Source organism: Lissotriton helveticus, chromosome 12 (assembly GCF_964261635.1).
Source record: "Lissotriton helveticus chromosome 12, aLisHel1.1, whole genome shotgun sequence".
Taxonomy (NCBI): Eukaryota; Metazoa; Chordata; class Amphibia; order Caudata; family Salamandridae; genus Lissotriton; species Lissotriton helveticus.
Window position 1 is genome coordinate 781691022 of NC_136073.1, and position 72089 is coordinate 781763110.

The 72089-nt window shown below is 46.0% G+C and overlaps 1 protein-coding gene across 1 annotated transcript; it reads right to left on the reverse strand.

Annotated features, from left to right (window-relative positions):
* Positions 1-25729: 25729 nt before the first annotated feature.
* LOC144799795 (protein S100-P-like) lies at positions 25730-38899 on the reverse strand. The gene is made up of 3 exons (XM_078671354.1): positions 38751-38899; positions 31539-31675; positions 25730-25930 (listed from the first exon to the last, which is right to left on the reverse strand). Exons 1-3 carry the CDS (start codon positions 38764-38766, stop codon positions 25787-25789), a joined length of 297 nt encoding a protein of 98 aa, XP_078527480.1. The 5' UTR covers positions 38767-38899; the 3' UTR covers positions 25730-25786.
* Between the last annotated feature and the right edge of the window lie 33190 nt (positions 38900-72089).

The window sequence follows — 72089 nt, forward strand, 5'->3', positions numbered from 1 at the left end:
GCACATGATTTTCAACAGAATCACAGGATGTTGAGCCATGCCAAGACTCGAACCCGATACCCCAGCTCCGAAATCGGCAGCTCTACCCATTAGGCCAAGTCCTCTCCAGAATAATAAGTGCTGGGGCTCTAGTCAGGAGGCAGTTTGCACCAGCACATTTCTCCTGTTAGCGCTGCCTCCTGAGGAGAGCCCCGGCACTTTTTATTTTACAAATTAACCACTGCAGGAGACTCATGAAACACAGGGGAGTCAGGGCAAGCCTGGAGCAACCAGGAGACTCCAAGAAAAGCAGTGTTGACCCTCGAGTGGACCCACAGGCCGGAGGCACAGGAGTTGCAAGGGGACCTCAAGCAGTTTCACAAAGCAGCTGCCCACAGACCACTCGGTGTGAGGAGGCCGGAGTTCTTTGTAGGAAATGGTGCCAGAGGTTGGGGCTACTCAGAGCCCAGTGCACTTGTTTGGGAAACGCCAACAAGTATATGCACTTGCAAAAGTACGCAGTGCACAGGTGTACAAGTATTGCGGCCCCCATGAGGGATTCAGACCTCAAACTTGGTAAGAGGGCAACTTGGCCCTCAAAGGACTTGGAAACTCACCTTGTGCATTATTGGAACCTTTGGAGTCCATAGGAAATCAAGAGCAGCAGACCGGTCAGTTGAGGTGTGGTGCCGGCCCAAACGAAGTCCAGAGTGTCCAGACAATTGAAGGTCAGTGTTTTTTTGTTCAGAATCTTGCCACATTGGATCTAGGGTCCTACAGCCAGGTAAGCCCTTTTGTACCCACGAGAGAGGGTTGGACAGGTTCTGGGGACCCTCCCAGGGGAGAGTTTGGACAGGGGGGAGATTGCTCTCATGCGTTTTGTCCAGTTTCGTGCCAGAGCTGAAGCCAACGACTCCCAGGACTGGTTTGAACTGGACTATGCACAGGGACACCAAATGTGCCCCTCATGCAGACTTTCGGTTTCTGGCAAATGCACCCACCCAGGCCAAATACACTAAATCCTGCCTGAAAGGTGGCCACACCTCCCTGTGACAGGATGCCTATTGTACTGCCTTCCCCTGCTTAAGCTTGCCTTAGCAGCAGCGGGGCAGAAATGTGTCTCTGGTCGGCAGTAACCATTTTGGGCTGAATGGGACTAGAAGGCTGGTACAGGGAACACCAGGGACCTCACAAAGCTCGTTTCGGAGGGGTGGAATCATACCTCCCACACCAGTTACCGGTGTGGGGGTATGATTCCACAATGTTTGACACCAAACACAATAGGGTTACTTTCAGCCGTTTTAGAGCTGGTCTTCACGCGGTCGCATAATGCCATTTTATATGTTGTAAATGGCTGCAGCACTAACAACCCTGGAGAATGGACCCGTGAGTACAAATATAAATGTGGGCAAAATGCAGGGTAGGCACCTGCCATCAAATCTCCAGAATCACCAAAATAGGCAGCCATGGCGGGGGGATCCCCAGACAGCAGCCACGAGCTGCAGCGGCACACATAGAAGCGCTCTCTAAGCGCCAGAGGAAAGTCACCAGCCTTCTCCCCCAAAAAGCGCTCCCAGGGCGCTTAGGCCACAAAAAGCCTGGGCAAAAGCAAAGAAAGCAAGGCAAAGGGTCCCAAAAGTCCTGGGCAGCAAAGGTGGGGCAGAACATCTCCCCCACAAGGAAAATCCTCCAGGCATCCAGGGGTAGATTCAAGTCAGGAAACAAGAACATTTTACATGAGGTCACAGCCTCTTTTTATATACACAAATCCTTTGTCTAGTAGGGTGCAGGCAATGGGAGAACCAGCTACAACTGGTTATGGGGAACTCCTGAGCACTTTGTTTTGCTCTGCCCCTCTCTCCCTTTCAATGGCCAGGCTAGGGACATCAGACGCACCACAGGGGGTGGAGCCAGCATTGTGGAGGGAAGGCCAAGCCCTATTCAGGTCCAGGTGCACTCCTCCCTCCTATCAACATGCAGATCTCTCCATTCACCACCTGGACAGACCCATCCTGACTCCTGGAGCAAGGCACACCAGCCAGTTCCAGCCAATCACAAGCCAGGCAGCAGTAATTAGGGACCCCAAGGAGGACGGGTGCCATGTGGGAACATGACAGCAGGTGCCGTACAATTCAATGGGAGAATCGCGGTTACAGTTTTAGGGCCATATGTATCAGGCCTTTTTCCCGTTTGCAAACGGGCAGATTCTCAGAATCGGCTCGTTTGCGAATTGGTAGGCCATCGAGAAATAGAGAATTGCAAAATTTGAGATTCTCTATTTTGCAAATGCAATTAAGGAATTGCAAATTGTGATTCCTTAAATGCAATTCTGGAAGCAACAGAAATTTGCTGTTTGGCCTTAAGGAATTGTAAATTACCACCAACTTAACCCCTTCGATGCTTGTGACGGAACGGTTCCGTCACGAGCGCCGGTTGGGCTGTGCTTATGACGGAACCGTTCCCTCACGGCCACGCCTGTTTCTTAGAACCTTCAGCACAGCGCGAGAATTCGCGCCGCGCTGAAGGTGTTAAAAAAACACTTTTTAGATTTTTTTTTAAAGTGCCATATGTCGCACACATGCATATTTCAGGGGTGCAATAGGGTGTCCTTTTGGCAACCTTGAAATTGCATTCTCAATTTGCGATTCTCTAATTGGTAATCGCAAATTGAGAATGACTTTCCATTTATTCCAAAGGGCCTCCTCGCCCACAGGAATGAATGGGAGGGTATTCCTTATTTTTGAATCTCAATTTGCGATTCGCAAATAAGGAATATGTAGGATTCGCAACATTTTTAGCAAATCCTACATACATTGCATTTTGCGACTCTCTAATTACAATTCACAAAAAATCGCAATTTGAGAATCGCCCAAACTCTATTTTGATACATAAGGCCCTTAAAGTTTAAGGACCCTTCTAAGTGGACTTCAAAGAAGTTAGGAGGTTGGTGAGCCACCCCACTCGTGGATACCGTAGTACCAGAGTTACCTATCCCAGGGAAGCCGGGTGGATAGGTCTGAAGTTGCGTCGGAAACCGCCGTCCATCTCTATAGAGGACTTCGAAGAATAGCCACTGCTGGGAAGAAGAAAAGTGTCTGTTGGAATCCCAAGGCGGATCCTTGATGAAGAGTACCTGAAAGCAGAGGGGACAGTGTCTGGTCACTCAGGAGTGACCAGGGGCTCGGTAGATGAATGCCCACCGATGTCGGGCGGGTGCTTCTTGTGCTTTGAGGGGGTTATTGACTCTGCAGCCACCGGGACCAGAAGACCTTGAGGATGACAAGGAGCCAAATGCAAGCTGTCCCACAAAGGATGTCGAGTGCTGAGGGGTCGGTGTCCGGCTGGAGCACCAACAAGCCTTGGCAGTGGCAACCCATGAGAAGGTCAAGAAAGGTTACGGTTCGGACCAGCAAGGTCCAGGAGACCAGTGCTTAATTTGAGCAGGTGCTTTCCGGTGCTCAGCACCAGTGCTTATAGCACCAGTTAAGGACACACTCATTAGGAAGGCACATGATTTTCAACAGAATCACAGGATGTTGAGCCACGCCAAGACTCGAACCCGATACCCCAGCTCCGAAATCGGCAGCTCTACCCATTAGGCCAAGTCCTCTCCAGAATAATAAGTGCTGGGGCTCTAGTCAGGAGGCAGTTTGCACCAGCACATTTCTCCTGTTAGCGCTGCCTCCTTAGGAGAGCCCCGGCACTTTTTATTTTACAAATTAACCACTGCAGGAGACTCATGAAACACAGGTGAGTCAGGGCAAGCCTGGAGCAACCAGGAGACTCCAAGAAAAGCAGTGTTGACCCTCGAGTGGACCCACAGGCCGGAGGCACAGAAGTTGCAAGGGGACCTCAAGCAGTTTCACAAAGCAGCAGCCCACAGACCACTCGGTGTGAGGAGGCCGGAGTTCTTTGTAGGAAATGGTGCCAGAGGTTGGGGCTACTCAGAGCCCAGTGCACTTGTTTGGGAAATGCCAATAAGTATATGCACTTGCAAAAGTACGCAGTGCACAGGTGTACAAGTATTGCAGCCCTCATGAGGGATTCAGACCTCAAACTTGGTAAGAGGGCAACTTGGCCCTCAAAGGACTTGGAAACTCACCTTGTGCATTATTGGAACCTTCGGAGTCCATAGGAAATCAAGAGCAGCAGACCGGTCAGTTGAGGTGTGGTGCCGGCCCAAACGAAGTCCAGAGTGTCCAGACAATTGAAGGTCAGTGTTTTTTTGTTCAGAATCTTGCCACATTGGATCTAGGGTCCTACAGCCAGGTAAGCCCTTTTGTACCCATGAGAGAGGGTTGGACAGGTTCTGGGGACCCTCCCAGGGGAGAGTTTGGACAGGGGGGAGATTGCTCTCATGCGTTTTGTCCAGTTTCGTGCCAGAGCTGAAGCCAACGACTCCCAGGACTGGTTTGAACTGGACTATGCACAGGGACACCAAATGTGCCCCTCATGCAGACTTTCGGTCTCTGGCAAATGCACCCACCCAGGCCAAATACACTAAATCCTGCCTGAAAGGTGGCCACACCTCCCTGTGACAGGATGCCTATTGTACTGCCTTCCCCTGCTTAAGCTTGCCTTAGCAGCAGCGGGGCAGAAATGTGTCTCTGGTCGGCAGTAACCATTTTGGGCTGACTGGGACTAGAAGGCTGGTACAGGGACCACCAGGGACCTCACAAAGCTCGTTTCAGAGGGGTGGAATCATACCTCCCACACCAGTTACCGGTGTGGGGGTATGATTCCACAATGTTTGACACCAAACACAATAGGGTTACTTTCAGCCGTTTTAGAGCTGGTCTTCACGCGGTCGCATAATGCCATTTTATATGTTGTAAATGGCTGCAGCACTAACAACCCTGGAGAATGGACCCGTGAGTACAAATATAAATGCGGGCAAAATGCAGGGTAGGCACCTGCCATCAAATCTCCAGAATCACCAAAATAGGCAGCCATGACGGGGGGATCCCCAGACAGCAGCCACGAGCTGCAGCGGCACACATAGAAGCGCTCTCTAAGCGCCAGAGGAAAGTCACCAGCCTTCTCCCCCAAAAAGCGCTCCCAGGGCGCTTAGGCCACAAAAAGCCTGGGCAAAAGCAAAGAAAGCAAGGCAAAGGGTCCCAAAAGTCCTGGGCAGCAAAGGTGGGGCAAAACATCGCCCCCACAAGGAAAATCCTCCAGGCATCCAGGGGTAGATTCAAGTCAGGAAACAAGAACATTTTACATGAGGTCACAGCCTCTTTTTATATACACAAATCCTTTGTCTAGTAGGGTGCAGGCAATGGGAGAATCAGCTACAACTGGTTATGGGGAACTCCTGAGCACTTTGTTTTGCTCTGCCCCTCTCTCCCTTTCACTGGCCAGGCTAGGGACATCAGACGCACCACAGGGGGTGGAGCCAGCATTAGGGAGGGAAGGCCAAGCCCTATTCAGGTCCAGGTGCACTCCTCCCTCCTATCAACATGCAGATCTCTCCATTCACCACCGGGGCAGACCCATCCTGACTCCTGGAGCCAGGCACACCAGCCAGCTCCAGCCAATCACAAGCCAGACAGCCAATTCACATTCACTGCACAGACATGCCAACTTCTAGAAGCGGCACTTCCACACCAGACACAATAAATCCGTGCACATCATCGCGCAGCATTTAATCACACGAGTTCGCACATACCAAACTCTACCCTGCACTCCCCACACATCAGGAACTACCATGGACACACATATTCCCCATGCATTCCTATGGGAGGGCAGGCCACTCACCACACATTCACAGAGAGCTCACGCACTTTACACTGTACCACAGTGAAAAAGTGCGCAGAGGCCTAAAATCACCTACACCAGGTTAGAGAAACAGGCAAGGCAAAAGCAAAAAGTTTTGGGGTGAACCTGCCAAAAGGGCCAAGTCCAACACAACCCCCTTCCTGCCAAAACGCAGGGTAGACCAATCACTCTCTTGATGGACTTCCCTGCTTTGGGCGAAACAACACAGTCGCGGAACTGCACGGTAGGGACACCCTCCAGTTCTACGCCATTCTGAACCCACATGGTTTCCTCCAAACAAGAACTCTCTGGCCCAACTAGGATACCCCACTGGTACTCTCTAGTTGTCCACGGCCAGGACCAGGCCCTAGGCCATCCAGATGTCACAGGTCCTGACCACTTCACAGAGTGGGGGCAGTAACCCCGGGCACACAGTAGCCATTCTCCATTCTCCCTCTCAGTGTAGCTACAACTACCACTGATCTTTCAGCCTAGGGTCCGCACCCTCAGGCTGACCAGAGGTCACGGGCAAGAATGCCCACCCTACCTCTACTTCTGGGGTTCCGCACCCTCCCAGGGAAGCACCCACCAGAACACAACTCTCCCACCAGTTCAGGACCTCTCTCCATCAACTGGTCTACCACCTGGGATCTGGAAACTGTTTTACTTCGGAGTTACAAAGCACACAGCACAGTCCCTCTTCAAGCAGGTGGGGGGACACAGCACACAGCAAAGTCCCCTTTCCTCTTACTCAGTGGAAACAACAAACTGCAGGTGGGCCCTAGATCACACAGCAAGGACAGCCCCCTCAGTCTCTTCAGCTGATCTACTTTGGCAGAGATTCCTTCTTGACCTGGAAGTTTCCTAATCTCCCAACCTAGGGTCTAAACCCTCAGGTTGCACCGGGGTCAGAGGCAAGGACGCCCTCCCTCTGCACCCACTTCCAGAGTTCTGCACCCTCCCACCTTCGAGCGGTACCCCTGGAAGCAAACAACTGGTCAGGACACTGATTACAGATGCCCTTCCCTCCAGGTCAAGCTGAACCTGAACCTGACCTCCCCCTCCTCGGGGAACGACCTCCAGAGGCCCCACAAATGGTCAAGCACTCTAGACGGTCAAATTCCCAGCGAACCAGGACTTCACGGGGAGCACACTGCCTCCCCCCTGAGGGTGACACATAACTACTGTGTCGTGTGACAGTCTGCCTGGCTCTAACTTCGTGACCTCTTGTCCACCTGACAGGGCGCAGAGATCCCCCAGGACAGAAGTGGCATCACCATGATCAATCACTGGTGGCCCAGCCCTTCTGGCTGGCCCTTGGACCCTGACCCACTGGTTCTTCCACCGGGGACTCTTCCCCCCTCTTACTCCTCAACCAGGACTTCTGCACCGTCCACTTAGGAGCGGTACTGCCCAACACCAGGATCACCGGAGTTCTGGTAACAGAAACTCCCCGTCCTCTAGACACAGGAAGATCCTCCTCAAATGACCTGTAAATACAGCCTGGGCCCCCGACCTGGCGCTTCCTTAGGGAACCCTCCGGGCCCTGAGACAGGGTTTCACGCCACCGTGGGACACACCGTCCCACACTCACTCCGCCTCCATTGAGACAGGACGTGAGTCCCTACACCCCTCTCATTCTACTGGGACCTAGCTGGGATACACATGAACCTCTTCCCCATCACAGGATCATCTGATACACAAGCCACTCCTTTTGGAATCACTCCCAATGCCTCTGCAAGGCATCTAACACACCAGCCAGATGTCCACCTTCTCGTCCAGTGCCTCTGCAGGACCTCCTGCACACCACCAGAGGTACACCTCCCATGCAAGCTCCTTTTATCACCAAAAGAACTCACACCAACTCCTCCAGTGCAACACACACTCATCCATACTCCCCCTCCAGACTGGTGAGGTAGTTCCTCACTGCCCCTGACTCTCAACCTGTACCCCTCTTACTGAGCACCAGGCACCATACTCTGGGAACTGGGAATGGGATTTCACGCACTGGACACACTTTAGCTGCCACCACTGGATCCTACCATACTGGGGAATCCAGACACACACACTACACTCAGGGGATAACCACCCTCCCGAGCAAGCCATTTCTCCTCCACGCCCCCTCTCTCCTATCTACCCACATCTCTGGGGACAGGAACAGGGATTGGGCACTGGACCCAGCAAGGGACTCCCTATCTACTGGCATTCCGCCCTGTCATTTTCTCTCTTCTGCCACTAAACATAAAGCGCAGGAACACCATTTGAAAATGACACTCTTGAGGGAAAAACAAAATTAAATACAATAATCCCCAACATGTAACTATCTAAAATGCAGAGTTTTGTAATGTAGCCGGTTGTCGCTGTGGTACTGCGCAAACACAAGTCCTAATCCTCACCGCTGATCACCAATGTTAGAACTAGGATTTCTGGTTGGCTAAGGCTTGCGCCAAAGCCAGGCAGAAACCACCACTCTAGTCAGGGCAAGGGAGTTACACGCCAAAGATAACCCCTGCTCACCCCCTTGGTAGCTTGGCACAAGCAGACAGGCTTATCCCAGAGGCAATGTGTGAAGCATTTGCGCACGCACACAGCAACAACATCCCAGGCACACTACAAAAGGAACTCCACACAAGGTTATATAAAAATAACTTTTGTATTCTTAAAACACATCAGATAGTAATCACACAATATACATTGTGCCAATTAGCACGGGCAATATTCTCACAGGATTATTTACACAGGACAGGGCCACGTGGGCCACTGTCAGGATCAGCACTTGGTAGAAATAGCACTTAGAACATAGAATAAGTGTAGCACAAAATAACAATTGTAGAACACAACCAGTAACCGCTGGTAAAAGGGAGGTACACACTACGCAATACTAATCACCATAGGCGTAGATCACGCAGGGACACATAAACTCACTAGTATAAACTATACTAGGCAAAACAACCTCCTAAGCATGAAAACACATTTAGAGGTATCACAGGCTAAATCACATTAGGCCTAACCAGTATAAATACAGTAGGCAATCTCCTCACTAGTCTAAACACATTAGACCCTACCCCCTAAGCATAACTCACATTTAGGGGCATAAATCACAGTGAAGGACAATCTCACTAACACAAACCTCCATAGGTAAAACCATCTCTAGAGGTATCAACACAGGGCGCGTAAAACATACTAGATGCAGTACATTTACTAGCACCACATTTAAAGCACAATCAATCAATCAATCAATCAAAGCATTTATATAGCGCGCTACTCACCCGGAGGGTCTCAAGGCGCTTGGGTGGTCCTCTACTGCTCGAATAGCCAGGTCTTGAGTTGCTTCCTGAAGGAGAGGTGGTCTTGGGTCATTCGGAGGTGGATGGGGAGGGAGTTCCACATCTTGGCAGCCAGGAAGGAGAAGGATCTTCCTCCCATGGTGGTTCTTCGGGTGCAAGGAATGGCGGCGAGGGCGTGGGTGGTCGATCGGAGTTGGCGGGTGGGAGTGTAGAAGGTCAGTCGGTCGTTGAGGTATCCGGGGCCTTGGTTGTGGAGAGCTTTGTGTGCGTGGGTGAGGAGTCGGAACGTGATTCTCTTGCTGACGGGGAGCCAGTGCAGGTCTCTCAGGTGTCCGGAGATGTGGCTGTGTCGGGGGATGTCCATGATGAGTCGTGCTGAGGCGTTCTGGATTCGCTGGAGTCTTTTCTGGAGTTTGGCTGTGGTTCCGGCGTAAAGGGTGTTCCCGTAGTCCAGTCGGCTGGTGACGAGGGCCTGGGTGACCGTCTTCCTGGTTTCGGTGGGGATCCTCCGGAAGATCTTCCGGACCATGCGTAGGATGTTGAAGCATGACGAGGAGACGGCGTTGACTTGTCTGGTCATCGAGAGGGAGGAGTCCAGGATGAAGCCCAGGTTTCGTGCATGGTCCGTTGGTTTGGGTGCGCTGCCGAGGGCAGGGGGCCACCAGGAGTCGTCCCAGGCGGCGGGTGATGATCCCAGGATGAGGACTTCCAACTTATCTGAGTTCAGTTTCAGGCGGTTGTTCGTCATCCACTTGGCTACGTCTTTCATCCCTTCGTGTAGGTTGGTTCTGGCGGTGTCGGGTCGTTGGTGAGGGAGAGGATCAGCTGGGTGTCATCGGCGTAGGAGATGATGTTGAGGTTGTGTTGGCGTGCGATGGCCGCGAGGGGGCTCATGTAGACGTTGAAGAGGGTGGGGCTGAGTGATGATCCTTGTGGTACGCCGCAGATGACTTCGGTGGCCTCTGATCTGAACGGGGGGAGGCGGACTCTCTGGGTTCTTCCGGCGAGGAAGGAGATGATCCACTCCAGTGCCTTCTCCTGGATTCCGATGTTGTGCAGGCGCTGTACTAGGGTGCGGTGGCAGACTGTGTCGAACGCCGCGGAGAGGTCCAGGAGGATGAGGGCCGGCGTTTCCCCGTTGTCGAGCAGGGCTTGGATGTCGTCGGTGGCTGCGATGAGGGTGGTCTCGGTGCTGTGGTTGGCCCGGAAGCCGGACTGTGAGTGGTCGAGGGATCCGTTCGTCTCGAGGAAGGCGGCCAGCTGTCTGTTGACTGTCTTCTCGATTACTTTGGCAGGAAAAGGAAGGAGCAAGATGGGGCGGTAGTTCTTAAGGTCGGTGAGGTCCGCTGATGGTTTCTTCAGTAGGGCGCTGAGTTCGGCGTGCTTCCAACTCTCTGGGAAGGTGGCGGTGTTGAAGGAGGCGTTGATGATGTCCCGGAGATGGGGTGCGATGATGGAGTCGGCCTTGTTGAAGACGTGGTGAGGGCAGGGGACGGTTGGAGATCCGGAGTGGATGGAGTTTATCGTGCGGATGATATCTTCGGTGTTGACCGGTGTCCAGGCGCGGAGGGTGGTGGTGGGGGGCATTGGTGCGTTCGTGGGGTGCATCGGCTGTGTGCTGAAACTGTTGTGTATGTCTGCGATCTTGCTGTGGAAGAACGAGGCGAGCGAGTTGCAGAGTTCTTGCGATGGGGTGACGTCGTTGTTTCCGGCGTTAGGGTTCGAGAGCTCTTAGACAATGTTGAAGAGTTCTTTGCTGTTGTGGGCGTTGTTGTCTAGTCATTCCTTGAATGCGGTTCTCTTGGTGGTGTGGATCAGCTGGTGGTGTTTGCGAGTGGCGAGCTTGAGGGTGGTCATGTTGTCTGGTGTCGGGTCTCTGCGCCAGGCTTTCTCGAGGGCTCTGCAGTTCTTCTTAGAGCTCTTGAGTTCGTCGGTGAACCAGGGTGCTTTCTTTTTGCCGGGTCTGAGGGGGGGGGATCTTCAGTGGAGCCAGGTCGTCTGCGCAGTTGCTGATCCACCGTGTGAGGTTGTCGGCAGCTTGGTTGGGGTTCGCTGAGCTGGCGGCAGGGTTCTGGCTCAGGGATGTGGCGAGCTGGTCGGCTGTGATCTTGTTCCAGCTTCTGGGGGGGACCTGTTGCGGGTGGTGGTGGAGCGTGGTCCTTCTGAAGCTGAAGTGGACGCAGCTGTGGTCTGTCCAGTGGAGTCCGGTGGCGTGGCTGAAGGAGATGTCCTTGCTGTAGGAGAAGACTGGGTCAAGCGTGTGTCCGGCGTAGTGGGTGGGTGTGGTCACCAGTTGCTTGAGTCCGAGGTTGGCGAGGTTGTCCAGCAGGGTGGTGGTGTTGCGGTCGTTGTTGTTCTCCAGGTGGAAGTTCAGGTCCCCTAGGAGGATGTAGTCAGCGGAGGTGAGGGCGTGCGTGCTGATGAAGTCGGCGATGTCCTCGCTGAATTGTGTGCGTGGTCCCAGGGGTCTGTAGATGAGGGTGCCTCTGAGGGTGGTCTTGGGGTCGGTGTGTATCTGGAAGTGCAGGTGTTCGGCTGTTGTGAGGGTGTCGTCGGAGTTGGTCGTGATGCGGATGGTGGTCTTGTGGACGATGGCGATGCCTCCTCCTGTCTGGTTGACGCGGTCCTTCCGGGTGATCTTGTATCCGTCCGGGATGGCGATGGCGATGTCGGGCGCTGAGGAGGCGTTCATCCATGTTTCCGTGAGGAAGGCGGCGTCTGGGGATGTGGAGTCGAGGAGGTTCCAGAGTTGAGCAGGATGCACTTCAGGTGGTTGTTGCTGGTGCTCGGCTTGGCGGGTGCGGTGCAGGTCCGGGTGCAGGAGAACTTGCAGGGTTGGCAGGTGAAGGGTCTGTGGGTGCGTCCAGGGGTGGCTCGGTGGCAGCCGGGGGTCCGGCGCTGTTGAGTGCGTTGAGGGAGGCTGCGTCGTAGGTCTGGCGGGTTGGCTGGCAGCTGCGGGGGCCAGGGGTTCTGGCGCTGGGCGCGGTCCAGGTGCGGACGGGCGCAGACGGCACACAAATCACATTAGGGCCTTGCGCCCTATCCATATACCAGCTCCCCCTGGCCAACTGGCCATCCCAAGAAGGGTGGCTCAAATGCCCTGTGTCCAGAATGGCAGGGCGCGCTGCCAACGCAGTGCCAGTCAGGGATGCGCCACCGGTGCAAGCCTAAACGTTGCAGCTGCCCACTACTTGCTGGGCAGTTGAGAACAGGAACAGGCCTAAACGCTGCAGCTGGCACTAAGTGCTGTGCAGCTGTGGAAGGCCTGGCACCTTTGTGCCACTTCTGTCCCTCTCAGGGACTCTCTCCCCATTGGCGCCTAAACGGTGCAGCTGCCCAATACTTGCTGGGCAGCTGTAACATAGCAAAATTGCGGCATGGGCTCTCACTAGCCCTGGAAATAAAAACTGCACCAAATGCTGGAGCCCTCTGGCTCTGGAAACAACTTAGGCCACTGTTGGAGCCACCAAGGCTCGGAAGATAATGGGGCTAAACGTTGGAGCCACCTGGGCTCTGGAATACACACATGGCCCCTGGAGCACTCTGGCTCCTTAAACACTGGGCCCACCGTTGGAGCCACACGGGGATCAGTAAATTACTAATGTCCCCCTGGGAGCCATCGGGCTCTGAAATAAATGAGGCACCTGTTGGAGCTCTCTAGGCTCTACCAGTCAAATATGCCCCCTAGCCATAGAGCCTGGGCCCCTCTGGGCCTGGGCAAGTAGTTAACGCTACCTGGTTGGAGCCCCCTGGCCCTTACCAGGAGCGAGCCATCACCGTTGTGGCGGCCCGCTGCCAAGGGGGGCCGCCCGCGACACAATCAGGAACACCCCTAGCCCTCTCCTTACCGGGCTGCTCTCTTGCTGCGGGGGCCGTCTCCTTTCCAAGGACAGTGGGCGAGGCTCTGCTTACGGGATTCCCCTCACTCCTGGGAGCCCCGTCACACAACACCGGGCGCCAGAATGGGGTTCCTCTTCACCCGGTCCCCCTCTCGGGACCGGGGCTTCAGGACAGAGCCAGTGAGGCTCCAGGCAGCTCCCTTCACCCGGGCCCCTCCTGTGATCCGGGGCTTTACTGTGCACCAGCAGGGCTCTCTCCAGCACACGGGAGCCTGCTGGAACCGGCGCCGCCATGCTCCTTCTCTTCTCGGGCAGGGAACAGGCTCTCTTCCTGCCCGACACAGTCCAGCCCGGGGTGGGCTCCCGGCTGGTGTCTCCCTTACTTCCCTGGCCGGCGGCGGGTGAGGGACTTCCCTCGCCAAACTGGAAGTCCCGCCCGCCGTCAGGCAAAACATCGCCTGACTTCCTGTTTGACTCTGGCCACCGCGGCGCCTACTTTTCCCTGCAGTACCGAGGGGTAGACAACCTCTGTGATTACAACCAAAGTCGCGTGGTGGACACCCGCACACTAAAAATAAAAATAATCGGCCACATAATGCAGGGTGGGCACCTGCAGCTCCATACCACCATAAGCGGGGTAGGCACCCTTGAGTACAAATATAAATGCGGGCATAATGCAGGGTAGGCACCTGCCATCAAATCTCCAGAATCACCAAAATAGTCAGCCATGACGGGGGGATCCCCAGAGCGCAGCCATGAGCTGCAGCGGCACACATAGAAGCGCTCTCTAAGCGCCAGAGGAAAGTCACCAGCCTTCTCCCCCAAAAAGCGCTCCCAGGGCGCTTAGGCCACAAAAAGCCTGGGCAAAAGCAAAGAAAGCAAGGCAAAGGGTCCCAAAAAGTCCTGGGCAGCAAAGGTGGGGCAAAACAGCTCCCCCACAAGGAAATTCCTCCATGCATCCAGGGGCTGGGCAGGGCTAAGGAAAGCAAGGCTTTCCCTGGGCCCCCGCAGCAAAACGCCCGTGGTAGATTCAAGTCAGGAAACAAGAACATTTTACATGAGGTCACAGCCTCTTTTTATACACACAAATCCTTTGTCTAGCAGGGTGCAGGCAATGGGAGAACCAGCTACAACTGGTTATGGGGAACTCCTGAGCACTTTGTTTTGCTCTGCCCCTCTCTCCCTTTCACTGGCCAGGCTAGGGACATCAGACGCACCACAGGGGGTGGAGCCAGCATTGTGGAGGGAAGGCCCAGCCCTTTTCAGGTCCAGGTGCACTCCTCCCTCCTATCAACATGCAGATCTCTCCATTCACCACCGGGGCAGACCCATCCTGACTCCTGGAGCCAGGCACACCAGCCAGCTCCAGCCAATCACAAACCAGACAACCAATTCACATTCACTGCACAGACATGCCAACTTCTAGAAGTGGCACTTCCACACCAGACACAATAAATCCGTGCACATCATCGCGCAGCATTTAATCACACGAGTTCGCACATGCCAAACTCTACCCTGCACTCCCCACACATCAGCAACTACCATGGACACACATATTCCCCATGCATTCCTATGGGAGGGCAGGCCACCACCACACATACACAGAGAGCTCACGCACTTTTACACTGTACCACAGTGAAAAAGTGCGCAGAGGCCTAAAATCACCAACACCAGGTTAGAGAAACAGGCTAGGCAAAAGCAAAAAGTTTCGGGGTGAACCTGCCAAAAGGGTCAAGTCCAACATTTATCATTTTGTGAGTGCTGGCATCTCACAAAAATGTGAAGGACTGGTCTCACACACCACCTGGTGTCATGCTTCATCATTGAACAGTCCTCGCCCTCTAAAAACATGGTTTGATAGAAGGCGGGCATACACCTGACGACAGGGATGCACTTCTAAACTAAGTGGGGGCCTGTTTGAAAAATAGTGAGTTTAAAAAGTCATTATAGATGCCAAAATAAATTTTAATGGTGCAGGCATCTATATGGTAATTAAAATAAGGTGACTGGTGTGCTTGGGATATTATTGTCCCCCCACCGATGTCAGTGCGGTCGACATGTTTCTGCCAAATGGCCCATGTGGGTCCTTGGCATTCATCAGGACCTAAGTGTGAGGATTGCGGGCTCCACTCTTACCAGACTTTGGTGGGAGGGTTTCCACTGAGTGGGGTGATAAATATCACATTCCACTATGGTAGGACCTGTATCTAAAGCCCAAAATTTGTGACACTGTGCCCCATAGGAGGGTGAGGGCAGGAGACCGCTTTGGTTGAATACAATTGTCTAATCTGACTGCAGACTGCCGAATTTTTACTGCGCTACAAAACTTTACAGAATAAACTCCTTCAATTGAGAAGTTGCTGGGGACTGGAAATTTAATTACACTGTCCAAAAAGCACCAGAGTTCACTTACCTGTATCTTTTTACGATTATTCACCTTAAACAACGTAGAGTTACAGAACGACGATCGATTTGACATATACGTATCAATTGTATTCTATAATCCTTGAATGTTTGGAAACACCATTCAGGGGTCAACTGTTACATTTATGATAGTCCTGAAGATGGTCTCATGGACAAATGCATAGAGACCGAAACGTCGACACTCACACTCTCTTCTGGAAAATAATGTACAATGAGAAGAAGTGTTTACAATAGTGACATTGAAGGATTATACAATTGTATTTATTTTCCTCTTGTTACATTGTTTGTATAACTATGTAGTACCCTTGATAAATTTCAAAAGATAAAACTTTTTTCTATATATACCTGTGTTTTGAATGTTTATTGTTTTGTGATTGGCTCATTGGTTCTTATGTCCTCACAAGGAACAAAAATATTTCTTAGATAAAAGACATTTGAATAATATCTCTCTGGCGAGTTTATCAATAATTCTTGCAGTTAAAAATATATATCAAAAGCAATAGAACAGAGTATTCCAAATAAATCCCTTGAAGGTGCCTTTTATCCCTTCCATTTGATTTTCCCAAGCCCTCAAGGGTAGATTGGGTTTCCCATTATATTCAACTGCTCATGCAGTGGCACCCTCTCAGTTAGAACCAAGCACCCTGCCTTCAGGATTGTTAAGGCCTGCTATAGGGGTGACATAGGTTTTAAGTGTAGTGACCCTCAGATAGTAAACCTATATCTTAAGTAAGTGGTGCATGAACCAACTTACACAGGATGCAATGGCAGGCCTGTAGTTCCATTTTGCATGGCCTCTCATGGGTTGCATAAATCATGGTTCAGCCCAGGGGATGCCTCTGAGGTACCTATGTCCTGGGTACATTGGTACCATATACTAGGGACTCACAATGGTACCCCAGTATCCAATCTGGAGTGTACCTAAGTACATGACATAACAGTTTAGGGAGAAAGCAGATAGACTGGGGTCCTGATTAGCAGGATCCCAGTCAGACTAGTCAAAAACAGTATCACATGAAGCAAAAAGTGGGAGTAACCATAAGAAGCAGATACTACTCTCCTACACATTACGACACTGGAGAATCCAATGCACCTACAGCTGCTGGTTGAGCAGGAGTTGGACACGATAAAGAAACTGAGCGTCATCTAGAAAGTGTCCAGACCTACCCGGATGGTCACTGATGGTCACCGCTGAAAAACAGGCATGATCTGCCTGTGCATAGATATGGGCCTCCCCAACAAAGCCATCAGACGGGAGAGGCACATCACACCTACGATAGACAACAGTATTGCTGATCTCAATTGGCCCATGGTTCTCAAAGCTTGACCTTAATGCCAGATACCACCAACTACAGCTTGATGCTAGCAGCAGATATATTGTGACCTTTTCCACACACCTGGGCCTGCGACAGTACGAGCGCCTGAACTTTGGGATATCATCCGCAGCTGAGGTGTTCCAGAATGCAATTCGGGAGGTTCTCTCCGGCCTCTTGGGAGTGATGAACGTGAGCGATGGCACATTGACTTACTCTAAATCAGCAGAAGAACAGCGCTGCCAACTCAGGGCCACCTTGCAATGGCTGTGCAATCACTGTGCCACCCTTCACCAGGAGAAGTGTTCCTTCGTTGAGACAAGCATCAAGTTCTTCAGCTGTGTCTTTACTGAGGACGGCATACATGTTGACCCCAGAAATCACAGGCGATCCAGCAAGCACCCGTGGCCGCAATACAACGAAGTCCGCAGTTTCCTGGGGATGACCACATACTCTGGGCATTTCATCCCCAACCTGCTGACCATTGGAGAACCTCTCAGGGCTTTAACGAAGGCCTGGGACCGACTGAAGATGGCTAGTTTCAATGCATCAAGACTGCACTCCTCAGTAAGTTGACAATGGCATTCTTTGACCCCAAGCAGAAAACAGAACTTCTTGTTGATACCAGCCCAGTAGGACTGCAGGCCATACTGACGCAAAAGGTGGAACCGGTATGGTGGGCGCTACTCGCCTTCACAAGCAGAGCACTCATTCCAACAGAAACGATATTCACTCAAATAGAAAGAGAAGCCTTTGCTATCAAGTGGATGTATAGCCATTTCCACCTATTCCTCAGTGGGCGAATTTTCCGTGTTCTCACCGAGCATCAGCCACTGGTCCTGCTAATCAAGGGCACTGCGCTTAATCCCCTTACCAGGATAGAACGGTGGGCGATACAACTCCAGCAGTATCAGTTTGAAGTTGTGTACTGACCAGGCTCCCGGAATCCAGATGACTTCCTCTCTGGGCATCCATCACCGGGGCACGGTAAGGTGGAGAAAGATGCGGGACAGAGGATGCAGTGCATGGTAAAAGTACAACGAAATTACAAAAAGGGGAGTGGAGTGCATTTCTGCAGGATGCTAACCAATGGGGAGGTTCAGACTAGGAGTGACTGACTCAACTTTGGAGGGTCATGCATGAGCTAACTCCCACCCAATGACCTTGTGCTACAAGGGTGCTGCATAGTCATACCTTGCCGAATAGTATAGCTAGCCCACAGAGTAAACCAAAGGGGCTGCCAAGTCTAAGAACTGTTTGAGACACAAGGTGTGGATGCACGCTCAGTTCCTACCAGCCTGAGTTCCTACCAGCCTCGTGGGTCGGTAGGCAGCGGTCTGGTCCATCCACCAACCTCCTGGCAGCTGCAGCATCCAAACCCGCCTAATCTTCTCCTTTTAGATCATGACTGTCCAGTTGGTCTCAGAATCCGACATCACCTCCACCACTGGCGGGCCTTAATATCAGATAGGTAGGTTTTGCAGATAGTCCGAAGGGTGTATTCCCTCCCCTTCGAGACTACCCCTTCTCCGTGCCACCATCTTACGACCGGCTGATGGAGGATTTACTTGTACATGCTCCATGAGAAAGTCATGGCTCTCTTGGCAAAGGGAACCATAGAAAGGGTTCTGGTGCCAGAAGTAGGCTGTGGTTGCTATTCTCGCTACTTTCTTGTTCCCAAAAAGGACAATGGCCTTCATCCTATCCCTGATCTCAGACTCCTCAACTACTACCTCAAAAAGGATATTTCAAGATGCTCACATTGGCTCAGGTCTTGTCTTCCCTGTACCCAGGAGACTGGGAGGTAGCGTTGGACTTACAGGATGTCTATTTAAACATCCCCATCCTGCCTGCACATTGGCACCACCTGAGGTTTATGGTAGGCCATGAGCGAGTCAGTCAATCAAAGATCTTTATTCGTCAAATATACTGGCCATAAAGGCAAACAGAATAAATACAAAATTCACAGTTAATAACAAAATAAGACAAACTAAACAACAGATACCCTCAGTAAAATGTTTTTTTAAGCTAAAATCAGAATAATGAATCCTTTACATTTCATACCATTTCCTAAGTTCCACAGCAGCAGTTGTATAATTGAGTGAAGGAGTGCACATTTCTGGGGAGGCTAAAGACTGAATATATGATAGACCCTGTTTGTGTGAGGTAAAATGTTTGTCCAGAAGGATAGGACCTAAAAATGAAGCCTTAGCGAATACAAGGTGTAAAATGTCATAAAGTGCAGAGTTGAGCGGTTTAAAATGTTGTCACAAGGATGTTTTGAAAAGAAACCAACCCAAGATCCAGCCAAGGGAAAAGCAACTAAATGATTAATTATATTTATTCTCAGCCTTGTCAAATAAAATCTGTGCTGTGGGTTGGCGAACTAGGTCAAATATGATTCAGTGCCATAAGTTGTCCATGGATTAGCCTTGTTGTTATCTAGATATAAACAATCTTTCAAAACTTCCCTGGAGAACCAGCCTTAGGGGTGCTCCAGAGCTTTCCCCACAATAACAAGGGAGCTATATTATTACAGTCTTCCAAAAAACCCACCCCTACTTTCACATGTGTGATAAAACTTGGGAGGCCATGAGCATTTTCTGTTCACCATGCTCCTTTTGGCCTTACAAGCGCACCTTGGGTCTTCACCAAGGTGATGACGGTGGTCGCAGCTCATCTGCGAAGGTCAGGGGTGCTGGTCTTTCCTATCTCAGAGACTTGCTGCTGAAGGCAGGCTAAACCCTGGCTGTCGTTTCCCACCTCTAGACTACAGCGAACCTCCTGCATTCTCTGGGGTTTACTATCAGCATGCTGAAGTCACGCCTGACACCCTCTCAGATGCTCCCTTTCATCTAAGCTGTTCTGGACACCGTGATGTTTCAGGCTTATTGTCCCTTGCGGCAAGTCCAAGATATTCAGGCTATCATACCAATGTTTTAACCTTTATACTGGGTTTTGGTGAGACTGACTCTGAGCCTGCTGGGCCTCATGGCCTCTTGCATCCTGCTGGTGACACATGCCAAATGACATATGCGGGCTCTTCTGTGGGACCTGAGGTTCCAGTGGGCTCCTTACAAGAGGAATCTCTACGGCATGGTCCAAATCTCGGCAGAAACTGCAAAGGATCTGCAGTGGTGGCTACTGAACCGCAATTGGGTCAGAGGTAGACCCTTCTCCAAACAGATTTCACAGTCATGACTGATGCCTCTCTGCTGGGATGGGGCGGCCATCTGAGAGAGGTGGAGATCAGAGGACTCTGGTCTCAGGTGGAATATGGACTCCACACCAACATGCTGAAGCTCCATGCGATCTGACTGGCATTGCAAGATAATCTACCCTCCATCAAGTGAAATCTAGGGCAGGTGTTAATGGAAACACCTCTTCCATGTGGTACTGCAACAAACAGGGCAGGTGGGGTTGTGGACCCTTTGTCAAGAGGCCCTGCATCTGGAACAGCAGGGCATAACCCTGGTGGTTCAACACCTTGCTGGTTCCCTGAACGCCAGGGCGGACAAACTCATCCGTCAATGTCTAGTGGATCACGAATGCCGTCTCCACCCAGAGGTGACGCAAGGTTGCTTTTAGGAATATGCGGTACAAAAGGGGGTGGTGATGGACGGAGCATCTGAACCAATCAAACACTCACACCCAGTCAAAAGATCTGGGTTTAATCCATCACCGTTCTTTAGCCCACTCTGCCACCCCAGTTCAGACATGGCTATATGCAAATCAGTCTGACCCTGGTCCTCATGGGAACAGTCCAGCCCGAACTGCCAAGCCATGTCTTCCCTGGACCGGAAACAAGCTTCTGAGGACCGGTTTCTGGCATTACAGCCGTCTTCAGCCCGGCTTGCTTGAATCCAGTGGCAAAGTGAGCAAGGTACTCACGTCTGAGCATGCCCTGCCACACTTAAGCGGCCAAAAGCGGTACAAAAGGGGGTGGTGATGGACGGAGCATCTGAACCAATCAAACACTCACACCCAGTCAAAAGATCTGGGTTTAATCCATCACCGTTCTTTAGCCCACTCTGCCACCCCAGTTCAGACATGGCTATATGCAAATCAGTCTGACCCTGGTCCTCATGGACTGTTCCCATGAGGCACAGGGTCAGACTGATTTGCATATAGCCATGTCTGAACTGGGGTGGCAGAGTGGGCTAAAGAACGGTGATGGATTAAACCCAGATCTTTTGACTGGGTGTGAGTGTTTGATTGATTCAGATGCTCCGTCCATCACCACCCCCTTTTGTACCGCTTTTGGCCGCCATAAGTTTGGCAGGGTATGCTCAGACGTGAGTCCCTTGCTCACTTTGCCACTGGATTCAAGCAAGGCGGGCTGAAGACGGCTGGAATGCCAGAAACCGGTCCTCGGAAGCTTGTTTCCGGTCCAGGGAAGACATGGCTTGGCAGTTCGGGCTGGACTGTTCCCATGAGACACAGGGTCAGACTGATTTGCACATAGCCATGTCTGAACTGGGGTGGCAGAGTGGGCTAAAGAACGGTGATGGTGTAAACCCAGATCTTTTGACTGGGTGTGAGTGTTTGATTGATTCAGATGCTCCGTCCATCACCACCCCCTTTTGTACCGCTTTTGGCCGCCATAAGTGTGGCAGGGTATGCTCAGACGTGAGTCCCTTGCTCACTTTGCCACTGGATTCAAGCAAGCCGGGCTGAAGACGGCTGGAATGCCAGAAACCGGTCCTTGGAAGCTTGTTTCCGGTCCAGGGAAGACATGGCTTGGCAGTTCGGGCTGGACTGTTCCCATGAGGACCAGGGTCAGACTGATTTGCATATGGCCATGTCTGAACTGGGGTGGCAGAGTTGGCTAAAGAACGGTGATGGATTAAACCCAGATCTTTTGACTGGGTGTGAGTGTTTGATTGATTCAGATGCTCCGTCCATCACCACCCCCTTTTGTACCGCTTTTAGGAATATAGCATGTTACTACGCATGCTATTATCGCATTCTATTACAACACGGTCGTTACAACGACTGCGTTGTTAGAACACGATACTTTTACATCGCAAGTCATTAGATCGACTTGCTGTGAGGGGCACGCTGAACTTAGGAATAGTATAATTTACCATTCCAACTCCAGCGTGCGCAACAGTAGGGAAGGTGTTGGAATAGTAAATTATACTATTCCTTAGGTTAGATCGCCCCCTACAGCAAGTTGATCTAATGACTTGCGATGTAAAGGTTTCGAGTTCTAACAAGGCAGTCGTTGTAACGACCACATTGTAAAATGAACGCGATGTAATGGCAGCATTGTAAACACTGTTTCCCCTCTTTTAGCAGTGGGGAGAGCATTGTTTAGATCTATTTGCCTCTGCCGAGAATGTGCAATGACAGGAGTTTTGCATGCTGGAGTTTCCAAAGCGGCTCTTTTTCTGAGTCACTTTTTGACTCAAGTGGAGCTCAGGGCTCCTGTACGCCTTTCCGCTCATACCACTCCTGCCCAGAGTTCTCAAGAAGATCAAGACCGAGTAGGCCCAAGTCATCCCTGTGGCTCCGGACTGGGCACGGAGAGTCTGGTATCCTGAACTACTGAACATGAGTGTCGATCCTCTGATCAGGGTACCCCTTCGGGAGGATAGTCTGTCGCAGCAGCATGGAAAGGGTCCTCCACCCAAACCTGTCAACTCTACACCGCCTTGCATGTAGATTGAGCAGTGGCAGTCTGTAACATTATTCTTGAAGTCAGTCATCCATCCACTAAGACGGTGTACGACTACCATTGGATAACATTTGAGGAATGCTGTTCCCCAAAACAAATTGATCACCATTTTGCCCTTTTTCTGAGGTACTCTTATTCATTCTTTCCCATGACCAACAGGGCTCTGCTCTGGGCACTCTAAAAGGCTATCTTTCTGCCTTCTTGTGGCTGCCAGACCAACCCTCCCTTTTCAAATCCCCTATTATAAATAGGTTTTTGAAAGGTATTATGCATTTCTTTCCCCCTTCCATTATGTCTCAGTGGGTCCTTAACTTGATTCTCACATTCTTGATGTGCACTCCTTTTGAGCCTTTGCACAACTGTCCCCTCATGCTGCTCACTATCAAAACTGCCTTTCTTGTGGCAATTACATTGGCCTCCATTCTTCTCAGTGTATCTGGACAAACTGGTGCTTCGCACTATGGCCTCTTTTCTGCCAAAATTAGTAACATCATTTCATGTATTTCATGTGAGCCAATCTGTCACCTTGCCCACCTTCTACGCTCCTCCACATCCCTCTGAGTAAGAGGAGCAACTCCACGTTCTGGACCTAAAAAGAGCTTTTTTCATTCTAACTTGACCGCATACGAGAGTCCCGGTGGACGACTAACTCTTCGTGTGGTATGTTAGTGCGAAGAATGGTCGGGCGGTGGAGAAAGGGACCAACTTGATGGGTCGTTTTCTGCATCAAGATCTGAAGGCTTATGAACTCATTCCAACAGGGCTCATTCCACCAGAGCGAAAGCTGCGACCACTGCATTAGCACGTGGAGTCCCAGTCCTGAAATTTGCCAGGTAGCAACATGGGCTTCCCTGCATGTGTTTACCAAGCATGACTGCCTGGACAGTCTCGTCCATAGGAATGGGCATTTCACACATTTGGTCCTGCAGGACTTCCTAGTTTAAATGTGTCTGTAGACTCACCCCCGGGAATGTTATTGCTTGGATATCTATATAAAGGTAAGGAATTAGCAGCTAGAAGTCTCCATCAGATGAACAAATTAATTGCTTTTGGTAGCGCCTTATCTGGTAGAGACTATATCTAGCCTTAGATTCCTTACCGACCCACCCATCCTCCCTGCTTTGTGGACAGATCTCTAGGGTCTGGCTGACCCCTTGTAGGGCCCTAGTTTCAACACACCAGTGTCAGTGCTCTTTATAGCAATGCACTTCTGCCGTGGAAAGTCATGAAAAGTAACTGACACCAGCGCACCAAGGTGGCGCCTATATAGGTGACACAGTGGTCATTTTCTGTTTGGATGACACCGTGCGGAGCCAACCGACGCCACCCACTGGCGCACAAGTGATACTGCTCATGAAAAATCTTCCTGATCCAGTTTGACGATTGGGGAAATTCAAAGTTAAGAAATCTGTGGCTAGATATAGTCTCTACCAGATAAGGCCTTACCGAAGGTAAGTAACTTGTTTATTAGGGACTTACAAGTAAACAGTACATTAAATGTGCCAGTTGGGTGTAAACCAGTGTTACCATGAATGAAGGAGAGAGTACAAGCACTTTCACACTGGTTAGCAGTCGCAAAGTGTGCAGAGTCCTAAGGTCAGCAAAAGCAGGAGGCTCAAAGGCAAAACGTTGGGAGAAAACCACACCAAGGATGTCAGGTCCAAGGGATACAAACTGTATAAAATGAATTGGTGGTCCTTGGTTTCCAGTTGTCATTCAGTGGGGGGTTGCAGAAGTCAAAAGGTTAAGAACCAATGCAATAAGTAATGCATGTTACTAAAATCCCATTACATTTTATTCAATTTACTAAATTTAGAAGAATGTAAAGTTAAGTGAGGCTTGCTAGGATTAAAACTTATGATGTACAGATGTCAACATGTGTTAACTGTCAACTTTCAATTCACCTTACCAAACCTGCCACAATTTCCTTGAAATATATTCAGTGCTTAGCCCGTGGCCGACGATATTATATGTCAGTGTGCCGAAAACCAAGTCCGAGTTGCCTTCAGTCCACTTCAGGCCTCGTTAGTCCACTGCCCTTCCCATTTATCTCACTCTTGGAGGTTTCTCTTTTCTCCCGCTCTTGCTCTCGGGAAATGTCTTATCAGGAAAATATATATATTGGTCCCCAAAAGTGTGTGCGTGTAGCCCCCACTGGCAACAACAGGCTCCAATAATACACCGGAAATATTGTTGGCATCATTAGCTTAATCTATCAGCCCTTATTATGGACATACTTGGGATTATAGTGTCCAGCAGAACCACACTGTAGGCCCTGGCATAATGAAGGCCATATTTAGCATACAGTGGGGTCTTTGGCTTTATAGGGGCCATCAATGTCATGTGATGGTTTGCACGGGCATATGAAACACGACATGCTATTCTTTTTTCACCAAACCGGTATTTACAAAAAGAAAAGTATGTGTTGTCGGCAAAAAAATAAAAATTCCAAGTTTTGTTTTTTGGAAACAAAGTTTACCAAGATGAAAAATGTGTAGTTGGTAGCCAAATGTTAGTATTTTCAGAAATTGATGAACAAATGATTGAAGGCAGAATAATTGCATGCCAAAATATATTAAAAAGAAATAGTTGAGTGCCTATTAATGTTCGGTTTGGGGGAACCTTCTAGCTAATAGGATTTTTTTGGTTACCAAGGACACTTGCTGCTGGGGGTGTGCGTTACTCGTGTAGACACAATTATTGTATTGTATTTTTATTTATAGGGCACCTTCTACCCCAGACAAGACTTCAAAGCGCTTTTTGGCGAGTAGCATGCTACTCCGGGAACCCAAAAGGATTAGTGGTGGATTGGTATAGGGAAATATGACTTAATTTGAGTGGTGAAAATGTGAGTCTGTTAACGTTTAAGACGCTGCTCCTGTTAATTCCTCCGGTTCCACTGGAGTGGGCTCTAGTGGTAATCCTGCATGAGATGGCTACTAACGTCATTTTAGCTGATGTAGTCCCTGTTGCACAAGCATTTCTAAAAGCAGAGGCAATCCTTACATGGTGGGCAGGTGGGCAGAGGGCACCCTATTTGTAGATCACAGACTACCCTAAATGTGATCTATCCCACTCTCATTTGATGACCCTGAAGAGAGTAAAAACAATAATACAGGGTAATCTGGAGAGTCAGCGTTCTACTCAAGATAATTAAATAAAGCCTTGCAATGTATCAAGTGGAATGCGATTGATTCATTAGATCCTGGCACCAACCTGGCTTTTGCTGCGGGTTGGATCTCAAATAAATATTCCCTTAGTTCCACCTTGGAGATTATTCTTGGGTCATTCTTGAACAGACCATCAGCAGCCCTCTCTGTTTCTCTCTCTGTCACTGTTTCCCATTTTACTGGCATCTCCTGCTCAAATTATGCACCATATGAGCCATCTCAAAGAGCTATCGGAACGATAGGTGCGGCAGCGACAGAATGAAATGGCGCAGAGACAAAACCCATTGGTAAAAAATTTATTACAAATGCACGTCCAGCTCATGCTGCTTTTATTACATTATTTTTTGCATCCAGATTCTCTCAGTACGCATGCGATGGAGATCATGAATATGCCGTACTCTTGGAAAGTCACAACATGATCGCCATCGAGGTCCATTTTCCCGCAAATGCCTTTCAGTATATCGCCACTTTTGTCCATTTTCTGTGAACGAGAAGAAAGCATATAAAATATATTTATGCCAGTGAGTAAACAGTAAACAATGTGCACTGTGTTGAGAGAGTTCGGCGGCTTCACAGTACTAGAAGAAATTAAATTAGCTGATGGTGTTATAGGTTGAAGCGTACCAGACAGAGCAGCTGTCTGGTCGTGAAAAGACTTCTTCTGGCCATTATGAAAGCTTCCCTGGGAATGTATTTCACCCATTGCTTACCATTGGCTCTGCAGTTTGTAACACACTTTTTCTGGCTATCTATTTGCTGCCTTTATTTGTTTTAGGCTGCCCAGCATGTCTTAGGGGCATATTTACAAGACCCTATTGCCACCACAAAGTCACTTTACGTGGCTTAACAGCACCTTGTAAATAAGGCACCCTTTCACGCTGTATTTAGCGTGATAGGAGAGGGTAATGGGTGTTGTGGTGGGAGTTGCACCGCAAGACCCATTCATTTTGATGCTGCCTCCTATTTACAAGGGCAGCGTAAATAGGAGGCAGAGCCAAAATTAAGACCAGGGTACACCTGGTCTTAAACAGGCGATACGAGGAGAAATGCTTTATTTCTCCTCGTTTTTGCTGTTTCCAAGTGTGCTGCCTTGTGCAGCACACATAGAAACAGAAAATTGTCTATGATTGTTTATGTGCAGGAAGACCTTCCTGCACATAAACTATCATATTGAAAAAATGCTATTTTGCAACTTCTATGTGTGCTACTTTAAGCAGCATACATAGAAGTATGGAAACGGCATTTAAAGATTGTTTATGTGCAGGAAGTGACACCTTCCTGCACATAAAAAAAACTTCCCCTGCACACAGACACCCTTGCACTGTGGTGCAAGGGTGCCTGCGTTGGCCTGTTAAATTTAGCGCCGGCGCAGGGGGAAACGCAGGGCTGCACCATATTGTTGTGAATATGGTGCAGCCCTGTGTTTTGGAAGTGGTGGAGCATGTCATTAGCCTTCTAGACTTAACGACACGATTCGCCACTTTCATTGTAATTATGCCCCTGAGTCGCTCCCATGGAGCAAACCTTGTTCACCATCGCTCCCTGTATTGCTCCACAGGTCCTCGCATTTCGTGAACAGGCCTTTACATTTTCTTCTTACCTTGTCACATTTGCTGTGCGTTCAAAGAAGGAGGTCAAATGTCAGGCTCTGGTCCAGAGCGTGGAAACTCCCCCATGACTGCAAGGCATCCGCCACCAGTGTGGAGACCCTTTATAAATCTGACTCCCAGGGGCTTATTTCCAAGTCCCTATCGCCAACGGACTGTCACTTTTTTTACGCTCCGATGGCGTTGCTCCAATCTCCATATTTACAAGGTAGCTTCTAGCCATGTTTAATAACACCTTGTAAATATGCCCCTTACCGCTGCAGTCTGCTACGGCAAAGGAGTGGGCAGGGGGTGTTGCAGTGAGTATTCCACTGCAACACCCATTGCTTTTTGAAGCTGCCCCAGGTTTACAAGGGTGTGGCAGCAGCAAAAACGAATGTCAGGAAATACCTGGTCTTAGGATGGCGAGACGAGGATAAACTATTAATTTCTCCAGTGCCTGTTTCTCAGGCACTGTTGTATACCGCCCCCCGGGGCCCTCTAAACAGTTTCACAAGCACCTTCCATCTATTATAGCCGAACGGGTCACAACTGCCTCGAATTATACATTGTTAGGCGACCTAAATTTTCATTTTGATGCCACCCTGGATCATACCGCCATGGCATTGGCAGATGATTTAGCGGCTCTACAGTTAGCACAACGGGTCGAGGCACCCACCCATATTAAGGGTCATTTATTGGACCCAGTGTTTAGTAACTGTACAGAGCTTGTGGTTGGGCTACCAATTTCCCTCCCCTGGACTGACCACCTACTTGTGCCCCTTACCTGGACTACACGTAAGTCACCCCTCCCTAGCCCCATCGTAAGGAACGCTAGAATCTGGGCCCGACTACCAGTTGACTCCTGGTCCAATAGACTCGCGCCTGCTCAGCCCTCTCACAACGGGGACCCATGTGTGGCCAATCAAGAATATGATGAATGGATTGCACAATCCCTTGAGGCCACCCTTCCCCTTTGTAAAATCACATCGAAACGCTCTCAAAAAACCGCCCCTTGGTACTCGGAGGCCCTCAGGGAAAAGAAACGCCACTGCAGGAAACTAGAAAGACGGTGGCGCATGGATTACTCATTGGATGAGAAAACCCAATATAGAGAGGCTATCAAATCCTATAAGGTCGAGGTTAAATCTGCCCAGTCTACCTACTTCTCGGACAAAATCATGCGGGCCAAGTCTAAACCGAAGGAAATTTTTCAAATAGTGAAAAGCCTCACCAAACTTCCCTCCCCCGGCATGCACCCGGGTAAAACCGCAGCCCACTGCAATGACTTGGCAGAATTTTTCCATCACAAAGTCAACCAAATCTACTCCTCTTTTCCTTCCATAGCACCAGAGTCCAGAGCTCAGGGACAGGCAAACCTGGGGGATGCTCCATCACAACCCCCGATAATTTTGGAACACTTTTGATTGCTAGATCCCGAATCTCTGGAGTCCTTAGCCCGCCAAATAAAATCGGGGTCTCCATGTGACCCAGCCCCCCCCAGAAGTTATGATGCTGGCACCTCAGGTCGTTCTACCCACCATCATGAACCTCCTGAATGCCTCCATCACCTCCGGTACCGTCCCTCCTGCCTGGAAGCGGGCCATGGTCCGTGCTCTGCTAAAAAAACTGAATCTGGACCCCGGTGACTTCAGTAGTTATAGTCCGATTTCTTTGCTCCCCTGGTTGAGCAACATTCTTGAGAGGCACATCAATATCCATCTGGTGGACTTCCTCGAGAATAACCAGCTGTTAGATGCCACCCAGACGGGCTTTCGTCCCAGACATGGGACTGAGACCGCTCTGCTGGCAGTAACCGAGGAAACCAGAAGGATCTTGGACCAAGGGGGATCAGTGGCAGTGATCCTCCTTGACCTAAGCGCGGCATTCGACACGGTCAGCCATGACACCTTGCTGAGCCGTCTCTCGAATGTCGGAATAGCAGGCGGGGCATGGCTGTGGCTCAAATCATTTTTTAGCAACAGGTCCTTCCAAATTTTTGATGGAGACATGGTATCCACGAGCAGGCCGCTGAGATGTGGAGTCCCGCAGGGCTCCTCCCTAAGCCCTGCGCTCTTTAACATCTATATGAGACCGCTAGCTGAGGTTGTCCGTCCGTTTGGTATTAAAATCATCTCTTACGCGGATGACACTCAGCTAGTGGTCTCCTTGGCGCAGGAGGATGGCTTTTCAGCATCAGTGGGGCTGACAAAGTGCCTGGAGGAGGTAAAGGGTTGGATGACTTCGTCCTCCCTCAAACTTAATGGGGACAAAACGGAGCTGATGCTCCTGGGTCCCACGAACCCCACATTTTTCAACTCCCTCTGGCCCCCATGCCTAGGCACCCCTCCAACCCCCAAGGACAACATAAAGAGCCTGGGGGTCTGGCTGGACAAAGCTCTATCTTTTAATACCCAGGCCACAAAACTTTCGGCTACCTGCTTTGGACTCCTTAGGATGTTGAAGAAAGTTCTTCCACTTCTACCTATGGAGGCAAAACAGGTGGCCATTCAGGGTCTGATTCAGTCCCGACTGGACTTTAGCAATGTCCTTTATCTCGGTGGCCGTGAATACACACTGCGTAAGTTGCAGATAGTTCAAAACTGCGCGGCCCGCACATTGCTCCAGCTGCCGCGTAGACTGTCAGCCAAACCTGGACTGAGCAGTCTGCATTGGCTACCGGTACGACAAAGAATTGCCTTTAAGGCTATGTGTATATCCCACCAAGCATTTTGGGACACAGGACCGGCTATCGTCCGTGATCCAATAACACAGTACCATCGCAGTAGAAATCTTCGCTCTAGCCAGGCGTTCATGGCCATAGTCCCTAGAATAAAAAAGGCAAGAGCTGGCGGCAGGATGTTTACTCACAATGCCGCCAAGTTATGGAATTCACTCCCCCTTCAACTCAGGTCCAACCCTAATCTGTCCTCCTTTCGGAAGCAGTTGAAGACTTTCCTTTTTAACGCTCCTCACTAATTCCCCAGCGAATTCCCTCTGTTAAGCAAATCACACTTGTCATTAGTGCTTGGACGCCTCAGGGCAGTAATCGCGCTCTACAAATATACATTTCATTTCATTCATTTCATTCATTTCATTCATTTCATTTCATTCATTTCATTTCATTTCATTTTTTGCTCTTTCCGTGTGTGCTGCACACATAGAAAGAGCAAACTGCCTTTAAAGATTGTTTATGTGCAGGAAGGTGTCACTTCCTGTTCATAAACAATCGCACCTGCAGTGCAGGCACCCTTGCAACATGGCTCAAGGGTGCCTGTGCTTGCGCTAGGCCGTTCTTTTAGTGCCAGCGCTAGGGGAACCGCAAGGGTGAGATGTATTTTTGTAAATATGGCGCATCCCTGGGTTTAAAAGTGTCGGAGAGCGCCATTGGCAAATTTGGCATAACACAGAGCTCCAGCATTTTCTTGGAAATATCCCCCCCAGTATCTTACAAATACAGAAAGGAACCAGGAAATAAAGGCAGAGGAAACACAAAAAGGTCCCATCTTCCACATAAAAGATGCAGAAGTGAATGGCCAGTAATATTTGAATGGTGTCTGGGATCAAAAGTAGTCAATATAAGGAACCTTTGCAGCTGTAGCATTCACATTTTTTGGGAAAATGCCAGACTCCCCTGTGTGAACGTTATGACCATATGGGTAAAAGAAGTAATACAATCTGTTTACGTTTCTGCTGGCGTAGCTGCTTGGTGGATAAACGAGCCATCAGAAAGAATGTAACAACTCCAGGGCCTTAAGGGGGATGTCAGGTGCATCCTTCAACCAAGGGTTTTTGGAGGATAGCAAGGGGCAGGGAAACTGGAAAAAAGAGAAGATGGGACCCTTCAGGTCACACATGGTACTCACCACCCATGACTGAGAGGTCTTGCAAGGAGGGCCCCAGGGCTACAGGAGGCAGGGCCTGCCTTAGGGCAGTGCGACCTGTGCAGCCGCACTGGGCACTGACCTGTGGAGTGGGCTCTGTGACCTTAAGGGGGGCACTGTGTTTAGCAATATCTTATGATTGGAGAGATGAGAGGCAGTTTTGCTGATGGTAATGAGAGAATCCTAGGAGGCTGTCCTCGGGTGTGGGGGCGCCAAAAGTAATTACCACACCGGGCGCCACCAGCGACAAAGCCGCCCTGACAGGAGGCAGGACCACCAGGCTACCTCCGTAGAAGAGTAACATCCGGGTCATAATCATGATTGGTGTCAGTACCGATCACGTGATGATTTGTGCTCAACCATCATGCTACTTATGACACGTTTACAATTGCATGGACCCTCTGCAAAGGAAATGCTTTGGGCCTCTCATTGCACAGTGGCCTTAGAGCACCAGAGATGACGTGGTCTGCGTTACTGCATGCACACGTTGGTAGGGTCATGGGGACAGCGCAGCGTGTCCGTAGGTTAGGAGGCTTTGCAATCCAAATAAGTCGCGAGCTTTCGACACTATCTACTGTAACACCCCCCTGCCCCCCATTGCTTTACGCCATTTACTTACGCAGAGTGTAGGAAACTCGGCTTTGGCCATCTTGATGAGTTCAGGCTGGCTCAGCGTGCTGCTGTCCTTATCTTCTCCTGCGTATTTATTGAACTTTTCAATCATTGTGCACATCAAAGCTTCCAGATTCATTTTGTCTGTAAAACAAAAGAGGAAACAGAGACACCTCGTCACTTTCTTCTGGTCTCTAAAGTTCAGAAGAGACAATTGATGTTAATGATGTTCAGAGGCAGCGGTTCTTAACCTTTTGGCTCCTGTGAGCCCCTACTAAATCACTGCTGACCCTATTAGATTCTGTGACCAGCACTTGCTTTGCCCCCACTAACCAAAATAAGGGGTACCAAAATAATTTTTAACCTCCAATGTTAATCTCCTTCCCATATGCAGAGTATTTTAATTAGAAATGTTACATTTGTATATATATATAGATATACATATATATATATACATATATATATATATATATATATATATATATATATATATATATATATATATATATATATATATATATATATATATACATATATATATAATGGGATCCTGCAATCCTGGTAATAAATCACCGTCGCAGATAACAGAAAATAGCCACACCAACGCAGTTGTCTGTAACACGGTTTATTCAAGCAAAGGAAACAGACGTGTTATGACCTTTCGTTCTTTGTCATATATATATGTAATATATATATAATGTGTGTGATGTCATGTTGTGCTGTTATGCTGCACGCCTACATTAGGCCTACACTGCCCAAAGGTATTATCAAATCACTAGCCTGACAGAAAATAAGTGTTTTTAGAGTCATTTTCATGCTCAAAATTGGGCAAAAATACAAGCTTCTGAGTAGGAAGAAAAGTCTATCAAAATAGGTATTTTGTTCAATGTGAGGCCTTATAAAGTGGTTATTCAACATGAGGTGTGATACAATAGACATTTTAAATCATTTTTTGTACAGTATAAAAAATCAATTTTCTGATGAAAAATGATGACCCCGGACCTGAGTAACTTTGTCCAAATGGTCAGTAACTGTGATTTTTTTAGTGTTTAACCTTTTGACTGTAAAATGACTGTTGGAGGGAACCATCACTTTTGGAATTAAAGTAAGTGTGTTTAGAGTCATTTTCATTCTCGAAATTCACTAAAATACAAGCTTCTGAGTAGGTGGAAGTCTGTAAAAATGTAAATTTTGGTCACTGTGAGGCCATAAAAAGTGGTTATTCAGCACGAGGCGCGATACAGTTGACATTTTGAATCATTCTGTACAATCCAAAAATCAATTTTCTGATGAGAAACGATGACTCTGGACCTCAGGAACTTTCTCCAGATGGTCAGTAATAGTGATTTTCTTGATTGTTTAATCTTTTGACTGTAAGTGACTGTTTGATGTGAATTATCACTTTTGGAACTAAAATAAGTGTGTTTAGAGTCCTTTTCATGGCCGAAATCGAACAAAATACAAGCTTCTGAATAGAATATAGAGCAGTTGTGACAGAGAAAGAGAACTCAAAGTGAGGGAAAAATTAGGAAAGATGTAGTGCGAAAAGTTTGAAACTGCAGCATTTTTGATAAACATATACTGCTTGATTTTTTGATTATGTTATTGTCACAGTTGTCGAGAAAAAAAAAATGACTCCAAGTTGCCCTGAAATTAGAAGTTACATTTCTAAACTGTAGCACACATAGCTTGTGCACTTTGTAAGTGTCGTAGACATGACAGGAAGGGTGGAAAGGGTTTGCTGCAGTAAATGAGTGGGTGTGAGCAGGTCTTAGGCTGTGATTTCATTCGAAGTTGTGTTTTCAGGGTAAAATAAAAAAAACTCTGTCAGCCATGGCTTTGAAGTGCTTTATTTTTCAACAATATTATAGTTTCCCGGAAATGTTTAACTTTATAACCGTTGCCTCATTTCTCAATCCTTCTGTCTGTGTGGCACAGGACCATTCAATGCAGAGGAGGCCGAGTTGTTTCAGTTCTTGTTTCTATTGCTGCTCTTAACCCCTGTCAGATATAGCATTGGCGACTGTGCTTGTTTTTGCACCAGGACGGTGTGGGGAAGAAATCCATGATTCAGTGCATTGCTAAATCTACTGTTTCGGAAACATTCAGATAGCCATATGTAATCCGAATTTTGGGTTTAAAATTCTGGTTGGTCACCCAGCAATGCAGAGTTGCGTTTAGTCAGTGCTAGTTTTGATGCAACCCTCTGATTCGTCAATCAATGCTCTGAATCATCATTTTGAACTCTGATTGTTCAATGTAGAGTTCATATTTGTGACTGAGGCCTAAAGTTACTGATTCTAATTGATCTTTCAAAGCATTGACTGGTCATTCTGTGTTCTGATTGGAGCTACAGAGTTCCAGTTAATGATTCACATTTTTGAGTTTTCATTCTGATCACCCATTATTGATTCTGAGATCAGATTGAAAGTTCTATTTGCAAATTCAACGCTCTGATGGTTCACTCAGCGTTCTTCTTCCCAGTCACTGATCTTCTGACTGGTCACTCATAATTCTGAGTTACCATTCAGAGTAACAAATAGTCATTCAAAATATTCCTTGTCCATTCAGACCTCCCAATTGCTCTTTCAGGGTTCCTTTCGCTCAATCCTAGTACAGCTTGGTCACTCAGCTTACCACATACCCTGTGGCTATTCAGCGCTTTTGTTGTTAATGAAAAGTTTCTGCCCCTCATTCACAGGTGCAGATATACAAGAAAGTGATGCATCTGTAGAGATGCATCACTTTCCCAGCGCCACCATGCAAAACCCTTGCGTCACCATGGATGTGCCGCATTTAAAACCCTTGCGTCACCATGGATGCGCTGTATTTACAATACGGCGCACGATGGTGCAAGGATGGACAGATGTGTCAGAAATTCTGACGCATCTGTTGACGGAAAAGTCACGCATTGCTGGAGTCGTATCGCAAGCATGACGCAATTCCAGCAAAGCGTGTTGCGGCCTGTTCCTAATATACTGCGTCCCTTCTTACGTCTGCTTCAAGCGGGTGTAAGGTTTTGACACAGTGGCGACCTAAAAGTCATGCAGTGAAATCTTTTACAAGGCTTTCCTACGTGGGAACGCCTACCCTACATACATTATACCTGATGCAAGTATAATGTCACGCAGGGCTTTACAATGTGACGCATCTCCCTAGATGCGTCACGTTGTAAATGGGCCACAGCTTTTACGCTCACGCTGCGTCACAAAATTGACGCAACGAAGGCACAAAAGTAATGCACGGAGCTTGTAAATCTGCCCCACAGTTTTTTAAGTTCATTTCAGGTTCAAGGGATGCCAGTGAGGCACTGCTTGGTGAAACATCTTGATCCCTACATTCTTTGCTTCCATGCTCACCCATAGAACAGTCTCATGACAGAATTAAGCAATTACAAAGAAAGTTCTACCACACCCTGAAGTTTCTTCCTTCGATTCCCCTCATGACCACATCAAGACCTACTTCATTTAGAGAAGCATCAAAAACTGAGAAAGTGTACGTGTTGGCAAGTCGAAGAGACTAAAAGAAACTCCTTGAAACTCACAGAAAGTTGCAAGGCACTGTGGAAGGCAAAGAACATCCGCTTTGTGTCTGGATTCTTGGCAAGAAGACACAACTTCCTGGCATAATTGCTGGCTGGGTTGGCATAGGGCCACAGTCTCTACGCCCTGCTCTAGTAGCAAAAAAGATCTGCTTCCTTAATACCCACTTGCATGCCTTGCCACTGTTAGCTTTCCAAAGGACAAATGTGCAAAGCCGAACATGACTAAAGACTAGAAATTATTTATGTAACCGTCTGTGACACATAGAACTACGTTTACTCTGTTGCATATGATGAATTTGGTTACTTTGGGAGGATTCATGGGCTCGGCTCTGGGTCTCCAACTTGCCAAGTGTGGCACTCAACAGCAGAGTTCTAGGCACTGTGCAATTCTGGAGAGGCCATTTTGTCTCTTGAATCATCATCCCGCTTATCTGGAAACCTCATAATCACTTCGCAAAGAGTTCATAGCAATACTAAGTACTGCATCAAACATGAACATTTACAAATTGCATTTCTTTTCTACTTTTAAGAACGAGAAATTCAAATAGTACTTGGTCAAATTGTACACTGATGCATTTTTTACATTGCATTCCAGTACAATTTAGTCATAGATCAATGCACTAAAATGTTACAATTTACTCACTACTGGTTACAAAATTAGCAAGGTATTTGTTGTGTATTACTTGATTACTTTATTACTAATTCTAGTGCAGTGTTTGTGCTACATTTTTAGGCCTGGTGTTAGCCAAGAGCTTTTGAATATACTAAAATTATCCTAACAAAATACATATAGGGGCTTTAAGCCAGCCCCCTACTTCCACTGCTCTGATGCTGTGTCCTTCACATTTTTTATCCACCAATCCTAGCATATAGCATTGGGTAATGGGTCAGCCCTCTTCAGCCATTGGCCATGTTCTCTAAGTGACACAATTCTGCCCTTTCTCGAGGAGCGCTTCTAAACATGCAGCGATGAAGTAGTTCCCTTCAGTGTCGATGGGCAATTTTTGAGACCAAAAATATTTTTGCTTTTAGCCATTTTTTCTTTTATGTTTGACGAGGTGCAGCAACTTGCCCGCTAAACGTTTTGCAAAACCCAAGACAAAACAAGCATTGACCACGGCAAAAGACTGGCCACCAAGCCTAGACCTATTGGCCTTACCACTGCTTGTTTGTGTTATCTATATGATTTAGACTCCATAGAGAAAGGGGACCCTTGACAAGTTATTGGCGTGTCTTGATAGACTCACATACTTACATAATATTGGTCATTTCTGTATGTGATGTTAGAAGGTGTAAGTGTATTTGGTTACAGATACCCCTGAGGCATGATTGATTGCTGATGGCTTATCAATAATGGGGCGCACCGTGCAAGTTCCTGCGTTCAGGGGCCTGATCTCTGCAGATACTACGAGCGCCTCGTCAATGGAAGGGGGGTGCATATTTTGGGGTTGGTCGCTCTACAGTTGAGAGGAGTTTCTGGGACTTGAGCACAGAAGCAGGACAGCTGCCAGCAGGAAAGCACTCAACCTCTAAAGCTGTTTTATGACAGAAAGTGGAAACCATGCCTGCAAGGGATCTATTGCATGAGCAGCAGGCAGACATGTCCCCAGTGAGTGTGGTTGTAGCTTGGTTGATTGCCCTCATCTGGGTTCGCGGGCTTGGACCCGTTGATGGTGTTCAGATCTTGGGTGCTTTCACTGTGCGAAAACATTAGGACTCCTGGGGGTGCTGAGCAGCTAAAGGCATAAGGACTGTATTAGGGTCCGCGTGCATGGACGGACAATGTGAGGCGCTAGGGGCACAGCATGAGAAGTGTGGGGGTCGTGGAGAGATACTCTGAGGGGCACGACAGACAACTCAAGAGGTTTGGGGAGCTCTTGGAGAGGTACTGTGCTGTGGGGGTGCTTATGGAGAGATACTGTAAGGGACACAAAGAGGCAGCGTGAGGAGTTCGGATATTAATATAGACGGCTTGAGGAGCTTGGGGCTCATGGACAGACATTGTGAGGAGCTTGGGACCCCTGAGCAGACATTTTGAGGAGCTTGGGTCCCCTGGGCAGACATTGTGAGGAGCTTGGGACCCCTGGGCAGACATTTTGAGGAGCTTGGGTCCCCTGGGCAGACATTGTGAGGAGCTTGGGTCCCCTGGACAGACATTGTGAGGAGCTTGGGTCCCCTGGGCAGACATTCTGAGGAGCTTGGGACCCCTGGGCAGATATTGCGAGGAGCTTGAGACCCCTGGGCAGACACTGCGAGGAGCTTTGGACTCATGGGCAGACATTGTGAGGAGCTTGCGACTCATGGGCAGACCTTGTGAGTAGCTTGTGACCCCTGGGCAGACATTGTGAGGAGCTTGGGACCCCTGGGCAGACATTGTGAGGAGCTTGGGACCCCTGTGCAGACATTGTGAGGCGCTTGGGACCCCTGGGCAGACATTGTGAGGAGCTTGGGACCCCTGGGCAGACATTGTGAGGAGCTTGGGACCCATGGGCAGACCTTGTGAGTAGCTTGTGACCCCTGGGCAGACATTGTGAGGAGCTTGGGACCCCTGGGCAGACATTGGGAGGAGCTTGGGACCCCTGCGCAGACATTGTGAGGAGCTTGGGACCCATGGGCAGACCTTGTGAGTAGCTTGTGACCCCTGGGCAGACATTGTGAGAAGCTTGGGACCCCTGGGCAGACATTGTGAGGAGCTTGGGACCCCTGCGCAGCCATTGTGAGGTGCTTGGGACCCCCTGGGCAGACATTGTGAGGAGTCCGGGATACCTTAGCCTGCATGGTGAGGGGCTAGCACTGCTATAAAGTTCTTTCATCTCCAGGCCCCTCCCTCCCAGATGCTAAACAATACCGCTCACACAGCGCGCCAGAGGAGCACCGTGCGATGTGCCTCGCCTTCTCCAACCTTCGCCAGGTTTATTTATTTAGTGCATTTTTATAAAGCGCGGACTTTACCCGAAGGTGTCAGAGCGCTGTACAATAGAACCAGTTATCTTACATGAGTGTTGCACAGCCCTCTGGTACTCCCCAGTAAAGTAACCAATCCTAATAAAAACCATTCTAGGACCTCGTCGGTCGCGCGGCCAGTGGCGCTCTGCAAACAGCTGCCACGCCCTAAACTTTTCCACTGCAGCGACGAGGCGCAGCCTTTGGCCCCCACCCCATGAGCGCACCCAGCAAACATTGATCAAAGAGGAAACTTGCGGTTTCTTTTAAAGGGCGTGCGTTTTCTGGCTCTTTTATGCTATTTTGGAGCAGGATAACTGTTCCCAATTACCGATGTTAAAATTACCAAAAACCACGGGAAAGCGTTTATGGACCTCAAACGCGCACTTGGCAACTAAAACATACTTGAATTTAAACCCACAGCTTTCACTTCTGTGTGCACTTCACATTCTGGGCGCTAGTCACACTTTCACGGGCAAATGTTTACCCCGATATGTAAGTTTTTTACGGTAACTCTAGATTAATTTCCGCGGACAGACTATTCCAAACCTATCATAACATAATGCAGACGCTCCACCCATGAGCTCTGTCAACCTCGCACGTTTAGAAGGCACCACAGACCCCCGATAAGCGCTATGGAAAGAAACCTTAGCCCTGGGACGCGTCGCCGTAACCCAGAGGTGGTACCCATCAGAGAACTATCGCAACAGCAGATAAACGATGGAAACTTACCGCACTGAGAAGCCATTGCTGCAGGAAGCTGTCTGTATTGGGAGGGATGCGTGTGAGTGAGCGTGTTATGGGAGGGAGGCAGTGCTTTTATACTTTCCACAAAGCCAACCCCCTCAGTGACCGTCCAAACCGCTGGAATGCGTTTTTTTTTGTTTCATACGCTTGGCATGATCTTTTAATCTGCCCCTCCCGATGCCAGAGGCTCTGTGTTCTGTTGACGTGCTGGCTGCGTTTCCGCAGCACGGGTGAACTGTATGTAGCCCTGCTGGTGGCAAGGATTCGGGTTCCTCGGTGATTCTGAGTTTGTGTTTAATATAGCGCCTACCTGGTACTCTCTCTTCCTTTACTGAGGGCGAAGCTTCTCTTGTAAAGGGCTCTGTGGGCGCCGAGTCTGCCAGGACGCGCTCCCTCCCTCGAACGAACCTCTCATCCTCATCTCTGTGAGAAAGTGTGTGATGGAAAAAAACAGACTATCCCCCAGATGCATCAAGCATCCATTTTGCGATTCCTTATTAGCGAAAAATAAGGAGGCCCATAGGAATGAATGGGAAGACATTCTCAATTTGCGATTAGCAATTAGCGAATCGCAAATTGAGAATGCAATTTCAAGGGTGCAGGGGTGTCCAAAGGACACCCTGTTGCACCCCTGAAATTAATCTGTGCACATATGTTGCACACACACATGCCCTTTGTGTGTGCGCAACATGAAACTTTGAAAAATGTACAAAAGGGAATTTTTAAAAGTTTTTGCAAATTACCATGAAGTTCAACTTCATGGTAATTTGCTCCCCCTATTAGCGAAATCGTAATTTTTTTTACTTTGTTGCATTGCATTTAAGGAATCTCAATTTGGGATTCCTTAAATGCAATCGCAATTTAAGGAATCTCAATTTAGAGATTCCTTAAATTGCGATTTTTGCATTTGGGATGATGCATCCCAAATGCAAAAATACCGGTCGCAAAGGGGCAGATTCTGAGAATCTGCCCCTTTGCGACCAGATTTTCCTTTCATGCATCTGGGCCTATGTAATCGCAAATTTGTGATTTCTTAAATTGCGATTTTTGCATTTGGGATGATGCATCCCAAATGCAAAAATACCGGTCGCAAAGGGGCAGATTCTGAGAATCTGCCCCTTTGGGAGCGGATTTTAGCTTGATGCATCTGGGCCTATTTCTGCAAGAGTTTGAGAAGAATCCACAAGTGTTTAAGATGTTTGTAAAAAAATAATTTTAATCACCCCTGTCATGTTTCCAGCGCTTTAATTGGGCAGGCACTGTCGGGTACTGAGTACCTGCACTTCTTTCATTTGGAGGGACAGTACCCGCACTTCTCTACACTGCTCCAATGCTTTTAATGGGAGAGTACCGGCACTTCTCAGGAAAAAGGAGTATATGCACGTTTGTGTTTCCAGTGCAAGCACTAGATATTTCTGGTGTTACACACCTGAACACCTTTCTTAGGTCTGGCTGGAGGGCGCAGTTGTCACCTGACTTGGTGTGATCAAACTAAAAAAGAGCTTTCAGGACTACTACAGAGAGGGGCTTTTGCTCCATCCACATATTGGCGGACAGAAGTACATGCTTTAATTAGGCTGAAGCAGTGCTTTAAGGAGGGCGGGTCCTGCCGGTGCTCAGCACCTGCAGTTCTAACAAGCATTGGCATAGCCAATAGGTCTGCCTTTGGGACATTATAAGTGTTTAGCCATGCAACAGTTGATGTTGCACCAAGGATATTGTGCTGCATAATTGAATACTTATAAGGTCCAAAAAGTGAGACCTATTGGCTATGCCAATGCTTGTTTTCACGGGCACCGTTCTAGGCTCAGACAGCTATGGGGCAGTAGCCTCTGGATGTACAGACTAGTTCGACACAATCTGTTTCTGCTTGCAGTGCTTTTTGGATTCATGAAACCGCACTCTGTTCAGAAATTTCCCCATAGATCCAGTTATCTCTTGTGCAGCAGTGTAGTGGTGCATTGCCGTAACCAAAGCCAACCAGAATTACAACTCCCAGAATGCATTGAGTTGTTAAAGTAAAGTCAGAACCCGAAAATGGCTTTCCGCATGACATAGAACCATCCACGAACCTAATCTAATTCAGACGTAAACCGATTGTCCGTTCTTTGAAACTGGATACACGTCAATTAAAGTTTGTGAAGTCCGCAACCCCTGTTGTGTTAAACTGCTTGGTAAAAACAAGAATTAAGGGAGTGTGCTTTGAAAAGAAGCAGAGAAATAACAGAAGGCGCCGGCCATTGATGTAACGTCCTTTGCTCGTTGGGCTCTTAGACCAGAGACAGCCCCTGCACACTGTGCAGATTAAACAAAAATGATACACATGGTGCTCAGCTCAGTGTCATAAAATCCTCTTCCAGCTGTAAGTGCAACTGATATGGTGTTAGTAAAAAACAATCTGACTTACGAAAACAAAGCAGCTTTTCTGAAAAGCCCGGGTTAGAAGTTTCCCTTGCAGGGGCGGCCAAAGATTTCCTGGGGAAGAAGTTCTTCCAAACGGAGGTCTGGCAAGTAACGGGCTGGCTTCCATCGCCGGAATTTGGGTTAAATCTGGGCACCTCCGAAATTCAAGAAGTATGTTGATCTAAGATGGATGCCAAGGACTAAAGGCTTTCAAGCACTCAGTGAAATTAACTGAGGGGGAGCCCTCACATGCAACACTCGACTGCAGAGCAATGAACTGGAACCAATATGTTCCTCGCTAACTTCATAATGAACGAGAAAAACAAACGCCGTGCTTCACGCTTAAGGAGGAGGTTGGAGGGGAGAGAGGAGGGGGCCTGCGCACACACAGCGATTCCCTTGCGGGAGCGAGCAAACATATGTTACCAAAGCTTGCACCCGCAAGGGAATCGCCAAACGTTCACGCATTGCCATTGAAAGCAATGCAATGCGTGCACGTTTTTGGCTGAAAACCCGAAGCGATTTCCATAGGTCTTTTTCCTATGCAGCGCATGCGTGCTGCGTAGGTGAGACCTAAAAGGGCTCTTCTTTATACCATCAGGGTGAAAAAAAAATCTCAACCCTACAGCAGTGCCACCCTTCACTGCCTGTGATGTAACTTCAAACAGACTCGTTAAAGTTCATTCACAGCCTCATCATTTCAGAACGTAAGCATTTGCAATACTATATACAATGAAGCCACAGTTGTTGTTAATTTTATTTTATGCAACCATCAACCACTGGCAAAGCCACTAGTCCTGGCTTGTTGTATGTGTAATGTTACTTGTTGTATTAAATATCTGAATGCAATGATAGATGCAGCAAAATACCGGTCAGGCGGCACACTACGCTAAGCTCAGACTTTTAACTTAGGTGTTTTTAGGCCACAACCTTAATTACATCAGCCACTCACCTTTGCGAGACACCCCCGTTTTTTCATCCCACTTAAAGCCCTGAGCAGAAGTTGTGTGCTTCCACAGAAGAAAAGTGCTCCCCCTCCAAGTAGCTGTGATTATTTTGTTTCTCCAGCACCTGAGCCAGCACCAGTATGGCTGCCTAAAAAAGACTTGAGGGCCGATTCCGAATTGGGAAAAACCACTCCGATAGCCGTACGGAGCGTTTTCCCATACGAATCATACCCTGCAACGTCCCCGTACGTACGATGAAGTACGATTCGTACCAGGAGCAGGACTCCGTACGAATCGTACAAAGACCGTACGACTAATCTCCATACGATTCTCCCTCGGAACCCGCTGTACGCGACATCCTTACGGTGTGAAGCAGGTTTTCCCGACCCAGCAAGTACGATTCGTGTCGGGTACGCACCGTACAACGCTTTTTTTACGGGAGCCCAAAACGTCAGGAGAAGCAGAGTTCGCCTTAAAACAGTTACGGAACGCCCCCCGCCCCGGTTACGGTGCGTACACCCCATGTCTGCAGTGGTACGGTGCGTGCCCTTGCAATCATGGAGTGTACGCACCGTACCCCATGATCACTGGGTGTACGCATCGTACCCCATGATCGCAGGGTGTACGGTGCGTACACCCTGTGATCATGGGGTACGGTGCGTACACCCCATGTTCGCAGGCGTATGCACCGTACCCCTGCGATCATGGGGTGTACGCACCGTACGAGGTGTATGTGATTATGTGGTTGTCCGTACGAATTGGCCTTACCTGACGTGGACCGTACGAATCGCGTCCTCATACCCCTGTCCGGTTCGTACTTGTCGGGTCGTACAGCATGTTTACGAATCGTACGGTTCACTGTGAGGGTCCGTGTCGTACGGTTTCTCCCTTGCAATTCGTACGGTTCGCGACGATTCGGACGGATTGACGAGATACGGACCGTACTACGCGTTTCCAACGGACGTGTACGATTTGTGCGGAGAGGCCTCCGGATACGATTCGGACGGATGCTTTTTTTCACGAATCGGAATCGGCCCCTTAGTAACACACGTAAAGTATGAAGCTTACAGTGAGACGGGACTTGAACCTACAGTGGCAGACACATGTCACTGTTACAGTGTCTTAGACAAGAAGGTGATGTGTCTTGGTTGTTTTCTTCTGGCAGCAGCAAAGATCGCCAACCCTATCCATCATTAACTATAGCCTTCAGAGTGCAGTTTGTGTTTAAGAGCAGTTTACAATGACCAAGGCTACATTCATCCACATGCATTTTAAAGCCTGCCGTGACAGCAGAACGGTCGCAAGACCCGATGCGATCAACAAAAAAGAGATTTCAGTGTGCTATCGAGAGGGGGCTGGGTTGCACCCATATATAGGTTTCTCAGAGTAGGGAACTGGATTAGGCCAAAGTTGTTTACTTTCAGTGAAAAGAGTAGTCGTTTTGCACTTTTTGGCTTCTGGCAACACATATACACAATACTGCAGGACTGCATTGATAGCTAGCTAATGATGATGGCTGTAGACCTGATTTGTTTATTATGAAATGTTTTAAGAAGGCAATAGGTCTGATGCATTTATTCGCAGTGCTTAATTTGTAAAAAAAAAATCGAGCCAGGGTGCTTGTCAGGAGGCCACTGCACCTTATGCCACATATTGCCCCTCCTATGCTACCTCCTACAAGTGTGACAATTCGAACTATTTCAGGCACCCAAAGCTATAAGAATTGCTTGGGCGGCAGGTAATAGTAATCTTTAATGTATATTGAATTACTAATTAACTGTTGTGGTGATCTCTAAATTAGCCAGACAGCGCCACCTTGTGGCAGACTGTTACAAGCACCGGTGCTGACAATTAAGTGCTGGTGCTGAGCACTCGAATCCACCGGCTCAAATTAAGCACTGATTTATTGTGAGTAACATCTTAAAGTCAATAAGTATTTAAGGGTGCATTGTGTTACCCTGTAGTAAGTCCTACAGAGAGGTATTTTGTAACAAGTAATCTCACTGATTACCGCAGTAGACAAGGGTTTTAATGTTGGTTACCCTTTCTGACAAACAATAGGTTAAGGCGATTTGCACTGTGAGAATCTGTCTTAAGCCCTTTTAGGAGGGGTAGTATTTTGCTACACCAAGTGTAACTCTGTATACATTGTAATTTGTTGACTGGATGGCTGACGGTTACCTTGTGGGAAAGCATACACTCAGTACAGTATGTTTGAGTGGTTATGGTGAAAAGCCAATAATACCACCAATAGGCCTTACTGGTGAATTGATGCACAGGGAAAAGTTATGCCAAATGCCATAAGCCTGGTCTGTTTATTATGAAAAGCTATGACAAAGGCAGAAGTCCTGCCTTATTTTTTGTGATCAGCATTTGTTAAAGCCAATAGACCTCTAGTGGTGGAGTGTTGTCACACTATGTTACAGGCAGTGGACAGCTAATTGCTTACAAGCAATTCCATAGTTCGCAAGTGGTTTGGTGTTAGTCTCCCAGTCTGACAAAGCCTGTAAGTTGACTTTTACATAATTTTAATTTCCCTGGGCCTAGTATTTTGTTAGATGAAATTTTTCAGATTTCATCCATGCATATGTTTTGATGACTGACCAAAACAAACCATGGGGATAGAAGATTTGCAATGTCCTCGTTGTACTCTATTAGTATGGATGGCTTTGTACATATTTGTAATTGTATGACTGTATACCTGATGGGTGCCTTGTGGTAAAGCTTATAGCCAACGCAGCACGTATGACTTGGGAATAGTGACAAGCCAAGAATTAGGGTTATATGCTCGATTGCAATGATAAGCTACAGTAAAGGCAGTAGGCCTGACATAATGTGAAAAGCACAAACTAAATTCATCAGTAGGTGTTTAAGGGTTGATTGTGTATCCTCTTTATTAAAGATTACCAACAAGATATTTTGCTACATGAAATGTCACAGATTACCTTTGTTACAAAGGAGTTTAGTGTTTGTTACCTCCTCTGACAAACCCTAGGGGTCGAAGATTTCTGCTGTAATAATTCTGTCTAGAATCTCATGCAAAGCCCTGAGCAGTCTTGCTGTTTGCCATGATCTTGTAGTAAGAGAAACCATTAAATAATAAATTCATCCAGATATACAAATATATATCCACATAGATACATATCAGTCCTTTAGCTCAGACTTCTTTTGCCTTCGGTCTGTCTGAGTGTCATTTGCACTCTGCTTTAACCCATGACAGTGATAATGGCTCGATCCACATCAGTCATCGGCTCCTTTGCCTTGGCTGCCGAATCTGATCGCATGTGCACATCCACCCGAAAATGAAGGAGTTTCAGTGCCACAACTGGTTAGCCAGTCCTTCAGTTTTTAATCCTCTCCTTTTATAGTTCCTTTTATAGTTTCCTAGTTCCCTTTTATTTATTTACTCTCCTTTTTTTATTTTTATTTTTCTTAAGAGGATACTACAGGCAGTGCTAACGGGTCTGTTTCTGCGCAGCTCATTTCCCAACCATTATACAATGCAAGCAACACAGACAATGGAAGTAGGGAGAAGTACACAAGAGAGAACACAAGCAAGATAGCTGAAAAGCACGTACTCTTGTGAACTGCCTAAACATAAAGGGGCCGATTCCGATCTGGGTCGGAAGGGCATCGAACGCAATCCGGCCGGAAAAAGTTCGAGCCGTACGCATTTTTTCCGCCAGACTCGTACACCTGTATGCGCGAGCAAGTACGATGCGAGCAATGTGAAATTCACCGACCGAGTTGTTTCCGGGTCCGAACCGCTCCGTACAACTCGTTCGGAAGCTGACCGTGCCTTACAATGGATGCAAATTACGACCGAGCCAGTACGATGCACGCATCGGACAGCCGGTGCGAGACGAAGTTTCCGGCTCTGAAAATGTCCGGGACGTTGCCTTTGGTGTCCGCGTCGGACCCCCTGTCACCCGCAGCCTTACAACTCGGACACCAACACATGCATTTAAGGTGTGGATGGCACCGACGTGTACCCACTGTAGAGGGCACCCTTGTGTGAGACGTACCCATTCAGTCAATTGGAACCCATGTACGCGTCGTACGACCGGCTCCCATTGACTTCTATGGCAGTCTGACCGAACCGAGTCCGGCAGCAAACGGCCGCATCATACTTGCTCGGTTGGACTGTAGGACTCCAGCTCGGTCAGAAAACATTCCTGATCTGGCTTGATCAGAGAGTTTTCCGACCCAGATCGGAATCGACCCCAAAGTAGAAAGTAGCGCCTACAAAAATGAGCAGTGGACATATTCAATTAATGTTTCCACGCTCCAGGAGAGGAACAAACACAGGAAGAGGAAGGAAGCCTATGGCAGCTGACCAGTAAGGAGCAAGCAAATGTGAGTAATGAAGCCAACCAGTTTTAAGAAGTGGGCTGTCTTGCATAAGACCGCACTTCAGCTGCCTTAGATGAGACCTAGAAATGGCATCTAACCCTATCTAGTGGACTGGCCATTTAAGCTGTTGCGTTATTAATGAAGAGGCAAAGTTGATTACAATTAAAAATGTATCAGTTAATGTTTAATGAAGGATTGTGGGTGCTAGAAAGTGTGGGCTAGGGGCATATTGCCCCTTGTGCCCTTCCTTCTTGTGACTGTCCTGGCTGGCTGCAGCCCTCATGAAGGCTCTAGCAGGAATAGCAGTGGCGTAACGACAGACCCCGTAGCCCTTGCAGAGTGGAGGGATCCCAAGCTCCAGAGGGCTCCCCTCTGGCACTGTGCATGGGATGTGGCCCCTGGCATGAGGGCTTCTGACTGGGCCCAGAGTGTGGGGGACTCCCTCCATGGAGTGCTTAATTTGAGCCGGTGGAATGCCTCCATGTACTTTACAGAGGGGGCCCCCTCAAATTTCGCTATGCCACTGAGGAATATATAGTAAATCGAATGGTAAGCCTACTTTGAACTTTCTGCATTTCCACTACTTGCCCTTTCCCTAGCTCTATAGCTAAGAGCACGACAAGAAGTCAACCTCATAATATCATCACAGGGTCAAAGGATACATGATGTCACTATTCCTGTAGTTCTGATGAACTGACATCCATGTCTTTCTCTGACGTTCTTTTACCGACTACACCAACTCCCTCTTCTAATGATAGCTTTACTCTCCAGTATGACCTCTTGTCCTGTCCTCTAATACAGCCTCCTCTTTTTTTTACTAAGTTCACATTGTTCATTTGCATGTACCCCAACCCTCTGGCCCCACCTCCTGCCTCCGCAAATTTTGTGTGCAGCTATAACAAAAAGAACATAATAATATAATAGCGCTGTTAGAAATGGGATTTCTGGTTGGCTAAGGCTTGCGCCAAAGCCAGGCAGAAACCACCACTCTAGTCAGGGCAAAGGAGTTACACGCCGAAGATAACCCCTGCTCACCCCCTTGGTAGCTTGGCACGAGCAGTCAGGCTTATTCCGGAGGCAATGTGTAAAGCGTTTGCGCAACACACACACACAGCAGCAACACACTAGGCACACCACAAAAGTAACTCGACACAAGGTTATATAAAAAATAGCCTTTGTATTGTCATAAACACATTAGAAACATAATCACGCATTTACACTGTGCCAACTGGCGCAGGCAATATTCACAGGGGATTATATACAGGACCGGGCCAATCGGGCCACGGTCAGAATCATCAGAACAAGTAAGTAAATGCAAATCTTAAAACACAGCCAGTAACTACTGTACCATAATGACCTAAGCATTATCACATTAGAATTAGACATAAACCCACATTAGGCCCAAACCTCATCAGCATAAACACATTACACAATGGACCTCACCAGCATAAACATCTTATACCTAAACATTCTAGACCTAAATACAGTATGTCCTAGGCATCACATTATGCATAAATCACATTAGGCCCAAATACATTGCGCCACCTCTGTAGGTATAAACATATTATACCTAAACATCCTAGACATAAAGACAGTATATCTTAGGCATCACATTATGCATAAATCACATTAGGCCCAAACACCTTGCGTCACCTCTGTAGGTATAAAACACAGTTATGCGTCGACCAGGCGTGTACCACAGTACACTCACAAGCTATACAACCCTGACCCCAGGCCCACTGGCCTTACTTGGGGTCCAATGCCTCTTGTCCCAAAAATGTCAGGGTTCTCATGGGACCTTTCCTAGGGCCCCCTGGCTACTTCAGCCACAACCACAAAGTGTGCAAATTCGCTGGGGCATGGGGGGTACTCACCCCTCTTTTACTTAAAAAGAACTGACCCCCACGTTCCGGCTGCCCTCTGTCCGTGGGGCAGCTGTAGGTAAAAGGGCAATACTGGCACTCCTGTGCCCCGAGTCCTCCACTGAGACTCTACCACATGGTCCTGTCATTACTGTGCCGCAAGGGGTCGACCACGAGGGGGAGGAGGGCACCGACAATGTGCCCCGACACATCCCCCCACCAGACTGCAATACATTGTGCCCCCGAACTGCAAAAATGGAAATGCTCTCACCTCGCAACTGCCTGTGCTGGCGGTGACAGAGACTGGCACTACTGTGCCTCTGGAGCCCCCAAACAGGGCATTACGGGATCAAGGCACTCACCTGGTCTCTCCTTCCAGGTGGGGTGGCGTGAAGAATCAGGGCTGCAGGTACCTCCTATTGGTCTCAGGGCACAAAGCGTTGACTTCCTCTTCTTATGGTCACATGGACTGCTTTCCCCGGGTCGCGGAGGTGCTTCTCGGTAGCAGGACGCGGGGTGGGCTCCCGCTTTAGAGAAAGGCCATGGCGGGGTGGGCACCTGCTTACCAATTGATCAGCACTGCGGGGTGGGCACTCGCTAAAAGGCACACGTCTTGGCAAAATGCGGGGTAGGCACCCGCCAAAATACCGCATAAGCGAGGTGGGCACCCGTATTTATTAGCATAACCAGCGGGGTGGGCTCCAGCTCGGTTTCACGGTCCTGTGGGGGAATCCCCATGCCGGGATTCCCTCGAGTTGAAGGGCAGCTCAGCGCTGCAGTGCCCACATGCTCCTCTTTTGTCAGGAAAAGGCTGGACAAGGAGCCCAGCACTAGAATAATCCAGTAATCAAACAATCCAACGCTACCAGGCTCTAAGTCCAACAACAAGTTCCTCTAAAGATCAAGGGGCAATGCAGGGCCCAGGGAGGCAAGCCCTCATGGCAGCCCCCCTGGGCTCCAGCAGCAGCACGCCCCAGTAGGATCAGAACACCAGAACTGAACAACTTTATGGGGACACATCCCCTATATTTATATTAGGAAAACCCTTTGTGGCACAGCACAGGGCTGGGGGGATACCAGTCAGAACTGGTATAGGGGAGCTTTGGAGCACTTTGTTGTGCTCAGCTCCTCTCTCCATTGTCAGGTGGGGGCTAGGTACTCAGACGCACCACAGGGGGCGGAGCCAGCATTGTAGAGGGAAGGCACTATCCTATTAAGGTCCTAGGTGCTACTCCTCCCTCCCATCTACATACAGATCTCCCTATTCACCACCGGGCAGACCCACCCTGGCTCTTGGAGCCACCCACACCATCCAGTGTAGTGTGTTTATCTAGGTACCTGAATCAATATTCCTATTCTTTGCCCTTGTCCGGTTATAAATCAATAATATCCCTACAACGGCATAGAAACCCTTTTCATAATTCAGTCATAGCGCATGCTGTCACATTAAGCAAGCCTACTCCTCCAGCCCCCTAGAAAGCACACCGAGTTCTTAAACAAATCCAAGCCTCCAGCAACCTGGGAAATCCCCGCTGCTTTGTTTTGATTTCGTCTAAGAACTCCTGTAAAGCACTGTAAGAACGACCAGTTATTTTTGACATCTTTATTGACATCTTATGTCCAGCCTTATGTCAAACCCTGTACCTTTCAGGTATAAATATACCAACGTTGCCTTAAGCAAACACACGGTGGTGATGAATCTGGAGCAGCTACTACTTGCCCGAGAGCCCAGCTGATGCGAGAGCCCACGGACGCGGCCCCTCCCTTTTGACGCGCTGAGAAAGACGCTGTCTTTTCTCTTGCCGAGAAATCCAGCCTCCGGCGTTTCCAGCTTACCCTTGCGGGTGACTGGGATACCGAGTCCTGAGAGAGAGATACCAGCCCTCCTGTCTTCTAATACCCAGGTACTGAACTGACTAAACCCTTACAGAGAATTCTTGAGTCAAACCAAACTTAACTTAAACTGCTACTTATTTACTCCTTCCCACGTATTAGGCTTAGGTCAGGTACATCGGGGTAGGCGTAGTTAGAAGCACCAGTTGAGTACGATTAGTCAATGTATATATGTATGTATATATTTTATCCATTTTAAAGTATCATATGGCTAAGAAACCATATCAATGCTTTTACAGTATTATTTCATAATCCTGCTTTTACTGTATGCACTTTACTTAACTATAAGTATTGCAATTGTAGCGATTCATTTCTCTTGTATGAGGAAAGAGACTGCTCAATAAATAACACCTTTTATTGAAAACGCCCGTCTCTCTTTTTCTCTGCAATCTGGTGAAACTAAGTACTCACTTATTGACTGAGTGAAATAGCTGTCTTTTGTTTTCACACGACTCTAGAGATATACTCTTATTCAGGGAGAGCAAAGTTGTCATGTTTTATGGTTGTCAGAAACTAAATCCCTTCTTGTCTATCCAGGGAGGTCAAAACTCCTCCTCGCTTATTCGAGAAAGTTTCTAGTGAACTCTGAGCTAGCTGGCAAAAAACTTAAGTCTAATATAGTCAGTAGAGACCTAGATAACCTCAGTCCTGCGTCTACACTACTGAAGATATTATTCCAATGCGCAGAGCCTATTGGGACTATAGGAACTACACTACATGGCGCCCAACGTTTGGTAAGGCGATAAATCTAACGCAAGACGTTAGAGTACCTCAGTCGTGCTTTTTCACACAGACCCTTTTTCCCGCAAATACTCCAAAGACGTCTGGAGTGGGTCAAAGGTTAAAATCCGCCGGAACTTAGTAGGAAGGGATTTCTATGTATAGTTTTTGGTTTATTCAACGTTGAAGGATACAGTGTTCTAAAATATTGTGCACCTAATCTTTGTTTCCTTGAAACTTGATCTGCAACAAAAACCTTTCTGCCTGTAAAATGACGGAAAGTGAAGAAGAAAGGGAGACAGCTAGAATAGCAGCTCGACTCCTAGAGGATGACAATAGTCGCCTACAGACCGACCCGGATGCAATACTCATTCCGGTCAACATAAGAAAAACTATAACTCTTAAACTTATAGAAAATGGACTGACATCGAGAGGTGGTACAGTCATATTCGTAATTGAGGCACACGAATATCGGCAGACAGAGGTATTCTATTCATGGATAAACTTTCCAGCAGCAAACGCTGTCACATGTGAGTTCCACTATTACAAAATAGAGGAACCTCCGGATGAATACACTCCTTTCGAGGAGGTTGAAATCCCATTAAAATGCCAAGAGCACCTGCTCTGGTTTAAAGGCGCCCTAAAACATAATAATCACATCACCAGGCTCGGTCCACTAGGTAGACCAGGAGCAACGTGGCCGGTTCTAGCCAGCTACACACCACATCGTGACATTACTAAAATGTCAAGCGAAGAACTCTTAGTTAAAATAAAAGAATTAACACAGGCATATAGAGACTTAGTTCAATTGGCAACTGAGGATATAACTTTCCGCCAGAAATTGAAATAAACAGATATAGCAGACCAACCAATTGAACTTGCCAGAATCATAGAAAAATCCTATGAAGAACTAGGAAGAGATAGTTTGGGTGGGAAACCATTAAAACCCCAACTAACTGAAAATCCTGAAAAAATATTTATTAAAAATAATCTAAACACTCCAAAAAAGAGCTGGGATGGAAATAAACAATCCACTCCCAAAGAAAGAAGATTCCAGTCCAGAGGAAGGTCTCCTCGGCAGAGAGAAAGATCTCCGGACCAAGGACACAAGTCTCCCCAGGGGGAGCCCTCTGAGAAAAGATACAACCTTAGAAATAGGGATAATTTGAAGAAACCTGATAGATATCAAGATATTGATACACGTCCCTCTCGATCTTTTCAGACTTCCTCGCAGAAATTGGAAAGAAGAGGACGGTCAGAACACAGGGAAGAGCACGTCAAGTCCAAAGACAAGGAACCTGCTCATCAAAGTAAAAAATTACAATTTCCAAAAAAGAAGGTAGCCAGTATTAAAGTAATCAAACATGCCGAGGATACTGAGGACACAGCTGAAAAACGGAGAGTGGGCTCAGACAATGCTAGACAGCGCAGCAGAAGTGAGCATAGCTCGCAAGATCCTGATGAATCATCTGGAGACAGTGGACACGAATGAATACATTCAGGTGGAAACTGCAGATACCAGAGTTAGCAAACCTCATAAAATATACGAAATAACATTACGTATAGAGGGAGATAAGACTAGGAAAATAAGGGGTCTATTTTGGGATAACCTCTCAAAAGGCTATGACATCCTTTTAGCTGAAAAAGACTGGCCACCGGAGTTTGTCAGGGAGTGCCCTCATGGCGAAGAAATGATTATGCCTGCCTTCTCAAATCACATTCCAATTCATAAAAAATATACACTTGCAAGAAAGTGGGCAGTAGCCCAAGCTCCTGAATTATATAAAAACCGTGTTGGATGGGATGAGGACTCTCCTCCTCACAAAATCCAGTTAAAAAATCAACCAACTGCACAGAGGCAGTACCCAATTACGCAAGAAGCTAAAAAACAGGTCAGGGAGATCTTAGATCAACTTGAATACCAGGGGGTGATTGAAACTTGCACCTCACAAATGAACAATCCTTTGTTTCCTGTCTCCAAGCCAGACGATTCATATCGTCTAGTTTTGGACTACAGACATCTAAACTCATGTTGCAAAACTTTTGCAGTACAAAACTCACATAGTGCAGCACTAATGAATAACATTGTGCGCAAAAAATACAAAACAACATTAGACCTCTCTAATGGATTCTTTTGTCAAAATATAGCACCTGAAAGCAGGTATTTGACCGCTTTCTCAATAATGGGCTCGCAGAAAAATTCTGTAGACTCCCACAGGGGTTCAAGAACAGCCCAGGATTATTCTCAGCAAGAGTAACAGAGTTACTACAAATGTATGATGATGAGGCATTATCTTATGTCGATGACATCTATCTAACAGATGATGACTTGGATACTCACTTGAAAAGAGTGAACACCATAATACTTTGGTTCGTAGCAGAGGGTTACAAATTCAACTTTAAAAAGTCACGAATTGCCCATCTAACTGTCCTGTTTTTAGGATATGAATTATCAAGTGAAGGCAAAAGCCTGGCAGACAATTTCTTATAGAAATGTGCTGTAATCCAAGCACCAAGAACGCTGAAAAACTTACAATCAATTCTAGGTTTCCTGAATTTCGGAAGAACTTACATTCTAAATTATGCAGAGAGGGTTAAACCTCTCTACGAACTAATCAAACCAGATTTTAAAACAATCAATTGGACTCAAGAACACACAGAGATTTTGAGATCATTGCAAACAGACATGTTAGCTAAAACAAAATTGCAAACACGCGATAACACACGCAACCTTGTGATCCGGGTCATCCCAGGAAGATGCGGATTCACGTACCTAACCTCTAATGAGGGAGAAACGGTACCAATAGCATACAAATCACATTTGTACACAGAAGCTGAAAAAACATTCAGTATTAAGGAAAACATAGTAAATGTGGTTCAAACAGCTGTAGCAAAAGAAAGAGACCAAGCCGAAGGCAGACGGATTACTGTTATAACAGCAGAATAAGCCTTTGAGGCATTAACAAGCCCATGTAATTTAACTACCGTGGCATTAAATCCAAAATGGATACAATGGCAAAATTCTCTTGCTACAGACAAAGTGAAATACTATTTTGGTCCAAACTTGAAAAGATTAAAAAATCTAGAATATGAAAGAGAATATCCTCTGCCAATCGACATTCTGCCCATACGACAGTACGCCTGTGTAATATATACAGACGGATATGCACAACCCTCAGTTTGGGGAAAACAAGCCTATAACGCCACATGCGAAATTGTTAAATACGTGTGGCGCGGAGGTAAATTGAGACCTCTGGTAACAATATCACACTCTGTAGAGAAAAATTCAGAACAACAAACTGAAATAATAGCGTTAAAAATGGCGCTAGATAATGCCGATCGCGAATTCCCGACACTAATAGTGTGCGATTCATATTACTGCGTCAAATCATACAATAACAACTTGCAGAAATGGGTTAAAAACGGTTACAAAGATGACACAGGTGCCACAATAAAGCAAAAATCGCTTTGGGAACAAGTAGTTCTTTTACAGAAAAAACTACCAAAGACTCACGTGATACATTCACTGAGTCATGAACGTGATGGCGTTCACGTTTCAGGGAATTCATTGGCTGAGACAGCCACAGCGGAAGCAACTAAACCGGCTTCCGTAGCTACAAAAAAGCGTTCAGAAAAATACATAGACGGGGAAACGATGCTGGTAGTAAAAACGTCATCAAAAGGCGACTGTGCAGCGCTACCCGTCAACTATCCACTCAATTATACATACATAATCGATGCAAACTCCGTTCCTTTTGCTCAAATCCCTGGAGTGGGGGATAGGGTAATTCCAAACACGAACAGGAGAAACTTATTAATAGCAGACGCACACATGGGGGAAGGTCTAGGGCATCGAGGGATCTTGAAATCTCTGAGAGAGTTACAATCAATATACTGGTGGCCCGGAATGAGCCTGCAAAACTACAAATTTGCATTTTACTGTCAAAACAGCAACAGAGATCGCATTGGCGAACTGCCCAGAGTATTACCGTTGCCCTTCTTTTAGATTTCACAAGAATATCAATAAGAAATACCCAGTAAAAATGCGTCCCATTAATATTATTAAAGAGACTAGTTTCACTTAAAATGTAGACCCCAGCTCTCGGCTGACGTCTGAACTGTTATAAAAGATTTGCGAGTCTATAGCGGCATAGACGCAATTGGCATGCTACATTCTGACCAGGGTCCTGCTTTTAGCTCTCGAGCTTATAAGGAGGCCATGACCAGCATGGGCATTGCATTGCGGTAATCTTATCACTTCCTTCCTGAGGGAAATGGGATGGTGGAAAGAAAAAACCGAGACATATAGCAATCTATAACGGCAAAGGTATTAGGTTCGGGGGTTGGGTGGGTCAAATATTTAATAAGTGTCCAACGTAGTCTTAATAATCTGCCAAGAAATTCTCTAAAAGGTTTCAGTCCGTACGAACTATTGTTCGGGACTAGAATGCATATCCAGGACCTCGATAGTCAGACTTCAGTAGTAGAAAGAAAATGCTTTGATATCAAAGATCGTTTGGCTATTTTACAGGACTTAAATGAAACAAGAAAAGACCTGAGCAACATAAAGTTGAAACAACAGCCAACAGCCACTGAAGAGAAACCACCTGTCCCAGCAAGGCCTGTCTGGATTCCAAAGATTGGGGATCTGGTCAGAGAGAAAATCGCGGTGAAGAAGAATTTGGGCCTTCTTACAGAAAAGCAGTACCTGTCTTAGCTGTCAACGGAACAAGATCAGTTGTACTACCGCCCCTTGCTGGTAAAAAGGAGAACCAAGTTGTATCTATCGACCTGGTTAAACCACAATCATGTGGCCAATAATAAGTAGTAGGCCAAGTGGACTCCCAAGAAATAGCAGAACACCAAAGTTTGCTACAAAACAAGAGGTTCAAACTGAGAGACTAATCACATTTGATAAATCTACAGTGAATCAACAAGGACTATGCAACAAAGCCATGGAACTTATGCTTCTTAAAACCCAAATTGCAACAATTCGTCAAGAAACACCTGTCTACAACGACGTAGCCACAGACTATGTTAATGAAACAAAGAAAAATCCAGAAGCAATTCCAACAATTGACAGAACTGCATCAGGCTACTTCATCAATTTCGATGACTTTTCTGAGGATCCGAGCGAACCTGAGGAACAGCCAACAACAACAAAAACTTTTAAAGACAAAGCTAAAGAACTCTTTCATCAACTACAAGAAACCTATCTGATTTCCCCATGGATTGAATTTTGGGTGGTGCTAGGTGTACTTTTCCTCCTGCTTTGGCTCATCATGGTGCTATGCTTGGGACACTTCATTGATGGAAAATATATTACAATGGACACAGCAAGCCAGAATATCAACCTGGTCCTAAAGCCACACAAGTCTTCACACATCGAGAAAAGAGAACTTTCTTCAGTAAACTTCACAGCCAATCCGATACCCGGTGGGGTAGCATGGGACAAAACAGGTTATGAAATATATGGCCCGGTCGAGCTCTTGAAGTTTCCTCATCAATTTAAGGTTTCATTAAGTGACTTTGTAAAACCGAGCACATTCTCTGATGATTGGGACTTTGAAAGTATTAATGATATGATGTCAGACTTAGTTATGTCAGCAAAATTTACAGAACATGATTATTTACAGGGTTCATCAAATTATGAACAGATGTATTGCTACAACCACTATGCTAACCATTATTTGCATAAATCTGCTCAACCGAGAAATGTTTTAAATTATAATCAATGGGAACATTGTGCAACTCCACCAAAAGGTAGTTCAAAAACATTTTATGAGAAATTCCCATACTTGCGGAGAAGAATGCGTGTTAGACGTCTGTCTCACACTACAATCAGAAGTACCATTGGATACAGATACTTTGCTAAATCCAGTAACGGCTCATGCATCGTGTTGTCCCCAGCGGTTACCCATCCTGATGACGGCATTCGTTGAGACTTCACCACTGCGATTAAAGGGTAGTGAAGTGCAAGATGAGAGCAGCATCAACCAGGTACGACCTTCTGTGAGCAATGCTGATCAATACATCGATGATAGCAATCATTCTCACGACTGCACAGTTGCGGCATTTTCCAACTTGCTTGAACTTTCACCTGAAGCGGTAAACTGCTTTTTTGAAAGTCTGTCTGAAATGATGTTCTCCCCTGAACAAAAAGAATAACTTTTAAGCAAACGAGCACTCAGCGTTCCCTGAACTCTGAAATTTGGCCTTCAAGCTTTGAAAAACAAAAGCTTCTGGAAATATTTGGAACTATTTTGAATTCTTCCCCTGAATAACGAAATTATTTTTTCCCCGATTCCAAAATATTTACTTTTTTTTGGCACTCATCCTCTGCTTAAAGTAGAACTATTCTTAGAGAACAGAGCTTCTATTTTTAGGAACTCTAGAGACAATATGTTACCTCAGCCTCTAGCATATTTACAAATACTGTATTTATATGTGATGAAATGGGCTCGCACTTTTCTTTTCTGTATTAAGAGCCATTTCATGTGTAATTTTTCGCAAAATCATTCCGCTGATATATATGCATCCTATTTTATGAATAATTACTCTGCTTGAAATACTGTACCTATACTTATTTTCGTGTATTTCGCATATGCCATTTCAAATGCAAAAAAAAAATGTATTTTGGGGTGGATCGGTATACACATGCACCGTTAGATATGTTTACTATTGCTTAGTTTAGTAATTATGGACATGAATTCGCGGAGTGGGTGTAGTGTGTTTATCTAGGTACCTGAATCAATATTCCTATTCTTTGCCCTTGTCCGGTTATAAATCAATAATATCCCTAAAACGGCATAGAAACCCTTTTCATAATTCAGTCATAGCGCATGCTGTCACATTAAGCAAGCCTACTCCTCCAGCCCCCTAGAAAGCACACCGAGTTCTTAAACAAATCCAAGCCTCCAGCAACCTGGGAAATCCCTGCTGCTTTGTTTTGATTTCGTCCAAGAACTCCTGTAAAGCACTGTAAGAGCGACCAGTTATTTTTGACATCTTTATTGACGTCTTATGTCCAGACTTACGTCAAACCCTGTACCTTTCAGGTATAAATATACCAACGTTGCCTTAAGCAAATACACGGTGGTGATGAATCTGGAGCAGCTACTACTTGCCCGAGAGCCCAGCTGATGCGAGAGCCCACGGACGCTGCCCCTCCCTTTTGACGCGCTGAGAAAGACGCTGTCTTTCTCTTGCCGAGAAATCCAGCCTCCAGCGTTTCCAGCTTACCCTTGCGGGTGACTGAGAGAGAGATACCAGCCCTCCTGCCTTCTAATACCCAGGTACTGAACTGACTAAACCCTTACAGAGAATTCTTGAGTCAGATTCTTGGCAAAACAAACTTAACTTAAACTGCTACTTATTTACTCCTTCTCACGTATTAGGCTTAGGTCAGGTACATCGGGGTAGGCGTAGTTAGAATCACCAGTTGAGTACGATTAGTCAATGTATATATGTATGTATATATTTTATCAATTTTAAAGTATCATATGGCTAAGAAACCATATCAATGCTTTTACAGTATTATTTCATAATCCTGCTTTTACTGTATGCACTTTACTTAACTATAAGTATTGCAATTGTAGCAATTCATTTCTCTTGTATGAGGAAAGGGACTGCTCAATAAATAACACCTTTTATTGAAAATGCCCGTCTCTCTTTTTCTCTGCAATCTGGTGAAACTAAGTACGCACTTATTGACTGAGTGAAATAGCTGTCTTTTGTTTTCACACGACTCTAGACATATACTCTTATTCAGGGAGAGCAAAGTTGTCATGTTTTATGGTTGTCAGAAACTAAATCCCTTCTTGTCTATCCAGGGAGGTCAAAACTCCTCCTCGCTTATTCGAGAAAGTTTCTAGTGAACTCTGGCAAAAAACTTAAGTCTAATATAGTCAGTAGAGACCTAGATAACCTCAGTCCTACGTCTACACTACTGATTATATTATTCCAATGCGCAGAGCCTATTGGGACTATAGGAACTACACTACACCAGCACCTTTCAATCGCAAGCCAGACAGGCAATTCACATCAGGCAGGCAGACACGTAGTACACAGAAATGCCAACTTCTAAAAGCGGCACTTCTCCACCAGTCACAGTAAATCTGCACACACCATTGCGCAGCATTTATTCTCACGAGTTTGCACATACTAAACTCGCCACTGTGCTCCTCTCATACCAGGAACTACCAGGAACAAAGATATTCCCCATGCATTCCTATGGGAGGGTAGGCCCACCTCACCACACATATACAGAGAGCGCACGCACTTTACACTGGACCCCAGTGCTAAAGTGCTCAGAGGCCCAAAATCACCAACACCAGGTTACAGAAAAAGGCTAGGAGAACGCAAAAAGTTTCGGGGTGAACCTGCCAAAAGGGCCAAGTCCAACAAGCGCTAATTGGAGAGAATTGGATGTGATGCTATTGTGTATGTTCCCTGCTGCTGAATCCAGAGTAAGGCAAGAGTAATCAAGCACATTTAGTGCACCAGGAGGAGGAAAGTTTGCCTCCATGCAGCAGGGGCTGAAAGGAGTCAGTCAGCCAAATGTTACTTTACAGATGGTGGCAAAAAACCTTGCAGTTTCTGCTGTTTCCAATTGCTACAAGTGCCTGTGATCTACGACCTCCCGTCAGACACTGGCTGAGAGAGCAGGGTAGAGGGGCAGGTCCAGGTGACAGTATGTCATAGATCTCAGTGGGTGCTATGCACTTTGTTGTCCACTGGGGCCACTGTTGCATTAGATTTTCCAACTCACCTAATTCTTACCTTGTCCTTGAAGCAGTCGCAAGCTTGAGTAGAACTTTCAATAAGGCTTTGTTGACCTGGTTCATGGGTTTGACTAAGTAAACATTGGGTGTGATTGCCGAGGTAACCAGGAAGGTGCCAGGTGCTCTGGCAAGGTAATCAAACTAATATGTTTCTGTATAAAGAATTGGGCTCAAGTTACAGGCCCAAGATGAACAAGCTGGCTTTCAGGACCGGTATATGTTTAAATAGCATGCTGGACAGAACACATTTTTAGTGCCCCTCCTAAAAGATTTTCCCTTAGTCCTCCATTACCGCCTGTACACTGCTGCCTTTTCTAAGCGTGGTATATAATTGTCATCACTAAGACACAACCTAATAGTGCTGCTTCTCTGCTAATCTTTCTGTCTGAATGTGAAAAGTTTGCCTTTGCTGTTTGACACTTGCTGCACCCATAATGTTTTCTACATGTCAGGACACCTCCTGAGAGTAACTCTGTGCTTTTACGACTGAAGTAGTGTAAAATGCAATTTTAATTGTCGGGGTGCATTATAATCACACTCGTAGACTGCATCCGTATTTAATCTTTTGTCTTGTTGAACTGAGTGCTAGGATCTTGTAATGTAACAACATGAAAGTGACATGTGTCGACCATAATGTAGAGTATATGAAGAATTCTGTTGAAAATCGAATGTAAACAGCAGAGAACACTAATAGAAAGTACTTGTGTTGTGCAACTGACAATCGTTTTATTATTGTATGTGTTTATTAATCATTTCATTTTAGCCGTAGATGAAAATATTAACTGTATATGTCTAATTTCTATGTAACGTAGTAAAGCTCATGCTCATTTCTCTTATGTTAGCTGATTACTGTAGGCCTGAAATGCATTTCTCGTGGAAGCTCTCTCATTAGAAAATAGTATTTGAATTCCATGTGCATGTTAGATTCCTTTCTTTCTCATGTTTATGTTGCAGGTGGAAGAAGCGCCCTTGTTAGTTAGAATACTATCTTTGTTTTATGAGTTAGGCTAGGACAGAAGAGGATACATTGGGAGCTAACGCCGATAAGGAGAACTATTGTACTTTCTCACCGGAGAGTGCTTGGGAATTAAGGTCATCATGCTAAGGGGCCGATTCCGATTTCGGTCGGGATGTTAGGAGCCCTTCCGATCGCATCAGAATGTGCCAGCTGGATCCCTTTCTGACCGAGCCATTCCAATGGGCTCGGGAGGAATGAAATCCGACTCAGATTTCCGGATGGCTTACGACGGGCTCAGAGAGCCCGTCTGCCATCCGGAAATCCTTCAGTACTCCCCCGGTCGCCTCTTTACGACCGAGGGAGTACAATGGCAGTTTTTCACTGCCTTTTCGTGCCAGTGTTTCCGGCACAAAAAGGCAGTCGGAAACTGTCTCTGGGGGCCCCCAGCAGGGCCCCAATGGGTGTGAGGCCACCAAATGGTGGCCTGGGGGCACGATCCCTGCACCCGGTGGCAGGCACCTTGGGGTGCCGGCCACAGGGTGCAGGGACGAACTGCACCCCTGCTTTACAAAATGCAGGTATGCATTCCGCTCAGAATGCATTCTTCCATTGTGAAGCATACGAATGCGACCAAACAGGGTTCAGTCGCATCGTACTTGCAGGGCTGTAACCGACGATTGCAGGTCGGTCGGTTACGGCTCCTGACCGATGTCGGACGGACCTGAGTCCGTCCGACATCGGAATCGGCCCCTAAATCGTTGTCTCATGGAAATATACCTATGAGAATGTGGCCTGATCAGATGGCGTGACCTGAAATGCATCCTGTGAAGATACCTGAGATATTAAGAATATTGTAAGTAGGCAAAGAGTCCACTTTTTCACTTCCCTTCAGAGAGAGAGCCTCTTAGAACAAGCTCTGTCTCAGTAGCTTCATGCTACTTGATCCAAAGGAAGTGGAGAGACTTCTAAGGAAGACTTCACATGCTGACATCTTAACTGATCATGCCCGCAAAATGCGTAACTAGGGATGTCACAGTAGTGCTAGTGTAGGGAAAGATTTATGCTGGAGGTCTGGAAGCAAGATGGCGGTGTGACGACGCCACGGAGAGGAAGCTCCCGCTGTGAACCCTCAACCCCTCGCGCTCTCAACAGCTGAGCGATCGAAAATGCTGAGCACGCCAGATATGCTCATGTAACTCATGAAAAAAGCTTTGGTTGCTGAAAGGACGGAAATTTCCGAATGGTGCCTCGCGCTACAAAAAAGCCCTTCGACAGCGCTGCAGAGCTACAGAGTTACCTGCGCGATTGACGGGAAAAGCCTGGTTTCATTCCTTGCCGTGGGCTGTTGCTGCGGAGTCAGTGTCCTCAGCACGAGAAAATTGCTGTTGTTGTTGCTTTGTTTGGCCTGTATCGGGCTTGGGTTCGGGCTCGGACTCAGGCTCGGCAGTGCTTGGAGGGCTGCCGTTTGCTAGACTACCGGGAGGAGGAGTCAGCAAGTCGGCGAACGTGAACGCTTAGAGTGCCCTCGCAAGGGCGTTCAACTGCACTAGAAGCGTAAGCGGAGGTGGAGGCAGACACTTTCCCATCGTCCTGAAGCCGGGAAAAAAAAAACTGTGTTAGAGAGGTGAACCGCTGAACTAGAGGGGCTGCCTTAATTGACTGACTATGCCAGGTAAAGCACGTTTTTGATTTTTTTGCTTTTTTCTGATGTGCTTTTACCAGTGGTATACAGCCTGTGCTGCCAGTAAGACCAAAGTGACTGCGATAAGAACTGTATTAGAACTTGGAACCGGCTCTCAATAATCAAGGCTGGCCCAGGTCTGATTGTTAGACGTGTTTTGGGGGAGAAGGCACATTGAACTACCGCTTTTGATTTAATCAACTACGCTATCAGCATTGTTAACTGTTAACTACGCCAAGGGGATCAAGTAGACGTGTCGCGCTAATGGCACCCAAAAACGCCAAAAACAAATTCACTAAAGGCACTCCCATGAAAAACGGAGCGGACGAGGAGACTCCACCAATTTTCAAACCGATTTCACCAGCAGTGGTAGCAAGGATGCCCCGGTATACTGATAGGCAACCTGATAAGCAACATGCTATTCAACCATCTACAGATACACTGAACAAAACTAGTTCTACCACAGCAGATACCAAAAACAAAGATAAAGACAAAGGTAAAGACAAAAACGAATTAGCAGGAATATTCACCAATAAATTTGATAAATCCATTGTTAAAGAAGGCAAAGCGATGGCAGATGTGGTGGGACGGTGTGCTACGTACAATGCAGACAAGCTGGGCAAGGCAGAACATAACAAGAATACGGTGGCGGAGGCCCCTATTACGGATGCTATTACTAATGCTAATGCTATTACTAAGCCTGGTCCACAACCTGCACAATCTCACGACTCCTCATTGGGCTTAGACCCGACTATAATTCATGAGAGAGAAAAGACAATCTTTTTTGATGGTGCTGATGGCGCCAATGGAAATGATGGAAATGATGGTGCTGATAATGAGATATTCTTGGAGGCTAACTCAGATGACCCAGAATACGAGGAGATAATTGAGGGTGGCGATACAGAGGGGGGAGAGGACACACGTGAGAACATAGAGAATAGCTCTTTGCATTTATAGACTAACAGACCCTCAGCCCTAAAAAAAAGGGGAAAGGCAAAAAACAAAACCAAGAAAGGGGGAGAAACATGATTCCTACAGCCTTATTAAATACATTAATACCAACTATTGCTGGAGGAAAATTGCTCGCAGATCAGAGCCCGCTGAGTAAATGGATTCAAGCTTCAAGAAGAGAAACAACCAAAATATCACTGACTTTACCCGCAGATGATTTTGCTGCAGATGAAAACCTTAAAAAAGACAATTTAAAAAACCCGCAGACTATTCTCCCCGGGAACACTGCCCTATCTAGTGCAGACTTAGACTCTCTCCCCTTGCCCCTACCTCCCACAACTGACCCCCTCGCTCCCGCCCCTATTAATATAGTATCTACTGGAAACACTCTTGACGGCTATAATGATACTATGGGGAGTACTGGGAATATTCAGAAAAACAAACCTCTTGTAACTACTTCATTTCCTAGCGATTCAGCCCTAATACCTAATATTTCTTCACCACTGATCTCTCCATCGACCAACGCTGGCAATGTAAATGCCTCATCTTTAGATCTAATCTTAAAAACATTAATGGATCATCGCCAAGAAGTACAAGACAATTTTAGACAACTACGGGAGGACAATACTAAAATTCACAGCTCCCTTCAGGAAGTCACTAACCAACTGAATGGCGTAACAAAAGAAATTGAGGAAATACAACAAAGAGTTGTTGAAGTCGAGGAATCGCTCGCCACTACTACGGCTTCATCGGAACGACATAATGAAGAAATAGGAACTCTGCAGAGCAAAGTCGAAGATTTGGAAAATCGACAGAGGCGACAGAATCTGCGACTCTTCGGGATACCTGAAGGATCTGAGGGGGCTGACGCAAGGGGTTATATGGTCCAAATAATGCAAAAGGCTTTTCTGGATCTATCTGACTGGGACTGGGACTCTCAACTCCAGCGAGTACACAGACTTCCAATCATCCCCAAAACCCAGGAGAGTAAATACCCACGGCCCTTTCTAATCTATTTTGGTAATTATTTACTTAGGCAAGCAGTTTCAATGAAAGCCAGACCAAGAACTCCAGTGACAATTGATAACTTAACTTTTTTTGTAAAATCAGATCTGAGCAAAGTAACTATGGACAGAAGGTGGGGCCTACGCAAATTGATTGATCCCATTAAGTCTCATGGAGCAATGGTTTATCTACAGGAACCGGCCCGCCTCAAAGTTATTATGTCTGGTCATAATTATTTTTTTCATGACGTCAAAGAGGCGGAGCATTTTCTTTCGAAAATGGACTCAAAATCAAAATCTTGATTAAGAAAATAATGGGAAAAAAGGAGAGATGGAAAAAACAAGACACATTTGCATAACTTGCTATGATGCTAATCTGTTATTGGTGCTATATGTGTTTACAACTGACTAGGGCAATTTCCATCTCCTTTGAATCTTGCTATACTGTTTTGGGTCATTTGTCTTTCTGTATGAGAGCAATACAGAGGGTTGAGGTTCCTAGGGAATCCTCTCTGGTTGGCTGCCCCACAAGCGGCAGCAGAGGATAGGGGGATGCTTCCGAGTAGGTACAGGGGGAGGAATCTAGGGAAGATGGAGGGAGGCTTCCGGGTAGGTACAGGGGGAGGGAACCAGCTGTCCCTGGGGCAGGTATGGGGGGACTGTGGGGGGAGGCTGGGGGGGGAGAAAAAGAAAAGGACAAGGTAAGGTTTAAGGTGGTTAACGTTAGAAACTGTAGACAGGGAATGTTATGGCAAAAAATGAGAGGTGCAGAATGTTTTGTTTTATTAAGAATTTATAATGTTGCAATTTAGGTGTTTAGCTTGGAATGTTTCGGGCTTGAATAACAAGAACAAAAGGCGTATGGTGTATGAGGAACTTAAAATGTATGATCCACATTTAATTATGTTAACGGAAACGCATATTTGCTTTAAAGACAAGAAAATACTGAGTCAACTGGGATACGAGGTGGTGGTGTGCACTACTTTTAATGCTCCCATTAGGGGAGTTGCAATCTTGAAAAAAAAGCAACCATGGGGGGTAGTGATTAAAACTGCTTCGGACAATGGAGGCCGGTGGGCCATTACTCAAATGCAGGTTGAGAACCGTAAATTCGTTTTTTGTGCCATATACGGGCCAAATATTGATGACCCGCGCATCTTTGATTGGTTAAATATTGAATTGCTCTCCTGGGAGGGGGAACTTATTATGATGGGGGATTATAACTGTGTGCTAAACTATGAACAGGTTGTGACTAAGAGAGGTCTATTTAGACGCATGCGTAAAACTAGGGCGGCGATATTAGAACTAGCTCGGATACACAATGTATAAGATGTATGGAGGAACTTGTATCCAGATCAACCTGGCTATACGTTTTACTCCTCACCCCACAAACTGTATTCACGAATAGACTTGGCGTGGGCATCAGATGAGGTTATTGAGGTTGGACGTATGGAGATCTTTCCAAAGGTCTCGTCGGACCACAATCCAATTTTATTGTCATTTAGTATAATACAAAGGGACCCGGAAGTTAGATTGTTTACCTTTCCTAGATATATATTGGCAGATGCAGTTTTTGTTGAAACGTTGAAGGCGCATATTAAAGAATTTATTGAAATCAATTTAGGAAGTGCATCACTTTTATCAGTCTGGGACGCTTGTAAAGCCTCTATCAGGGGGCTTGTGCAACAGTATGTATATAAACAAAATGCAGAACAAAGGAAAAAGGATAAGATTGTAATAAATGTTATTTTGCAGCTGGAAAGTCAATTAGCCGACAATTTGAGAGCTGGTGGTTTGGGGGCGGAAGATATTGAACAATTAGAAACTAAATTAGTGACTGCACGCTCGACCCTTAAATGTGCTCTAAGGGAAAATAATAGTCGAAAGCTGCTTAAATATAAATTGGCACAATATGAATGTGGGGATAAGGTAGGAAAGGTCCTGGCTTACAAGGTGGCAGATGACCGAGCTACAACATTAGTCAAATCCATTAAAGGCCCTAATAATATATCATATACTCAGCCAGTACAAATAATGGATCAGTTTGTAACATACTATAAAAATCTATACACTCCAGAGGGTAGCTGTACAGAAATGCAGACACAAATGTATATTAATAAAAAATCTCCCAGTTCGTGAATACCTAGATCAAGAATGTGTTAATGGGCTAGAGGAAGAAGTTACGTTAAAGGAACTGCACTATGCTGTTACCTCTCTCCCCTCTAATAAGGCTGCTGGTGAGGATACTCTCCCCATAGAATTATATAAAATTTGTGCAGATGAAATCTTACCACTTTTATGCTTAGTTATTAATTTAATTGGCGTCACTGGGCAGGTACCAGAATCGTGGAATACAGCTAAAATTATGTTTTTTCTTAAGAAAAATAAATTACCAACAGAATGCGGCTCTTATCGTCCTATATCATTGATTAACGCTGATGCTAAAGCGTATTCCAAGATGTTAGCTCTTCGCATGGCCCCACTTATGCCGTTGTTGGTAAATGAACAACAACATGGTTTTGTAGCTGGGAGGGACACTACTACCCATGTTAACATGGCGATTACCGCCTTTGATGTTGCAGCAACTAATCACACCCCACTCGGGATGATACTTTTAGACGCAGAGAAGGCGTTTGACCGAGTGGGGTGGGATTACTTATGGGGGTGATGAAACAATACGGCTTTAAAGGACGTTTTTTAAGAAGTATACAAGCTTTGTATAAAGATCCTAATGCCAAGATCAGCTATGCAGGGGCTGTTTCATCTAAATTTTCAATCTTACGGGGACACGGCAGGGGTGCCCTCTGTCACCCCTACTCTTTGCTCTTTCCATGGAACCGTTTATTAATGCCCTTCAAGAGCAAGCTAAAATAAAACCCATGCATCATGAAGACAAAACTTTGAAAATCACTGCTTATGCCGATGATTTCGCCATTTGCACTACCAATGTGGTAGAAGCACTGGTAGGGATCTCAGAAGAAGCTAATAATTTTGGGGCTATTGCAGGTTACAAACTTAACATGAATAAAACACAAGTTATAATGAATTACCAGTCTAATCCTCAAGTTCCAGGATATTGTCTGGCTGCGGTTTATTTAGGGGTTAAAATTTCTTCAAAGATCTCGGATATAAACTTATTAAACTATGAACCTTTATTGAAAGAAGTGGCAGCCCTTTTAAAAAAGTTGCATAAGATTCCGCTTAACCTGTTGGGACGATTGAATTTGATTAAAATGAATATCTTGCCTAAATTCTTATATCTTTTTCGTTGTATTCCTCTGCGCGTTAATAATTTGCTTTTTAAAAAGTTGGACAGCATTATTAATAGCTTTTTGTGGGGCTATAAGAAGCCTCGAAGATCGATGGCAATTCTGAAATTACCATTGGAAAAAGGGGGTCTTAACTTCCCTGATTTTAGAGCCTACTTTTTTGCTTCTTTTTTGAACCGGCTTCGTAGTCTGTTTACTAGTTCTAATCAATTTTATTTTCATCAATTTATGCTTGGTAGATAGGCAAAACAATTTTTGGCAAAAGTGCAGGACCCAAATTATTTTAAACGTGTAAAATTTAAGACCGCACGGGATGCAGTACGTATCTGGAATATGATTATGATTAATTGTGAGACTTCTTTTTTTCACACTGACCTGTTACTTTGGGGTAATCCTGGACTTCCAGGGATTTTTAGTGATAATACTGGACGAGATTGGGCTAAATATGGTATTCTAAAACTGGGAGACTTATATGGTTCAAGCGGCTTCTTACAATTTGAAACTTTGAAACTTTTGTTCAAATTACCGGAAATGATGCGTTTTAAGTATATTCAAATAAGGAACTATTTAATCCGTAAGATGAACTTGATATCTGTAAGTAGCTCAGATTTATGGAGTTGTTTTTATTCAACAAATCGGAAATCATTAATTAGTATGGGATATAAGTATTTAAATCAAAACAAGCTGGATGAAGCTCCTCGTTTAGCGATAAAATGGACTTCCATATTAGGATTTAATGTGACAACTCAGAATATTACAGCCGCTTTAGTAAACATTAATAAAGTGACTCATTCATCTAGTCTAATGCTTCAATCGTACAGAACAATATCTCACTTATACTATACACCACTGAGAATTTCCAAATGGGCACAAAACAATCTGAGCAGTGACCGTACTAAATGCCCTAAGTGTGGGCTGGTGGCTGCAGATATTGTACATATGATCTATACATGTCCGGTATTAACAGGGTATTGGTCAGTATTAGAAAATATTTTATATAAACAAAAAGTGATTAGTTCTGCATTATCAGCAGCCTCAATTTTACTTGCTATATATCCATCTAGCACTACCAACACAGATTTGTTAAATATACTTCTGACCAGTGCTAGATTGGTTATTGCGAGAGCTTGGGTCTCCCCGAACCCTCCTCATACAATGGAAAGGTGGGCGTTAGTTAATGAGATCTATACTATGGAGGGCTCAATTGCAAGGAACCGGGGAATAAAAGCAACCGGGAAGTTTGTTAAAATTTGGGGCACCTTTTTAGAATAGTACATGACTACAGAAGACACTAATAGTAGTAGGCCTCAGGGAATATATCTGTGTTTTTCCATTTTGTCATTGTTGATACAGGACTATACATCATTTATTCATTTGCTTTTTGTTCTGTCTTATGGCTACATTTGAAGGATGTGTAATGCAAAGAGTCTGGCGTTACTTTAATTAGTATTTTGATCTGTACCGTTATTTTATATTATATGTTTTGTTAAAAATGTATTTGTTGATCACCTTGACCTGCTTGTCAATAAAGAATTTAAAAAAAAAGGGAAGGATTTATGCTTTATTTTCATGACCCTTCCATGCAGGGGAACTGGGATTCTTGTTCACTAATCTTTTGTATCCTGATTCTTGAATTAATCATCTTGTGTATGCTGCACCGCCTTAACTTTATTTGTAGATTTGGCTTTGTACTAGTCCCAATGTATTTCTACACCCTCTTCTTAAGGTGTCTGTATATGAAGTTTGTTTTGGCTTTGTAATAATTCAACTAACTTTATTCGTAGGTCTGTGATTTTTAATGGCCCTAGAGAACCGCAATTGGATTGATTGACATTACTAATGATTTCTCTCCCCCATACGCTTTCATGCTAAGAAAACGTACCATTGACTCGAAGTTCTAGAGCCAATCTAGAGCATGTCCATTGGGCTCCTTCACAAGCCCACTAGCCTTATCAAAAGACCTCTAGCAGAGGATGTTTTGGAGGGAGCCTGGGTGTGAAAAGGGAGAATACTGCTGGGTGTTGAAGAGAGCGTGGAAAGGTCTGCGCGTTACTACATTCACATTTCGGTTAAAAGGGCTTCAGGCCTTCCCCATCATATGTCTTAGCACTTCACCTGCATCGCGGCCGGTTCACCTACAGAATATCGACAACAACATCATGTTACACAAATAGCGGGACATAAATATCGTTGTCAATATCGACTTCCTATCTTCATAATGGTAAGTACAAAAATATCCCCCAAAAATATTGTTGTCAAAAATATCAATATACAAAATCTCGTTTTTTTTATATGTATAAAAAATGATGTGAAATAAATTAAATAACAAATGTAACTAAATATTTAGATCTATTTGTAAATGTTAACAATTATAATAAATACATTTAATTTAAAATGTTATAAATATATTAAAAATTATGAATACATATATATAAACATTCACCGGTAACATAAAAATGTATAAATAAAAATATATAATATAAATTAAAATATTAAAAACGTTAAAAAATTTTAAACCTACATTTTGCACTACATTGAGTGCAACCATAGAGAAAGTGTTGGATAGCGTAGGGGATTAAATAACTATTCCCACTCCAGTAAGTGCAACAGTATGGAAAGTGTTGGATAGCGGAGGGGTAAACATTACTATTCCCACGAAAAAAATATATATATATCAACTACAATACAAAAAATACAAAAAAACGAAAAGCCAATACATATATAAAAATATAAAAAAATACAAAACATAGAAACATATTACAATGTTAACAAAATCTAAAAGTTACATGCAAAATTTAATTTATAAAAATAAAAAAATAATTAACAAACAAATATTTTTTTTGTAATAGAAACTATTTACAATAAAAAACATTAATTATCACATAAATATATATTTTTTCTTTCCAAACCTATAACACAACACAATTTACAACTCACATCTAAATTTAAAATATTATGAATTAAAAAACGCATAAAACAGATCCAAAATAATATACTAACCCAACGTTACCCTTATAGAACCAAAATCCACAACCAAATTAAAAATAAACAATTACCAAAAATATCCATCAAATAATAAATGAATATTAATGATCAAGTAATGATTATTTAATTTAAACTAAATTACTTTCCACCCTATACCCGACTAAACAAAACAGCACACACCTAAAAATAATTACACAATTTCCATAACTAATTTTACATGAAAAAAATTAATATCAATTAACCACAAATCATTAATTAATAACAAAAAATTTACTTCACACCATTTACCACTATAAACCTCACAACCTCACACATCAAGTTAATGACACAACTGCCATATTTAGATTTTAATTAATTATTTAACATTAATTAACAAATAATTAATTCATTATAAATAAATTACCTCTCACCCTATTCCCCTATAAACTCCACCACCCATTTCTAAAATCATGACACAATTAACATAATTAACAATTAATTCATAATAATTATCAACCAATTAATAGATAATTAATAAAAATTAATTCCTACATTTAACAGTATAAAATATTAAATAAATCAATATTATTATAAAAAATATTAATAATGTAATTACAATTAAATTACTTCCCACCCTATTCCCCTAGAAACCCACAACCCGCTTCTAGAAAAATAAAACAATTAACATATTTACCAATTAATTAATAATAATTAACAACCAAATAATAAATAACTAGGAATACATGAATTCCCACAATTAATAATATTAATATTAAATAAAAAAATATGAATTAAAAAATATGAATAATCCAATTTTAATTAAATAACTTCCCACCCTATACCCCTAGAAACCCACAACCCCCTACGGAACTAAAACACTAAGGGGGCGATTCCGATTCGGTAAAATCCCCGTCTCAATCGTTGTACGGAGCCTTTTTCCCGTACGAATCGTACAGAGAACCGTACCTCGATGTAGTACGATGTGTACCCAATGCAGTTCTCCATACGATTCATACCAAAGACCGTACGACTCAATGATCCGTACGAATCGTATTTGGAACACGCAGTACGCGACGTCCGTACGGTTCGAAGCAGCTTTTTCCGATTCAGCAAGTATGAATCGTGTCGACAGCACTCTTTGCGACGCTTTTGCTACGGGAGTCTAAAACGTCCGGAAAACCAGATTTTGTCCCAAAATGCGTACGGATCGGACCCCCCGTGTATGGTGCGTATACCCCATCATTGCAGGGGTACGGTACATCGGGGTACGGTGCGTATACCCCTGGATTACAGGGGTACGGTGCGTATGTCCCCTTGCATACCCCCATGAATTCTAGTTGAGCTCCTGATTCACTGCCATGGGCCTTCTCTTCCCCCCAAACACCTTCTTGCTGCTGATTGTTATCTTAGATGATGGGGGCATTTTGTGATTTCAGGTAAGGCCCTGGATTATTACCAAAGGAGTGACTGGCCTGTGAACATACATTTCCCCCTCCCTCTTCACCAGAAGGTGAGCAATCAAAATATCGAAAATAA

Excerpts from the sequence above, each read along its gene's own strand:
- LOC144799795 (XM_078671354.1), bottom strand. Across the intron at positions 25,931-31,538 it reads CCGAGTTTCCTACACTCTGC|AAAATGGACAAAAGTGGCGA; the intron begins GTAAGTAAATGG and ends TCTCGTTCACAG.